This window comes from Hoplias malabaricus, chromosome 14, assembly GCF_029633855.1.
Source record: "Hoplias malabaricus isolate fHopMal1 chromosome 14, fHopMal1.hap1, whole genome shotgun sequence".
Taxonomy (NCBI): Eukaryota; Metazoa; Chordata; class Actinopteri; order Characiformes; family Erythrinidae; genus Hoplias; species Hoplias malabaricus.
Window position 1 is genome coordinate 10,249,084 of NC_089813.1, and position 61,023 is coordinate 10,310,106.

The 61,023-nt window shown below is 39.6% G+C and overlaps 4 protein-coding genes across 8 annotated transcripts; 2 read left to right on the forward strand and 2 right to left on the reverse strand.

The window, feature by feature from the left end:
• Nucleotides 1-553: 553 nt before the first annotated feature.
• Nucleotides 554-19,806, reverse strand: LOC136666245 (rhamnose-binding lectin-like). The gene is made up of 18 exons (XM_066644332.1): nt 19,725-19,806; nt 19,524-19,568; nt 19,164-19,299; nt 18,982-19,091; nt 18,591-18,635; nt 18,346-18,481; nt 18,146-18,251; nt 12,657-12,726; nt 11,937-12,122; nt 3,501-3,536; nt 2,651-2,713; nt 2,159-2,194; nt 1,956-2,000; nt 1,558-1,693; nt 1,376-1,485; nt 1,046-1,090; nt 798-933; nt 554-703 (listed from the first exon to the last, which is right to left on the reverse strand). The coding sequence occupies exons 1-18, from the start codon at nt 19,789-19,791 to the stop codon at nt 595-597; spliced, it is 1,617 nt and encodes a 538-aa protein (XP_066500429.1). The 5' UTR covers nt 19,792-19,806; the 3' UTR covers nt 554-594.
• LOC136665986 (rhamnose-binding lectin-like) lies at nt 6,616-11,235 on the forward strand. Of its 4 annotated transcripts, XM_066643908.1 has the most exons (12): nt 6,619-6,678; nt 6,772-6,861; nt 7,117-7,152; nt 7,525-7,569; nt 7,669-7,798; nt 8,223-8,332; nt 8,433-8,477; nt 8,831-8,966; nt 9,064-9,173; nt 9,947-9,991; nt 10,524-10,659; nt 10,756-11,233. In XM_066643908.1, exons 2-12 carry the CDS (start codon nt 6,831-6,833, stop codon nt 10,862-10,864), a joined length of 933 nt encoding a protein of 310 aa, XP_066500005.1. In that variant the 5' UTR covers nt 6,619-6,678; nt 6,772-6,830; the 3' UTR covers nt 10,865-11,233. The 4 variants fall into 4 exon arrangements, with proteins under 4 accessions (XP_066500006.1, XP_066500005.1, XP_066500007.1 ...); XM_066643909.1 differs by lacking the exon at nt 7,669-7,798 and having other exon boundaries at nt 6,616-6,678; nt 10,756-11,235; XM_066643907.1 differs by lacking the exon at nt 6,619-6,678 and having other exon boundaries at nt 6,694-6,861.
• A 4,242-nt stretch (nt 19,807-24,048) lies between the features above and the next one.
• Nucleotides 24,049-28,564, forward strand: LOC136665985 (rhamnose-binding lectin-like). 2 transcript variants are annotated; one of them, XM_066643905.1, is made up of 12 exons: nt 24,054-24,176; nt 24,270-24,360; nt 24,616-24,651; nt 25,047-25,091; nt 25,191-25,320; nt 25,595-25,704; nt 25,804-25,848; nt 26,202-26,337; nt 26,431-26,540; nt 27,308-27,352; nt 27,887-28,022; nt 28,120-28,562. In XM_066643905.1, the coding sequence occupies exons 2-12, from the start codon at nt 24,330-24,332 to the stop codon at nt 28,226-28,228; spliced, it is 933 nt and encodes a 310-aa protein (XP_066500002.1). In that variant the 5' UTR covers nt 24,054-24,176; nt 24,270-24,329; the 3' UTR covers nt 28,229-28,562. The 2 variants fall into 2 exon arrangements, with proteins under 2 accessions (XP_066500003.1, XP_066500002.1); XM_066643906.1 differs by lacking the exons at nt 25,047-25,091; nt 25,191-25,320 and having other exon boundaries at nt 24,049-24,176; nt 28,120-28,564.
• An 18,914-nt stretch (nt 28,565-47,478) lies between these two features.
• LOC136665990 (rhamnose-binding lectin-like) lies at nt 47,479-50,366 on the reverse strand. The gene is made up of 9 exons (XM_066643915.1): nt 50,279-50,366; nt 49,610-49,672; nt 49,130-49,165; nt 48,929-48,973; nt 48,529-48,664; nt 48,347-48,456; nt 47,958-48,002; nt 47,711-47,846; nt 47,479-47,616 (listed from the first exon to the last, which is right to left on the reverse strand). Exons 2-9 carry the CDS (start codon nt 49,635-49,637, stop codon nt 47,508-47,510), a joined length of 645 nt encoding a protein of 214 aa, XP_066500012.1. The 5' UTR covers nt 49,638-49,672; nt 50,279-50,366; the 3' UTR covers nt 47,479-47,507.
• Between the last annotated feature and the right edge of the window lie 10,657 nt (nt 50,367-61,023).

A 61,023-nucleotide genomic window follows, 5' to 3' on the forward strand; every position in this document is an offset into this window, starting at 1 on the left:
CTCCACTACACTCTAGGGTAGTTTACATCTTATCCTATGTATGATTATAATTGAGCCATGGTTAATGTTAAATTTCACTCCAGACTAATGCGATCGGGCAAATGTCTGAACTTGTCAGATGAACTAAAATGTTTCTCTAAACACCAAAGTCTATGGGACTGTGCCTTGCCCAGCCTTACTTATGGACTCGACAAAGGCAGCTTTGGCTACAGCCCTACAACAAATCTTGCAAGCACAGCTGTATTTCCTTGACAGAGGTTCCTCACTGCAGGAAACAGCACCAAATATATTCATGTAGAACCACAGAATAGATAACATATCTGGATGTTTCAGAAATTCTCACAAGATAAGCATGTGTCTAATAAACTTTGACTGTGTCATCTCAATTTTATAAAAGAACAAAACCAATGCTTGCAGGGTTTACAAGATTGTGACCTGAGCACAGAATTGGGTTAACTGAATTACAACCATGTTAAACAGAACATTGCACCCAACTTCTGCAGATTATAGCCTAACACTGTCATTTAACTCAGCTTCAACACTACACAGGACACAAGAACAAAAAAAAAGGGTCCCAAATACTTTATTTCAAGCTCAGGACTTACAGACATACACAACAGCCAGATATTTGTAGGTGCCCACACAGGGATCAGGGAACATGTCATTTGTGGCTGGGACCGTGCATTTCTTTTTACCTTCACACCTAGATGGGGAGGGAGCAGGAACCCAAAGTGAGAAACAGGCAGACAGTAAATGTACAAGAATATTTTGTCTCTAGTTTAGTTGGTGAAATTAACCTGTTCTTAACCACAGACAGGGAGCTGGATCCAAAGCAGTTTGTTTTGGAGACCTGACTTGACGGCTTCCCAGCAGCACATGTGGTGGTGTCTGTTCGGCCATATTTGGCACCCAAGATCCTGAGGACCCCAGTACCTGAGAAAGATTTACAGAACCCGCCAAGTATTTACACCATGAAAGACAATATTTGAAGGGCATTGGCAGTAGTGCCTGATTAAAATATGCATGTAAAGTAGTCTATACAAACCACAGGAGAGTCTAGCCGTTTTTCCTTCACAGGTCACACTGGTCACTGCAAGGAACAAACACTGCTTAGCCTTTGCACATTTCCATAAGATTCCTCATTAGAAAATGCAGTTTAATCCTGTCAGACATTCCTCATTCTGCAGTTTGTATTTAAAGAACAATTGAGACAACCAGTTGCGTCCCAACCATACATTTGAATTCTTGTGTAATCAGACTGAAACCCTTGCCCCATGGTGATTAAGCTTAGCAAAGCATCAAGACAAAGTTGGACTAAAATGCACCTGAAGCAGGAACAGAAGACAGACAAGGACAAAAAAGGAGGATCACTCACCAAGATGTAGGCAGTTGTAGGACACTACCAGGTATTTGTAAGTGCCAACACAAGGATCACCGAACACAGCATTTGTCGCCTCCAAATCACAACGCTTCTTGCCATTGCACCTGTACAAAAGTATTCAGTTCAACCATTCCAGCTAAAAGTTAACATGCATTTAAATGGCCCTACAAAAGTACCTTTGAGCCACAATATTAGAAGTGCCTGAGGAACCACAGTTGGTGGTCTGGACAAGCTTTCTGGGCTGTCCCGCTGAGCAGGTGGCCTTATCAGCACGTCCATAGTTAGCACCGACGACCTGAATCACATCATTTCCTAAAGAGAATAAAACAGAAAAATATTGGGAGGGGGTGGGAGTAATCCACAAGCCAAACTATCGACCCTAGAGATCAGTTGTCAAAATGAGTACATATCACAACTGCTCCCCAAAAGGAAGAAAAAAAAAAAAAACTGGGGTTTTATTCCCAACCTGAGCAACACTGACACACACTTTAGCACAATGTCCTTAGGTAAGACTACTAATGCTACATCTGATATTTAAGCATAATGCCATAAGCACATGAAGTTAGTTTCTCACCACAGTCCAGTGTGCCTCGATGATTCTCACATATCACGATGTAAACTAGAGGGAAAATTCATGAGTGACAAACAAATATTAAGACACCTAAAAATATTCATACACATGTGGAACTCCAGAACTGGTTTAGCTTTGCAGCTAGTTTAAACACTAGACAAACTTTTAGTGGTTTAGCATCATGTTTTAACACCTCAAGTGCTTACCTGCAGATGAGATTCCACTCAGAGCTGCCATCAGCACTGCAAGAAAGAGATCCACTTCCTTAACCATCTCAGCAACCCAAACAAGCTTAACACTGAGCTGGTTAAACCTAGTCAATGTGCTTCAATATTCCTGCAATCTAAATAAGATGATTTGGACTGGGAAAAGCTGAATATTTCGAATTTTAACTGTTGAATTACATACATTAACCGTTTATTCAGTACCAGTTGTCTGTTGAACTTCCACAAGTCATCAGGTGATATATTCTCGAACTTAGTTCTTTCATAAAATGCACTAGATCCTCACATCAGCTAGATCTTGTGGACTTGGTAGTAAGGTTTAAGTGAAATTGACTGTTGACAAACCTGATGACTACCAGTTTTGTTGGGGGTGAAGTTATGCCCCTGTAATTAAATCATTTCACCAAGCAACACCTCCTACCAATCACAATCAGAAGTTAAGAGATGTGTTCAGATGGCATTTAAGAAACTCACAGCTAAGTAAAAACTGCTTCAAGAACATGGTGCAACTGGAGCAGAGGAACTCTTGATTCTGACCTGTACACAAAAATAAGAACAGGCACTGGTTTAAGTAAAAAAAAAAAAAACAACCTTCCACAGGAAGCCTTAAATCCTTAGGGTTTCAGGCCATGTCCTGAGTTAGTGTCAACTTGGAGACTAAAATTGATTATTGAAACATCCCAGCACTGTTACAGCCACTGGTTTGTTACCACATTTGACACACTCAAAACAGGTGTGATATAATATAACTAAATACATTTAAAAAAAAAAAAAAAAAAAAAAAAAAAACCCCTTTAGTTATCAGCTCTGCACAATAGAATTAGAGCCTCTATTGGTCACTGTGGTAAACAAGGAACATCCCTGGACGTCCAAAATCCATCTTAAAAGTCATCTTTTCAATGTCTGTGTTTGGACATCTTTTCAACTTTAATTTTCAACCTTAAGAGAACATTGATTAGACGGCTAAATGTTTACTGGGTGCACACAAACTTCCATATATTATAAATTAAAATTCCATGTATTATAAGTTTACACACATTCATGAACAGTGAGCACACAATGCCTGGAGCAGTGCAGCTGGGCATTAGGTGCCTTGCTAAAGGGCCCTTCAGTCATGGCTCTGAAGATTGAACCTGCAACCTTCCAGTTACAAGCCCAGTTAGCTATGGGATAGAGTTGTACCATCACCCATTTCTATTTTACAGCTACACTGATTCCACTCAGCATGTATATTAGCATAGAGTATATTAAGTTGTAACTTACAGACAACCTACACCTAAAACAATATATAATCATTTTTAAACCTGAAATGAAATCTAGACACTCAGAGAGAAAGGATTGGACCACAAAGAAGAAGCAACAGTTCAGGAAGAAGTTTGACAAAACTTTCAAACAAAATTACCTGAAGACTCTGACACAAAACTCTCCGACTATAAACCTCACACCCACAGAACGGCGCGGTGTGGTTAAATAGGATGGAAGCACAGGTGGAGACTGTTGCTGCTGATGAGGTGGAAGGAGTCCTGTGGCTCCCTCTACTGGCCAACGGCGGCTTACCAAGTCTCATGCCCTTCCTCTGAGTCTTTTTCTTATCGCTTAGGAACATTTAATACGTTCTTACAGACAATGAATGAAAAACGCTTGCAGAGTTTACGTGAAACACATTTGATATTTGTTAAACCAGAGTGATTAAAAATATCTTTGGTATTTACTGATACCTCATGATTTCATTACAGACTATCAGGAGGAATGTTTTCGAGAACGTGTGCAGGCTGCAAATACCGCTAGATGGGGTGAAGCGCAAGACTGGAAATTGCTGGTGGACGTAGGAAAAGGTCCCAGAGTGTAACTTTAACTACAGCACAGTGGCGCAGCAGGTAGCGTCGTAGTCACAGAGCTCCAGGGACGTGGAGGTTGTGGGTTCTATTCCCACTACGGGTGACTGTGTAGTTCATTTCAGTATTGTGAAGAAGACGCTGAAAACGACTTCTATGCTGACACCATTCTTTCATTGCAAAATATTCAGGTTTAATACAATGAAAAGAACAGCATCTTAACAAGCCCCAATGGACAGCTTGCTGAGAAGTTAGTCAATATCTTCTGACATGGTAACTGCAGGTGTAGGTTATATAGGTTGGTCAGTGTCAACATATGGTGAATACTATGTCTTTTGTTTACTTCATTTCCTGTCCTGGTAAAAAGAGATAACTTGTAAGGACATCCTGTCTTACTACCTCCAGGAAAGCTCCACCAACATCCCATTCACACAAAGACAAAACCCCTTTTTAGGCAAACATTGAAGAACAATGGGTCATCCTATGTACTGCACCCACTTAATAATAAGTTCTACTTCATTTTAATATACTTCAACTGTCTGTGAGGAGTTAGTGTGTTCTCCCTGTGTCCGGGCAGCTTTCCTCCGGGTGCTCTGGTTTCCAGTCCAAAAACACATGTTGGTAGGTGGACTGGCGACTCAAAAGTGTCCGTAGGTGTGAGTGAGTGAGTGAATGTGTGAGTGTGTGTGTTGCCCTGTGAAGGACTGGCACCCCATCCAGGGTGTAATCCCACCTTACACCCATTGATTCCAGGTAGGCTTCGGACCCACCGTGACCCTGAACTGGATAAATGGTTATAGATAATGAATGAATGAATGAATGAATCCCTTTCTCATCTCCCTCTATTAAAGCTTCTCAAAAGAGAGCACAAAAGAAAATCCAATGGATCCTCTACCTACGAACTTGATCCATTCCGTGACCCGGTTCGTAAGTGGAAAAGTTAATTTCTCGAGTCAATTTTCCCCATTTAAAATAATGGAAAACAATTAATGCGTTCCAGCCCCCACCCCGAAAGTCACCCTTTTTGCACTGACATATGTTTACAAAACTCTCAAATTAGTAGAGAGTGGGGGTGGGTGGAATAACGGAGAATAGGTGGGTTAATGTGGAGAGACTTTCGATGTCTGCTATTTACACTATTGCTAAAACTACAATTTGCTACTCTTAAAAGCTCACTCAAGTCTGGGAGCGCTGGGAGACGCCTATTGGGGTCTACGTCTATTGGGGTCAGTGGCCATTTCCAGCCGCCGGCTCAGCGGAGGCTCGGGTTCGTTTCTAGAGTCGTGGTTCGTTGGTGGAGGCAAAAAATATTCAAATGCCCTGTTCGTATCTTCCAAAGTTCATTAGTATAGGCGTTCGTAAGTAGAGGTTCCACTGTATATAAGAATATTTTTTTAATTCCATAAATATAATCAAATATTAGAAAGCGCATACGTTTCACAATGTAACTTAACATGCCTGCAGAAAGTGCACAAAAGACACCAAATATATTTTAGTGTCAGTTTAATATAATTATGTTCAACAAAGAACATTTTAAAAATCAGTATCAGTAATCTCCCTTCATAATTTACATTCTACCGTAAATGTCACTCACCCCGCTCTTAATCACGAGTAAGAGAAAACAAATCACAAACAACGTTTAATTGCAAGAAAACTGCCCAAAATTACAGAGCTGCACCAAAACTCTTCTTAAAACTTTTATTCCCCAATAGAATGAGAAGTGAGAAATCAGCCCATACTTCCTACAGGAAAAGGCTAATGAAACTTTTGACAGCTTTCTCTAATAAGCTTGCTTATTTATTTATTTATTTATTTTCCCCTTAACTCAACCATTAAAAAATAATATATCTGTTACTCACTGTTCTCAGCGGTTTACTCAGGTAATTTTTAACCCTTAATGGTTTCAATATAAAATTCATAAATAGCACAGTGTAGCCACATCTCACTACTACACCACCTCACTGACCTGTAATAGAGAGAATAGACCCTCTGTCATTGCTACTCTAGGCTCAGTACTGCAGAAGCTACACTATGGAACTTTGGAGGAGGAAATTATTTGACTTAAATACTTGAATAAAAACAATGAAACTTCCTTTGATGAATACTGTTTGGTGGTAAGAAATGACATATTATTCCTAGGGTTAGGGTTCTTTGCATTTCCCATTTATTCTATGCCTTTTCTGGCCTGCAAGCCCTTTGCATGTTTGGTTTTCCTAGTCCTTATTCTACCTTAATCCTAGTGACTTCTTTTGGTTTAGACTGTGGATTTAATAATTATAATAATTGTCCCTTATTCTATTATAATTGTAATTTTTAAAATGGTGTTAATTTCATACACCTCATTTCATCTCCAGGACTTGTACCATGCTGTTTATTTTACACAAATCTTTAATTGAAGGTTACAAATTTTCACCCTTCCTTTTGGAGAAGAGATTTAGACTGTTTGTACCTTTAGTGACCAATGATGTTCTTTTACCATACTATGCCTCCTCCTCCTTCAAGCACATTCCCCTAACTGCTTCCTGGTCACAAAGGTATGTGCCTGCTTGTATATGTCAGCTGAATTCACTAATCACTAATCACTAGTGTGTGTGTGTTCACAGCCAGGCATAGACTAAATGTGGTCAGATGAAATTTTACTAAAATCCCTACGTGCCACATTCAGCTGTGAGTATATAAAAAAGAATAATGAGTTGTTCCACATGCAGTAAAATCCTGAATTTCTGGAAATTTTAATTGATTTGTACCCTATAAATACAGATAAGCTCCAGTGCTATCAATGCTTCAAACCTTAAGCTTCTTACATCTCCAGCAGCACCATGTTCTTCCTGAAGCTCTCTCTACTCACCTGTAAGTTTGTATGGAATAGCATAATTATTGGATTTGCACCTCATGAACAGAAAAAAAACACATTAAACTATGCAAAACTTCCATGGAGACAATAGTAGGTGTCTTTAGGACAATGTTTATGAATCTTCATGCATGAGAGCAGAGTAAAACTTGAAACTAGAAATTCAGTCTAGGGATTAGGCAAAATTTCCCTTAAAACTGATATTTTGATGCATTTCAAATGTAGTTAAAGCGATGTTTAATTTTGTCTCACAGTACTGATGGCAGTGCTGGGAATGCTCACCTATGCAGGTAATGAATATGATATCTACCTAAATCATACACTGCTTCTTTATGTAAGTTATATTGTTGTATTTAATATGTATTATTATTATTAGGTGTAGGCAGTAAATTGGTAGATTGTTTTTGTGGATAGAGCTACAGCTACTGTATATTTAAAGTGAATCTTAAATTTGTGCCATTCCTTAATGTAATTTTGAGCTTATATAGAGTAAATTGTGTTGTTCAATACAATACTGTATATTTTCTTGTATTTACTAGCTAAGCTGCTAACAACTTACTTTAAATATTTAACAATGTTGTTAACACTGTGGTGATATTTTGTAAGGGTCCCTTAACAAATGCAAAGGCTTATTTTGCTCAAAACTGATTTATTGATTTCAGAGAATGTAATCACATGTTATGGCTCAGACCAGCGCCTCAGTTGTGGTAAGTTCAGACTTAAAACTTTACCAAAATCAGGTCATTAATCATGTCCTAATATAAATAATTAACTCCCCGTTTATGTCCATATTTCTATGGTTTTAGAGAGCGGACTGATACGAGTGAAGTCTGCAATTTATGGCCGTACAGACAGGACTGTGTGTAGTGTTGGTCGCCCTGCTTCAGAAACTCAGAACACACAGTGTTCAATGAATGTTTCACTTATCTCTGACATGTAATGATTCCTTTTTCAAAATAAAGATCTTTTACTGTTCTACACAATACAAAACAACTACAAATGTAAAAATGTATGGCCCCTTGTTCCTCCTGGGGCCCTAAGCTATTTAGGGTGAGACCTCAAAACTCGCTAAATGTCTAAAATTCATGCAAATAATTTTGGTTAATTCAGGATATTTTCCCCTTACTATATGGGTATACAGCCAGAAAAGTTCTCTCATTGGTCAGGACTTCAGGTTGCCACTGTTCACAGCACAAATAGCAAGAAATGTTTTAATTATTCTAATTTAAATAGCAGGGCACTTTCATCCAGTGAAAAGAAAGTGAGCTGCAGAGATCTACTGTTATTCTAAATGCTTAGAACCAAACACCTAACACTGACTCTCCAGGTAAATATCTTCTGCTGCTTTTGTCTGAAACAGGTGCAATGGGCGAAGTGTGTGTGAGTTTAGGACTGATACTCTTGGCCTTTCTGACCCGTGTTATGGAACTTACAAGTACTTCAACACAACCTACGACTGCGTTACAGGCCGTAAGTAAACTATGGAGAGGTGTGTTCTATTAAACTACACTGTGATAAAACTAGTACTGAGTTCAAAAACCTGATGTATTTTGTTGAATTTTTTCTCTAGATTCCGTTGTGTCATGTGAGGGTAGTTACATTTCACTGGACTGCGGTGAGAGTTTTATAATTGGTGTTATATAATAACTAATCAACATCGAGGATAGTTTGCTGAATTAAAATTTCCTCTTAAGAGAATCAGCTTAAATTCTAGTTTATTTTATTTCAAATGTATTAAATTCAGCAAATGAACAGTAATTACAGATTAAACTGGGAAAAAGTAACACAGCTGGAGATAAAAATATCTGGCAGATTATTGTTCATTTCTCAGCTTGGGGAGGAGTAGCTTGCTATATCAAGAATCCTAGGCAGTACAATTAATACATTGTCAGTGTCAGAAGATTAAATCTCTCTGGAAAAGAATGGCAAGTACTGTAAATGTCCTACTTTCTTACAATTCAAATTTAGGTGGGAGTGTTGTAAATGTCCTGCTTGCTAACTATGGCCGAAGGGACTCCACCACATGTTCTGCTGGACGTCCAGTCAGTGAGATCACCAAAACTGACTGCTATGTCACAAACAGTCTAGCTACAGTTAAAACAATGTGAGTGTTTTGTGTCAAAGAATAAGGCCCTGAAATAATTACACACAATATTTTTTTTTTCCCATGTGGTTCATGAGTTAAATTTTATTCTGTGCAGATGTGAAGGGAAGAACTCCTGCACTCTCTCTGCAACAAATGATGTGTTCACTGGTCCCTGTGTTGGCACCTATAAATACCTGTCCATGACCTATACCTGTGTGGCTAAACGTAAGTTGGCTTGTAGTTAGCGGATATTCTGTTGTACTGTGTCCTACAGCAGTTAGCAAGTGTAGTGAATAACACCACTGTCTTTCACATTGCAAACAAGTTCACTCTCCGCCAGTCAAATCATTTATCCAGAAATTACATCTGTAAAACAAATAAAATATTGTAAGTTGCTCTATGTAACATCAGCCAAATGCCACAGATGCATATAGTACATTGAATTATACTGGATACAGTATGGAGTAAAAAAAAAAAATCCACAAAATGTGCATCAAACAGTCTGAGATCAGTCACATAAACTTCAAACAGTCAAAACAGGAGACAAATCTGAATGGGAAAATAAATAAATGAACAAACAAACAGCAGATAGAAAATGAGAATTGTGTGAATAGTCAGTGTTGAGTGAATAAAAAGTTCATACAAAACGATCAATGAATATGTCTGAATTAAATTTAATTTAAAAACATGTAACCAATATCTCAGACAGAACTTGGGCAAAATTTTGAAAAATATCTCTGCAGATTTTATTTGGGGGGAAATATATAAACAAATTTAATAGAAAGAAAACTAATAAAAGCAGTATGGAATCACTAAATGCTGAATTTTCTACAGAGAATTTAACACATTTTTACTGAACTGTTCTTTTAACTAGAAATTACATATATGAAGGTAGGGCTGGCTCTGACCATTCTGAGTTTAACAGCTATGTAAAAAGGACAAATCAATGTAATGAATTCACTGTGTATTAAATAATAAGTAGTGATTGTTTCCTACAGAGACGAATGTTACCTGTGAAGGAAACACAGCTGTGCTCACCTGTGGTTTGTATAGACCTCTTTTTACCTTCATACGATATTTAATCAAAAACACTGCATCCAGCTGTTGTGTGTAAACGTTTGGGTACTTCTGCTCATGTTGATTTTCTGTTAACTGATAATATAATGTCTACACAGAACACACCGCTATACATTTTAATGTATGATAAGTATTAACATTTACATTTGTGCAAATAAATCCACAAAAACAAAGCGTGACCCTTGGGAGTAGGGTTTACTGTGTGAGGAAATATGGTAAAACTTGTTTCATTGCATACATTGTTGGGAGTGCATTTTACATAATTTGATGTTCAATGCCTTCTGTAATAAGATAAATTAAAGTCTGTTTTATAATGTTGTTTTAATAAAATATTAATAAATAGTTAGTAAACTTGTGTAAGGAACCATATAAAGACCCTTATTGTCCCAAATAGTAGCTGATATTAAAATGTATTTTCTAAATGCGTTATCCATCTTGAACTGATCTGAATTGTTTCTTCAGCCTAATTTTCCTAGTGATGACACCTTACATTTTCAGATTCTGGGGTTCTAAATATCCTGAGTGCTAACTACGGCCGAACCGATTCCATCACTTGTTCTGCTGGGCGTCCGAACAATGAGGTCACCAACACTCATTGCTTTGCAACCAACACACTATCTGTGGTTAAAAATAGGTAAATCATATCATTTACATTAAGGTAAAAATATATCCTTCTACATTTACTGGTTTCCTGTATATTTAACACTTTATTTCTTTATTTTTTTTACAGTTGTGGAGGCAAAAGCAAATGTGCAGTCTCTGCCACCAATAACGTATTCACTGACCCCTGTGTTGGCACTTACAAATACCTAACTGTTGTCTATTCCTGTATTTACTGAGGTGTCCATGAATTCTCTGGTTAGTGACAGGGCTTTAAATCATTTCTGAAATAAGAAAACTATTCCCTGTTTTGTGTTAGAATTTGGTTGCCTTAAAGGCATATGAGTCACATGACCTTCATATAATTAGTGAGCTTGCAATAAAATATATTAAGACATTTAAGGACTCTTTGCTGTGATCATTTAAATCAAGTCTATGATTATGACTATGGAATTCTGGATTAAACAAACAAATTCTATCCAATATAAAAGCCTAGAGGTTTTACAACTTGGGATATTTTACCTGCAGCCTGTTCACTTTTTTTTTTTTTTTCTGTCCCTTTTGATGCTGTATCACTGAAATTCTCTGCTGTGGGAATAATAAAGGAATCTATCTACAAATGCTGCTGTATTTTCATTTCACACAGGAGTTCTTCAGTTCACCTGTTTGTTACCAAGTACTTGGATAATTTGCCTTTTCAGCCAGCCACCAGAATAAATATGAAAACAAACAGAAAATGTAAGCAGCTTCTGAGACTAAACTTGGACAAATATTGGAAAAATACTCCTGCAATTTATAATTACTCGGTTTTAACCGCTATATGTGCTGTACATAAACTGTGTAAGGGTCTTTTATTCTCAAATTAAAGTTGTAATAGTTTGATAATTCATTGTCTGTAACCACTTGTCTTGTTGAGGGTAGCATTGGTTGCAGAGCCTATCCAGAATCACTAGGTATAAAGTGGAAACAAATCTCGGAGGGGGTGCCAGTCCTTCACTGGGCAACAAGTTCATACACACCCATGGACACTTGAGTAGACAATCCACCTGTAAAGTGTGTTTTTGAACCATGAGAGGAAAAAGAGCACCCAAAAGAACCCCACACCGACACAGGGCGGACACACCCAGCTCCTCACAGACAATCCCCCAGAGTAGGAACTCAAACCCACAACCCAAAGCCCTGGAGCTGTGACACCTCAATTCTAACATGTCACCATGTTGGATGAGGTTGATGATTAAGCAACCCATTACACCAGGAGGGAACACCGATTGAACCTCAGTAAGGGGTTGATTTTATGTTTCCAGAGCTGACGAGCTCCTAGAGCAGGACATTCTATTGAGTAAGGAGCCTTTAGAAAGAGTCCGCTAGAGTCTGGCTCTGAACCGGCTTCCTCCAAATGTGCGTCCTGAGTATGGTCATCATCCGAAGATTGACTGGGACCTGGACGTGTGTCCTCAACTGATTTCACCTGCACCACCTCCACCACCACCTGCATCTCTGTCCATTGTTGAGAGCACAGCCAGTGCTACTGACACAGCTGCAGCAGCCGACGCTGACCACACGCCTACAACAACAGTTGAAGCATGCAGAAGGGGCTGTCGGGGAGACAGTTAAGACCGGAGAGACAACAGTTTCTTCGACCATATTTCCAAAAATATTTCCACATTTTTCAACAGACTTCAACCCAAAAGGAAAGGTACCACATCATTGAGCATGAAGCTCCGTGATGAAGTTCTACATGAACTTTGGGGAGTGCTGGCAGTTCGAATGGGAGACTTGCATGCTGATATGGAAACAGATTGCTTATGTAGAGAACTTTGCTGCACAGGCAGAAAAGACTTTGTACAGCAAGAAGATGGAAGAGTGTAAATGGGCAGGGGCTCAGCTGGCTCTGTGGAAACAAGTAGCTGGTAAAGTTCCACGGAGGGGTTTTTACCATGGTCATGGACCTGAGCTAGGACAAGGAACAGCAGGACAAAACTCGGGTTGTTTCTCCTGTGGACTGCATGACCACTTCATAAGAGACTGAACCTGACAACAGTGGAGGCAGCAGACTGAGATGAGGGGAGTGGGACGGAGGAGTGAGAGGGGAATGGAGCATCTGGACAAGACCATGAGCAGATAAGTGATTGATAAATCTTATAAATAACAGATACATTTTTGTTATTAACACAAACTGATTCTTATGTTGCTATGCCTAGAATAAAGATGACAGTAGCAAGGATAGAATTTAGCTTTTAGTAGATTTATGAGCAACCACTTTTGAGATTCATGTTTTTCATTTAGACCTCAGCATAAGGGATGTCTGGCCAAAGTTACAGATGTAGTAACAGAGTCTTTAGGATGTTCCGTGCAGACAGAGAGAGAAAAAAGTGCATTTTTGCTTTCTAAGTTTCGCCCAATTAATCTCCTGGGCAGGGATTTAGGGATTTAATGTGTAAATTGAGTATTTAATATATACTGAGTCTATGTGGGCATCGAGGTCTGTGTGTGGAGGATACAGTGGTATCCCATGACACTTGTGGAAAGAACCAAGTTGGCTATTGTGTCTCTGCATGAGTGTTTGTGTTCTGGAAGGTTGTCCGGGTCATTCTCAGCTCAAGCAGCTGAATCGGTGGCTCTCACAGAAGCATGAAAACTGGCTGAGGGTAAGACTGTGAATATTTAGACTGACTCCAAATATACATGTTCCTGTGTGTTTGATTTTGGAATGATATGGTCCTACCGGGTTTTTCTGACATCTACAGGGAAACACATTGCACATCATTGCACATCATAGTGTCATCATTATTAAAAGCAATCCAAAGCTGTTGTTGTAATTACATGCCAGGCTCACACAAAAGACACTTCAGAAGTGGCACGAGGAAATGCTTTTGCAGATAAAGCAGCAAAAAAAGCAGCTGGAAATGATCCAATGTTTTCTCTTTTTCAGGAATCCTGTGTTTCGGAGCTCCACCCTCTCACACTCTCACACACAGAATTAACTTCGCAGGCCTCGGAGACAGAGCGTTCTGCTTGACGGAATGTGGCAAGCTTCAGATAGTAGGCCTTGTCTACCCTCTGCTTATTTTCCCTATTTTGCAAAATTGTCTCATGGGAAAGATCATGCATCTAAAGGGGCTATGGTATCTGCAGTACAACAAATCTGGTACACAAATGGGTTCACTATTTTTGCACAAAGGGTTTGTGAAAAATTTCTCATATGTGCCCAGCACGAAGCAGCATGAAACATTAAAATAACACCAGGGGCACATCCTCCACCCAATGAGCCATTTGAACATTTGCAAATGGATTTCACTGAACTCAACCAATGCGAGGGGAATAGGTATTGTCTAGTGGATATGTTTTCTAAATGGGTTGAGTGCTTCCCTACCAGCAAACAAGACGCTCAGGCAGTGGCGAAAGTTTTGATTCAGCACAATATTCCTCTTTGGGGTATTCCTCAGCGCATTGGGAGTGACAATGGACCAGCTTTCTTCAGCACAGCAATCACTCAGCTAGAAGAGAAATTGGGCATTGATGTGAAATTACACTGTGCATATAATCCACAGAGTGCAGGAGCAGTCGAGAGAGAGAATGCAACAATCAAAAGCAAGCTTCAGAAAAGTTGTACGGAAAGAGGGTGCAGGTGTTACCACTGGTGTTAATGTATATGCGAAACAGAACCAAAACTGGTCTAACACCTTTTGAAATTTTGTTTGGCAGGCCACCGAGATGGGGTTTGGGTCCACCAAGCCACATGGACGACATGGGACTCTTGGAAGACCACATGTTGTCCTATTGTAAGAAATTACTAACAATCTTGGGTTCTGTTCACTCACAGGCAGCAGCAGCCTTGCCTAAACCGTTGGAGGGGAAGCTACACTCTCTGAAACCAGGAGACTGGGTGGTGATAAAGGATCACAGGCGTAAGCACTGGAAGAATCAACAGTGGTTGGGGCCCTTCCAGGTCCTGCTGACTACTGAAACTGCGGTGAAGGTCGAGGGATGCGCACCCTGGATCCATGTGGTGCACTGCAAAAATGCACCAACCTTACAGAGGGACGACAGTGACGGCGTGAAGCAAGAATGAATGTTTACCAACTGTTAATCATTTGGTAGGTGTTGTTGGCACCAGCATTGCCTGGGTAATTTCAAGGTTCAGGCTATCCCAGCGACTCCATACGATCAGGTTTAAATCTTTTTCAAATATGCTGTTACTACAGCCACAAATTCATCATGTTATGTGTATTATGGGTGCTCGGGAAGGTTCCATTATTATGCGGTTTCCTTACAATGCTTCCACTTGTGCCAAATACAATGCATCCAGATCCATTAAAGATAGAATGCTTACTGCAGAGGAATAAAACTAAAATATGTAAGGATGAAGACATCCTAGATCAGTCAATAAAGGGGGGCTATATGTGTCCTAGAGATTGTGCTCTAGCAGCTGGCTCAAAAACATCCAATTATTCAGTTATACATTGTGAATGTCCCACATGGCTTAAATCTTTCTTAATGTTGTCCCCTACAGGGATGATTGAAAACCCAGATGATTATGTTGACAACTTGGACGCTCCCTATGAGTGTTACACCAGAAACTTCTCAAAAGACATAATGCGTGTTGTATCTAACCGTTGCGTGCTTGGAACATTTTCCAGGGTGTTGCTCCAAAGGCGATTGATCAAAATCAAAAAGTGTTTCATCTGGGGTCTGATTACACAACTACATTTCAGAACGTGTATGCTTTCTCTCCCTCAGGTTACACACAGTTGGTGACTCAACGGAGACCAAGGGCTGACATATTTTGGCGGTGTGGTAATGGAGGTCGTCTTAGATCAGCCCCTCCTTCAAATTGGACAGGTACACGTGCACTAGTCATGTTGGCAGAGCCGACACTTATTTTTCCTGAATCCAAATTGTCTGACCTTCCAACTAAAAAGGTGATTCACAGGGCCAAGAGAAATTTCATGGGGGACTGTTTGATTTACTTAGATGCAATAGGCATTCCACTGGTGGTCCCCAATGAATTCAAAGCATGAAACCCTATAGCAGCAGGGTTTGAGTCAATTTTTGTATGGGTAACGGTCAACAAAAATGTGGACTGTTTAAATTTCATATGGTATAATCAACAACGTCTGGCTAATATGACTCGTGACACATTGAGAATTCTGGGGAAACAGTTGCATTACACTTCACAAATGACGTATCAGAACTGAATTGCCCTAGAAATGACTTTGGCTGAAAAGGGAGGTGTATGTCACATGTTTGGTGATCACTGCTGCACTTTCATTCCTAATCACACAGCAGCAAACGGGTCATTCACTAAGGCTATGAAGGAGTTAACAACTTTTACTGAGGAGTTGTATGGATTTTCAGGTATAAATAATGACTGGATGGCATGGTTTCCTATTTTGGCAAACTGGGAGCATTGGGGTTGAAATTGGCTATCGCGGTGATCATTTTTCTATTATTAATGTCACTAATCACAATGTCACAGATGTTGTATTGTTCCCTGTATCAGAAGTCTGATCATCAAAACTTTTTGTTAAAGTTTTGTTACATTCAGTATGGTGAGTGCAGACGTGTACATCGAGCTTGACCCTGCAGCCTCTGGTCGCAAGAGAAATCCGCTGGATGAAATGCCTCTTGAAATGCCCCAACCAATCTATGCCTCTTTGGATGAGGAGTAAATCTACATTGAGACTCAATTTTCATTTATTAATCCTGATTTCAAGCTGATTTTATAGTCTTAATAATAATTTGAATTAATCATTTGACATGTAATCGTATCACATGTAATCATTCAGTATGCTTTTTTTAGTGCATGAGTTATGGTGCCTAGACTGAAAGTTTAGCTAGTCTATGGTTGATGTTATCTTTTGCATTACCTTTTAGCAATATTATGATTATAAGTTCACATGCATTGATGTTTTTAAATCATAAAAAGGGAGGAATGTGATGGAAAAATGCAGATTAACACTAATGAGTAATGGTTAATAATAACTAATGATTTATATTAAAGATTGATTCATCTTGGCTCTGTTCTAAATTATGTAGGCCTTAGTGCTTCAAGGGACTGATTGCATTGTGTGGTTATACTGACCTGTGGGAGGAAGGCGCTAAACAGATTAGAAGGAAGGCAGTCAACAGAAGACATGTCTCACCATTTTTCCACGAAGTAATAGAATAGGAGATAATGAGGCACCAATAAGGGAATGTTTGGGTTGATGGAACAAGATGTAATAACGCCCAAGTGGTACACATGATGGTGTACGTGACTGAGGTCCTATATATTGCTTGACTCTGTTCAATAAAGATTGAGAGATAAGAAAGAATTCTTGACTGCATGTCTTTATTCCTCTGGTCTCCCCAAAGAATTCTTTGAGCATCGATATTCCTTCCTGGTGATACTTAGAGATTCATTTTAGTTTTGCCACAAAAACAACCATATCCATGTAGGATTTTTCCATGTGCTATGCATGCGACAGAAAAAAATTGTGAATCTACCAAATGCAGTAAATTCCAATCTACATCATGGATTCTACAGGACACAACTGGTTCTCCAAGTCTACAAAACATACATAACACAGTTTGAAGTCAAGCACAAAAATCTGTCAAAGAGTGTATCTGAGACACATTCTAAATTTCAGTTTGCAAACACACTTGTAGCTTCAGGTTTGTGTGAAACAATTACTGACTTGCTCCCAGATCTCATTTTAAATTTGCTACAGATCAAAATATAACTATTAACCTAGTTGTGTTAGAGTGTAAAATAATGGGACTGCGCCTTTCCCAGCCTTAGTCATACACTCGAAAAAGGCAATGTTGTCTATAGCCCTACAACAAATCTTTTAAGCAGAGCTGTGAAAACAATGCTTCTTATTGGTCATATTAAACACATCTTTTCAAATAACACATTCAATCTATGTTTCACAAGATAGTGACCTGAGCACAGAAGTGGCTTAACTGCACAACATCCATGCTAAATAGTGGGCCATGTGCCTGCTTGTGAAGTTCAGCATCAGAGGCTGAAAACTAAAGCCAACTGTGAAGGGGTTATCAGAAACAGCCAAAAGGTGTAGTCAGTGGTTGTGGAAGAGTAGAGCACATTGGGGAAATGCACTATAGAGATGGTCTTGACAAAGGCAGTTTTGCCTACAGCCCTACAACAAATCTTGCAAGCACAGCTGTATTTCCTTGACACAGATTCCTCAGGAAACAGCACCAAATATATTCATGTAGAACCACAGAATAGATAACATCTGGATGTTTCAGAAATTCTCACAAGATAAGCATGTGTCTAATAAACTTTGACTGTGTCATCTCAATTTTATAAAAGAACAAAACCAATGCTTGCGGGGTTCACAAGATTGTGACCTGAGCACAGAATTGGGTTAACTGAATTACATCCATGTTGAACAGAACATTGCACCCAACTTTTGTAGATTATAGCCTAACACTGTCATTTAACTCAGCTTCAACACTACACAGGACACAAGAACAAAGAAAAGGGTCCCAAATACTTTATTTCAAGCTCAGGACTTACAGACATACAAAACAGTCAGATATTTGTAGGTGCCCACACAGGGTTCAGGGAACATATCATTTGTGGCTGGGACCGTGCATTTCTTTTTACCTTCACACCTAGATAGGGAGGGAGCAGGAAGCCAAAGTGAGAAACAGGCAGAAAGTAAATGTACAAGAATATTTTGTCTCTAGTTTAGTTGGTGAAATTGACCTGTTCTTAACCACAGACAGGGAGCTGGATGCAAAGCAGTTTGTATTGGAGACCTGACTTGACGGCTTCCCAGCAGCACATGTGGTGGTGTCTGTTCGGCCATATTTGGCATCCAAGATCCTGAGGACCCCAGTACCTGAGAAAGATTTACAGAACCCTCCAAGTATTTACACCATGAAAGACCATTTGAAGGGCAATGGACGTAGTGCCTATTAAAATATGCATGTTAAGTAGTCTATACAAACCACAGGAGAGTCTAGCCGTTTTTCCTTCACAGGTCACACTGGTCACTGCAAGGAACAAACACTGCTTAGCCTTTGCACATTTCCATAAGATTCCTCATTAGAAAATGCAGTTTAATCCTGTCAGACATTCCTCATTCTGCAGTTTGTATTCAAAGAACAATTGAGACAACCAGTTGTGTCCCAACCATACATTTGAATTCTTGTGTAATCAGACTGAAATCCCTGCCCCATGGTGATTGAGCTTAGCAAAGCATCAAGACAAAGTTGAAACGCCTTGTCATAAGGTCAAAATACTCCAGGTCATTGATGTTTGAAGGTAGTTTGGACTAAAATGCACCTGAAGCAGGAAAAGGAGACAGACAAGGCATGGATACACAGGAGGATCGCTCACCAAGATGTAGGCAGTTGTAGGACACTACCAGGTATTTGTAAGTGCCAACACAAGGATCACCGAACACAGCATTTGTCGCCTCCAAATCACAACGCTTCTTGCCATTGCACCTGTACAAAAGTATTCAGTTCAACCATTCCAGCTAAAAGTTAACATGCATTTAAATGGCCCTACAAAAGTACCTTTGAGCCAAAATATTAGAAGTGCCTGAGGAACCACAGTTGGTGGTCTGGACAAGCTTTCTGGGCTGTCCCGCTGAGCAGGTGACCTTATCAACACGTCCATAGTTAGCACCGACGACCTGAATCACATCATTTCCTGAAGAGAATAAAACAGAACAATATTGGGAGAGGGTGGAAGTAATCCACAAGCCAAACTACAGATCCCAGAGATCGGTTGTCAAACACAGGACAATGGTGCCCCTCCCCTCCCCCATACTGAGCAACACTGCCACGCTACAGCACAATGTCCTTAGGTAAGACTACTAATCCTACATCTGAATTTAAGCATAATGCCATAAGCACATGAAGTTAGTTTCTCACCACAGTCCAGTGTGCCTCGATGATTCTCACATATCACGATGTAAACTAGAGGGAAAATTCATGAGTGACAAGCACAAATATTAAGACACCTAAAAATATTCATACACGTGGAATTCCAGAACTGGTTTAGCTTTACAGCTAGTTTAAACACTCTAGACAAACTTGGTGTTAAAACTTGATGCTAAACCACTAAGTACTTGCCTGCAGAAGAGATTCCACTCAGAGCTGCCATCAGCACTGCAAGAAAGAGACCCACTTCCTTAACCATCTCAACAACCCAAACAAGCTTAACACTAAGCTGGTTAAACCTAGTCGTTGTGCTTTAATATTCCTGCAATAAGATGATTTGGACCAGGAAAAGGGGAATATTTAGAAATTTAACTGTTGAATTACATACATTAACTGTTTATTCACAAACAGCCGTCTGTTGAACTTCCACAAGTCATCAGGTGATATTCTTGAACTTAGTTCTTTCATAAAAGGCACTAGATCCTCACATCAGCTAGATCTTGTGGACTTGGTAGAAAGGTTTAAGTGAAATTGACTGTTGACAAACCTGATGGCTACCAGTTTCGTTGGGGAAGTTATGCCCCTGAAATTAAATCATTTCACTAAGCTACACCTCCTACCAACCACAATCAGAAGTTAAGAGATGTGTTCAGATGGCATTTAAGAAACTCACAGCTGAGTAAAAACTGCTTCAAGAACATGGTGCAACTGGAGCAGAGGAACTCTTGATTCTGACCTATACACAAAAATAAGAAAAAGGCACTGGTTTAAGTAAAAACCTTCCACAGGAAGCCTTCAATCTTTAGGGTTTCAGGCCATCTCCTGAGTTACTGTCAACTTGGAGACTAAAATTAATCATTGAAACATTCCAGCACTGTTACAGCCACTGGTTTATTACCACATTTGACACACTCAAAACAGGTGTGATATAATATAACTAAATACATTAACATTAAAAGAAACCCTTAGTTATCAGCTCTGCAGAATAGAATTAGAACCTCTACTGGCCACTGTGCTTGCACACATGAACTTCCATATATTATAAATTAAAATTCCATGTATTACAAGTTCACACACATTCATGAACAGTGAACACACAATGCCTGGAGCAGTGCAGCTGGGCATTAGGTGCCTTGCTAAAGGGCCCTTCAGTCATGGCTCTGAAGATTGAACCTGCAACCTTCCGGTTATAAGCCCAGTTAGCTATGGGATAGAGTTGTACCATCATCCATTTCTATTTTAGAGCTACACTGATTCCACTCAGCATGTATATTAGCATAGAGTATATTAAGTTGTAACTTACAGACAACCTACACCTAAAACAATATATAATCATTTTTTAACCTGAAATGAAATCTAGACACTCAGAGAGAAAGGATTGGACCACAAAGAAGAAGCAACAGTTCAGGAAGAAATTAGACAAAACTTTCAAACAAAATTACCTGAAGACTCTGACACAAAACTCTCCGACTATAAACCTCACACCCACAGAACGGCACGGTGTGGTTAAATAGGATGGAAGCACAGGTGGAGACTGTTGCTGCTGATGAGGTGGAAGGAGTCCTGTGGCTCCCTCTACTGGCCAACGGCGGCTTACCAAGTCTCATGCCCTTCCTCTGAGTCTTTTTCTTATCGCTTAGGAACATTTAATACGTTCTTACAGACAATGAATGAAAAACGCTTGCAGAGTTTACGTGAAACACATTTGATATTTGTTAAACCAGAGTGATTAAAAATATCTTTGGTATTTACTGATTCCACATGATTTCATTACAGACTATCAGGAGGAATGTTTTCGAGAACGTGTGCAGGCTGCAAATACCGCTAGATGGGGTGAAGCGCAAGACTGGAAATTGCTGGTGGACGTAGGAAAAGGTCCCAGAGTGTAACTTTAACTACAGCACAGTGGCGCAGCAGGTAGCGTCGTAGTCACAGAGCTCCAAGGACGTGGAGGTCGTGGGTTCTATTCCCACTACGGGTGACTGTGTAGTTCATTTCAGTATTGTGAAGAAGACGCTGAAAACGACCTCTATGCTGACACCATTCTTTCATTGCAAAATGTTCAGGTTTAATACAATGAAAAGAACAGCATCTTAACAAGCCCCAATGGACAGCTTGCTGAGAAGTTAGTCAATATCTTCTGACATGGTAACTGCAAGTGTAGGTTATATAGGTTGGTCAGTGTCAACATATGGTGAATACTATGTCTTTTGTTTACTTCATTTCCTGTCCTGGTAAAAAGAGATAACCTGTAAGGACATCCTGTCTTACTACCTCCAGGAAAGCTCCACCAACATCCCATTCACACAAAGACAAAACCCCTTTTTAGGCAAACACTGAAGAACAATGGGTCATCCTATGTACTGCACCCACTTAATAATAAGTTCTACTTCATTTTAATATACTTCAACTGTCTGTGAGGAGTTAGTGTGTTCTCCCTGTGTCTGGGTGGGTTTCCTCCGGGTGCAACGGTTTCCTACCACAGTCCAAAAACACACGTTGGTAGGTGGATTGGCGACTCAAAAGTGTCCATAGATGTGAGTGAGTGAGTGAATGTGTGAGTGCGTGTGTTGGATAAATGGTTATAGATAATGAATGAATGAATCCCTTACTCATCTCCCTTTATCAAAGCTTCTCAAAAGAGAGCACAAATTAAAATACAGTGGAACCTCTACCTACGAACTTGATCCATTCCGTGACCCGGTTCGTAAGTGGAAAAGTTCGTTTCTCGAGTCAATTTTTCCATTTAAAATAATGGAAAAGCAATTAATGCGTTCCAGCCCCCACCCCGAAAGTCACCCTTTTTGCACTGATGTATGTTTACAAAACTCTCAAATTAGTAAAAAAAAAATACATGTAGCGTTGCTAAAAATAAAAGAGAAATACAGTGGTAACAGTAATAAAAAAGAAATAAAAAAGTTTTAAGTGGTTACACATCGCTACCTTGAAGACCTGACGACTGGCTGGAGGAGTAACACAGGCACTGGCTGTATGACGGGAGGTGGGGGTGGGTGGAATAACGGAGAGTAGGTGGGTGAATGTGGGGAGACGAAGCGTAGATACGGCTTAACGATTTTCGATGTCTGCTATTTACACTAATGCTAAATTGCTAAAACTACAATGTGCTAATCTTAAAAGCTCACTCAAGTCTGGGCGCGCTGGGAGACTCGCCGATTGGGGTCAGTGGCCATTTCCAGCCGCCGGCTCAGCGGAGGTTCGGGTTTGTTTTTAGAGTCGTGGTTGCAAAGTTCGTTAGTATAGGCATTCGTTAGTAGAGGTTCCACTGTATATAAGAATATTTTTTTAATTCCATAATTATAATCAAATATGAGAAAGCGCATACGTTTCACAATGTAACTTAACATGCCTGCAGAAAGTGCACAAAAGACACCAAATATATTTTAGTATCAGTTTAATATAATTATATTCAACAAAGAACATTTTAAAAATCAGTGTCTGTAATCTCACTTCATAATTTACATTCTACCGTAAATGTCACTCACCCCGCTCTTAATCACGAGTAAGAGAAAACAAATCACAAACAACGTTTAATTGCAAGAAAACTACTCAGTATTTGACTTGATATTGGAAATGATTGGATTAAGGTGTTTTCTGGTGACAATTTGAACTTATATTTTCAGCCCAAAAATTACTGAGCTGCACCAAAACTCTTCTTAAAACTTTCTTTCCCCCAATAGAATGAGAAGTGAGAAATCAGCCCATACTTCCTACAGGAAAAGACTAATAAAACTTTTAACACCTTTCTCTAATAAGCTTGCTTATTTATTTATTTATTTACTTATTTATTTATTTTCCCCTTAACTCAACCATTACAAAATAATATATCTGTTACTCACTGTTCTCAGCGGTTTACTCAGGTAATTTTTAACCCTTAAAGGTTTCAATATAAGATTCATAAACAGCATAGTGTAGCCACATCTCACTACTACACCACCTCACTGACCTGTAATAGAGAGAATAGACCCTCTGTCATTGCTACTCTGGGCTCAGTACTGCAGAAGCTACACTATGGAACTTTGGAGGAGGAAATTATTTGACTTAAATACTTGAATAAAAATAATGAAACTCCCTTTGATGAATACTGTTTGGTGGTAAGAAATGACATATTATTCCTAGGGTTAGGGTTCTTTGCATTTCCCATTTATTCTATGCCTTTTCTGGCCTGCAAGCCCTTTGCATGTTTGGTTTTCCTAGTCCTTATTCTACCTTAATCCTAGTGACTTCTTTTGGTTTAGACTTTGGATTTAATAATTATAATAATTGTCCCTTATTCTATTATAATTGTAATTTTTAAATGGTGTTAATTTCATACACCTCATTTCATCTCCAGGACTTGTACAATGCTGTTTATTTTACACAATTCTTTAATTGAAGGTTACAAATTTTCACCCTTTCTTTTGGAGAAGAGATTTAGACTGTTTGTAACTTTAGTGACCAATGATGTTCTTTTACCATACTATGCTTCCTCCTCCTTCAAGCACATTCCCCTAACTGGTATATGTCAGCTGAATTCACTAATCACTAATCACTAGTGTGTGTGTGTGTGTGTGTTTTCACAGCCAGGCATAGGCTAAATGTGGTCAGATGAAATTTTACTAAAATCCCTACGTGCCACATTCAGCTGTGAGTATATAAAAAAGAACAATGAGTTGTTCCTCATGCAGTAAAATCCTGAATTTCTGGAAATTTTAATTGATTTGTACCCTATAAATAAAGATAAGCTGCAGTGGCTATCAATGCTTCAAACCTTAAGCTTCTTACACCTCCAGCAGCACCATGTTATTCCTGAAGCTCTCTCTACTCACCCGTAAGTTTGCATGGAATAGCATAATTATTGGATTTGCACCTCATGAACAGGAAAATTAAACATTAAACTATGCAAAACTTCCATGGAGACAATAGTAGGTGTCTTTAGGACAATGTTTATGAATCTTCATGCATGAGAGCAGAGTAAAACTTAAAATTAGAAATTCAGTCTAGAGATTAGGCACAATTTCCCTAAAAACTGACATTTTGATGCATTTCAAATGTAGTTAAAGAGATGTTTAATTTTCTCTCACAGTTCTGATGGCAGTGTTGGGAATGCTCACCTATGCAGGTAATGAATAAGATATATACCTAAATCATACATACCTAAATCTTACATACTTCTTTATGTAAGTTATATTGTTGTATTTAATATGTATCATTATTATTAATAGGTGTAGGCAGTAAACCGGTAGATTGTTTTTGTGGATAGAGCTGCAGCTACTGTATATTTAAAGTGAATCTTAAATTTGTGCCATTCCTTAATGTAATTTTGAGGCTTATAGAAATAGAGTAAATTGTGTTGTTCAATACAATACTGTATATTTTCTTGTATTTACTAGCTTAGCTGCTAACAACTTACTTTAAATATTTAACAATGTTGTTAACACTGTGGTGATATAGGTGTAAGGGTCCCTTAACAAATGCAAAGGCTTATTTTGCTCAAAACTGATTTATTGATTTCAGAGAATGTAATCACGTGTTATGGCTCAGACCAGCGCCTCAGTTGTGGTAAGTTCAGACTTAAAACTTTACCAAAATCAGGTCATTAATCATGTCCTAATGTAAATAATTAACTCCCCGTTTATTTCCATATTTCTATGGTTTTAGAGAGCGGACTGATACGAGTGAAGTCTGCAATTTATGGCCGTACAGACAGCACTGTGTGTAGTGTTGGTCGCCCTGCTTCAGAAACTCAGAACACACAGTGTTCAATGAATGTTTCACTCATCTCTGACATGTAATGATTCCTTTTTCAAAATAAAGATCTTTTACTGTTCTACACAATACAAAACAACTACAAATGTAAAAATGTATGGCCCCTTGTTCCTCCTGGGGCCCTAAGCTATTTAGGGTGAGACCTCAAAACTTGCTAAATGTCTAAAATTCATGCAAATAATTTTGGTTAATTCAGAATATTTTCCCCTTACTATATGGGTATACAGCCAGAAAAGTTCTCTCATTGGTCTTTGACTCTCCAGGTAAATTTCTTCTGCTGTATTTGTCTGAAACAGGTGCAATGGGCGAAGTGTATGTGAGTTTAGGACTGATACTCTTGGCCTTCCTGACCCGTGTTATGGAACGTACAAGTACTTCAACACGACCTACGACTGCGTTACAGGCCGTAAGTAAACTATGGAGAGGTGTGTTCTATTAAATTACACTGTGATAAAACTAGTACTGAGTTCACAAACCAGATGTATTTCATGATTTTTTTCTCTAGGTTCCATTGTGTCATGTGAGGGTAGTTACATTTCACTGGACTGCGGTGAGAGCTTTATAATTGGTGTTCTATAATAACTAATCAACACTGAGGATAGTTTGCTGAATTAAAATGTCCTCTTAAGAGAATCAGCTTAAATTCTAGTTTATTTTATTTCAAATGTATTAAATTCAGCAAACGAACAGTAATTACAGATTAAACTGGGAAGAAGTAACACAGCTGGAGATCAAAATGTCTGGCAGACTATTGTTCATTTCTCAGCTTGGGGAGGAGTAGCTTGCTATAACAAGAATCCTAGGCAGTACTATTAATACATTGTCAGTGTCAGAAGATTAAATCTCTCTGGAAAAGAATGGCAAGTACTGTAAATGTCCTACTTTCTTACAATTCAAATTTAGGAGACAGTGTTGTAAATGTCCTGCTTGCTAAGTATGGCCGAAGGGACTCCACCACATGTTCTGCTGGACGTCCAGTCAGTGAGATCACCAAAACTGACTGCTATGTCAAAAGCAGTCTAGCTACAGTTAAAACGATGTGAGTGTTTTGTGTCAAAGAATAAGGCCCTGAAATAATTACACACAATATTCTTTTCCATGTGGTTCATGAGTTAAATTTTATTCTGTGCAGATGTGAAGGGAAGAACTCCTGCACTCTCTCTGCAACAAATGATGTGTTCTATGATCCCTGTGTTGGCACCTATAAATACCTGTCCATGACCTATACCTGTGTGGCTAAACGTAAGTTGGCTTGTAGTTACCAGATACTCTGTTGTACTGTGACCTACAGCAGTTAGCAAGTGTAGTGAGCAACACCACTGTCTTTCTCATTGCAAACAGTTTCACTCTCTGCCAGTCAAATCCTTTATCCAGAAATTACATCTGTAAAATAATTGAAACACTAAGTTGCTCTATGTAACATCATCAGCCAAATGCCACAGATGCATATAGTACATCGAATTATACTGGATACAGTATGGAGTTCAACAAAATCCACAAAATGTGCATCAAACAGTCTGAGATCAGTCACATAAACTTCAAGCAGTCAAAACAGGAGATAAATCTGAATGGGAAAATAAATAAATAAACAAACAAACAGCAGATAGAAAATGAGAATTGTGTGAATAGTCAGTGTTGAGTGAATAGAAAGTTCAAACATCACAGTCAATGAATATGTCTGAATTAAATTAAATTTAATTTAATTCAATATCTCAGACAGAACTTGGGCAAAATTCTGAAAAATATCTCTGCAGATTTTATTTGGGGGAAAATATATAAACAAATGTAATAGAAAGAAAATTGTAATAAAAGCAGTATGGAATCACTAAATGCTGAATTTTCTACAGAGAATTTAACACTTCTAGTTAAAAGAACAGTCCAATAGAAATTACATATATGAAGGTAGGGGTGGCTCTGACCATTCTGAGTTTAACAGCTATGTATAAAGGACAAAACAATGTAATGAATTCACTGTGTATTAAATAATAAGTAGTGATTGTTTCCTACAGAGACGAATGTTACCTGTGAAGGAAACACAGCTGTGCTCACCTGTGGTTTGTATAGACCTCTTTTTACCTTCATACGATATTTAATCAAAAACACTGCATCCAGCTGTTGTGTGTAAACGTTTGGGTACTTCTGCTCATGTTGATTTTCTGTTAACTGATAATATAATGTCTACACAGAACACACCTCTATACATTTTAATGTATGATAAGTATTAACATTTACATTTGTGCAAATAAATCCACAAAAACAAAGCGTGATCCTTGGGAGTAGGGTTTACTGTGTGAGGAAATATGGTAAAACTTGTTTCATTGCATACATTGTTGGGAGTGCATTTTACATAATTTGATGTCCAATACCTTCTGTAATAAGATAAATTAAAGTCTGTTTTATAATGTCGTTTTAATACAATATAAATGAATAGTTAGTAAACGTATGTGTAAGGAACCATATAAAGACCCTTATTGTCCCAAATAGTAGCTGATATTAAAATGTATTTTCTAAATGTGTTATCCATCTTGAACTGATCTGAATTGTTTCTTCAGCCTAATTTTCCTAGTGATGACACCTTACATTTTCAGATTCTGGGGTTCTAAATATCCTGAGTGCTAACTACGGACGAACCGACTCCATCACTTGTTCTGCTGGGCGTCCGAGCAATGAGGTCACCAACACTCATTGCTTTGCAAACAACACACTATCTGTGGTTAAAAATAGGTAAATCATATCAATTACATTAAGGTAAAAATATATCCTTCTACATTTACTGGTTTCCTGTATATTTAACACTTTATTTCTTTATTTTTGTTTACAGTTGTGGAGGCAAAAGCAAATGTGCAGTCTCTGCCACCAATAACGTATTCACTGACCCCTGTGTTGGCACTTACAAATACCTAACTGTTGTCTATTCCTGTATTTACTGAGGTGTCCATGAATTCTCTGGTTAGTGACAGGGCTTTAAATCATTTCTGAAATAAGAAAACTATTCCCTGTTTTGTGTTAGAATTTGGTTGCCTTAAAGGCATGAGTCACATGACCTTCATATAATTAGTGAGATTGCAATAAAATATATTAAGACATTTAAGGACTCTTTGCTGTGATCATTTAAATCAAGTCTATGATTATGACTATGGAATTCTGGATTAAACAAACAAATTCTATCCTATATAAAAGCCTAGAGGTTTTACAACTTGGAATATTTTACCCGCAGCCTGTTCACTTATTTTTTTTTTTTTTTCTGTCCCTTTTGATGCTGTATCACTGAAATTCTCTGCTGTGGGAATAATAAAGGAATCTATCTACAAATGCTGCTGCATTTTCATTTCACACAGGAGTTCTTCAGTTAACCTGTTTGTTACCAAGTACTTGGATAAATTGCCTTTTCAGCCAGCCACCAGAATAAATATGAAAACAAACAGAAAATGTAACCAGCATCTGAGACTAAACTTGGACAAATATTGGAAAAATACTCCTGCAATTTATAATTACTCGGTTTTAACCGCTATGTGTGCTGTATATAAACTGTGTAAAGGTCTTTTATTCTCAAATTAAAGTTGTAATAGTTTGATAATTCATTGTCTGTAACCACTTGTCTTGTTGAGGGTAGCATTGGTTGCAGAGCCTATCCAGAATCACTAGGTGTAAAGTGGAAACAAATCTCGGAGGGGGTGCCAGTCCTTCACTGGGCAACAAGTTCATACACACCCATGGACACTTGAGTAGACAATCCACCTGCAAATGTGTGTTTTTGAACCATGAGAGGAAAAAGAGCACCCAGAAGAACCCCACACCGACACAGGGCGGACACACCCAGCTCCTCACAGACAATCCCCCAGAGTAGGAACTCAAACCCACAACCCAAAGCCCTGGAGCTGTGACACCTCAATTCTAACATGTCACCATGTTGGATGAGGTTGATGATTAAGCAACCCATTACACCAGGAGGGAACACCGATTGAACTTCAGTAAGGTGTTGATTTTATGTTTCCAAAGCTGACGAGCTCCTAGAGCAGGACATTCTATTGAGTAAGGTGCCTTTAGAAAGAGTCCGCTAGAGTCTGGCTCTGAACCGGCTTCCTCCAAATGTGCGTCCTGAGTATGGTCATCATCCGAAGATTGACTGGGACCTGGACGTGTGTCTTCAACTGATTTCACCTGCACCACCTCCACCACCACCTGCATCTCTGTCCATTGTTGAGAGCACAGCCAGTGCTACTGACACAGCTGCAGCAGCCGACGCTGACCACACGCCTACAACAACAGTTGAAGCATGCAGAAGGGGCTGTCGGGGAGACAGTAAAGACCGGAGAGACAACAGTTTCTTCGACCATATTTCCAAAAATATTTCCACATTTTTCAACAGACTTCAACCCAAAAGGAAAGGAACCACATCGTTGAGCATGAAGCTCCGTGATGAAGTTCTACATGAACTTTGGGGAGTGCTAGCAGTTCGAATGGGAGACTTGCATGCTGATGTGGAAACAGATTGCTTATGTAGAGAACTTTGCTGCACAGGCAGAAAAGACTTTGTACAGCAAGAAGATGGAAGAGTGTAAATGGGCAGGGGCTCAGCTGGCTCTGTGGAAACAAGTAGCTGGTAAAGTTCCACGGAGGGGTTTTCACCATGGTCATGGACCTGAGCTAGGACAAGGAACAGCAGGACAAAACTCAGGTTGTTTCTCCTGTGGACTGTATGACCACTTCATAAGAGACTGATCCTGACAACAGTGGAGGCAGCAGACTGAGATGAGGGGAGTGGGACGGAGGAGTGAGAGGGGAATGGAGCATCTGGACAAGACCATGAGCAGATAAGTGATTGATAAATCTTATAAATAACAGATACATTTTTGTTATTAACACAAACTGATTCTTATGTTGCTATGCCTAGAATAAAGATGACAGTAGCAAGGATAGAATTTAGCTTTTAGTAGATTCATGAGCAACCACTTTTGAGCTTCATGTATTTCAATTAGACCTCAGAGACCAAAGTTACAGATGTAGTCTTTAGGATGTTCCGTGCAGACAGAGAGAAAAAAAAGTGCATTTTTGCTTTCTAAGTTTCGCCCAATTAATCTCCTGGGCAGGGATTTAGGGATTTAATGTGTAAATTGAGTATTTAATATATACTGAGTCTATGTGGGCGTCGAGGTTTGTGTGTGGAGGATACAGTGGTATCCCATGACACTTGTGGAAAGAACCAAGTTGGCTATTGTGTCTCTGCATGAGTGTTTGTGTTCTGGAAGGTTGTCCGGGTCATTCTCAGCTCAAGCAGCTGAATCGGTGGCTCTCACAGAAGCATGAAAACTGGCTGAGGGTAAGACTGTGAATATTTAGACTGACTCCAAATATGCATGTTCCTGTGTGTTTGATTTTGGAATGATATGGTCCTACCGGGTTTTTCTGACATCTACAGGGAAACACATTGCACATCATTGCACATCATAGTGTCATCATTATTAAAAGCAATCCAAAGCTGTTGTTGTAATTACATGCCAGGCTCACACAAAAGACACTTCAGAAGTGGCACGAGGAAATGCTTTTGCAGATAAAGCAGCAAAAAAAGCAGCTGGAAATGATCCAATGTTTTCTCTTTTTCAGGAATCCTGTGTTTCGGAGCTCCACCCTCTCACACTCTCACACACAGAATTAACATTGCAGGCGTCAGAGACAGAGCGTTCTGCTTGACGGAATGTGGCCAGCTTCAGATGGTAGGCCTTGTCTACCCTCTGCTTATTTTCCCTATTTTGCAAAATTGTCTCATGGGAAAGATCATGCATCAAAGGGGCTATGGTATCTGCAGTACAACAAATGTGGTACACAAATGGGTTCACTATTTTTGCACAAAGGGTTTGTGAAAAATTTATCACATGTGCCCAGCACAAAGCAGCTCGAAACATTAAAATAACACCAGGGGCACATCCTCCACCCAATGATCCATTTGAACATTTGCAAATGGATTTCACTGAACTCAACCAATGCGAGGGGAATAGGTATTGTCTAGTGGATATGTTTTCTAAATGGGTTGAGTGCTTCCCTACCAGCAAACAAGACGCTCAGACAGTGGCCAAAGTTTTGATTCAACACATTATTCCCGTTGGGGTGTTCCTCAACGCATTGGGAGTGACAATGGACCAGCTTTCTTCAGCACAGCAATCACTCGGCTAGAAGAGAAATTGGGCATTGATGTGAAATTACACTGTGCATATCATCCACAGAGTGCAGGAGCAGTCGAGAGAGAGAATGCAACAATCAAAAGCAAGCTTCAGAAATGTTGTGCGGAAACAGGGCTCAAATGGGTGCAGGTGTTACCACTGGTGTTAATGTATATGCGAAACAGAACCAAAACTGGTCTAACACCTTTTGAAATTTTGTTTGGCAGGCCACCGAGATGGGGTTTGGATCCACCAGGCCACGTGGACGACATGGGACACTTGGAAGACCACATGTTGTCCTATTGTAAGAAATTACTAACAATCTTGTGTTCTGTTCACTCACAGGCAGCAGCAGCCTTGCCTAAACCGTTGGAGGGGAAGCTACACTCTCTGAAACCAGGAGACTGGGTGGTGATAAAGGATCACCGGCGTAAGCACTGGAAGAATCAACAGTGGTTGGGGCCCTTCCAGGTCCTGCTGACTACTGAAACTGCGGTGAAGGTCGAGGGATGCGCACCCTGGATCCATGTGGTGCACTGCAAAAATGCACCAACCTTACAGAGGGACGACAGTGACGGCGTGAAGCAAGAATGAATGTTTACCAACGGTTAATCATTTGGTTGGTGTTGTTGGCACCAGCATTGACTGGGTAATTTCAAGGTTCAGGCTATCCCAGCGACACCATACGATCAGGTATAAATCTTTTTCAAATATGCTGTTACTACAGCCACAAATTCATCATGTTATGTGTATTATGGGTGCTCGGGAAGTTCCCATTATTATGTGGTTTCCTTACAATGCTTCCACTTGTGCCAAATACAATGCATCCAGATCCATTAAAGATAGAATGCTTACTGCAGAGAAATAAAACTAAAATATATAAGGATGAAGACATCCTAGATCAGTCAATAAAGGGGGGCTATATGTGTCCTAGAGATTGTGCTCTAGCAGCTGGCTCAAAAACATCCAATTATTCAGTTATACATTGTGTATGTCCCACATGGCTTAAATCTTTCTTAATGTTGTCCCCTACAGGGATGATTGAAAACCCAGATGATTATGTTGACAATTTGGACGCTCCCTATGAGTGTTACACCAGAAACTTCTTAAAAGACATAATGCGTGTTGTATCTAACCGTTGCGTGCTTGCGCGATAGAAGTGGAATATTTTCCAGGGTGTTGCTCCAAAGGCGAGTGATCAAAATCAAAAAGTGTTTCATCTGGGGTCTGATTACACAACTACATTTCAGAACGTGTATACTCTCTCTCCCTCAGGTTACACACAGTTGGTGACTCAACGGAGACCAAGGGCTGACATATTTTGGCGGTGTGGTAATGGAGGTTGTCTTAGATCGGCCCCTCCTTCAAATTGGACAGGTACACGTGCACTAGTCATGTTGGCAGAGCCGACACTTATTTTTCCTGAATCCAAATTGTCTGACCTTCCACCTAAAAAGGTGATTCACAGGGCCAAGAGAAATTTCATGGGGGACTGTTTGATTTACTTAGATGCAATAGGCATTCCACTGGTGGTCCCCAATGAATTCAAAGCACGAAACCCTATAGCAGCAGGGTTTGAGTCAATTTTTGTATGGGTAACGGTCAACAAAAATGTGGACTGTTTAAATTTCATATGGTATAATCAACAACGTCTGGCTAATATGACTCGTGACACATTGAGAATTCTGGGGAAACAGTTGCATTACACTTCACAAATGACGTATCAGAACCGAATTGCCCTAGAAATGATTTTGGCTGAAAAGGGAGGTGTATGTCACATGTTTGGTGATCACTGCTGCACTTTCATTCCTAATCACACAGCAGCAAACGGGTCATTCACTAAGGCTATGAAGGAGTTAACAACTTTTACTGAGGAGTTGTATGGATTTTCAGGTATAAATAATGACTGGATGGCATGGTTTCCTATTTTGGCAAATTGGGAGCATTGGGGTTGAAATTGGCTATCGCGGTGATCATTTTTCTATTATTAATGTCACTAATCACAATGTCACAGATGTTGTATTGTTCCCTGTATCAGAAGTCTGATCATCAAAACTTTTTGTTAAAGTTACATTCAGTATGGTGAGTGCGGACGTGTAAATCGAGCTTGACCCTGCAGCCTCTGGTCGCAAGAGAAATCCGCTGGATGAAATGCCTCTTGAAATGCCCCAGCCAATCTATGCCTCATTGGATGAGGAGTAAATCTACATTGAGACTCAATTTTCATTTATTAATCCTGATTTCAAGCTGATTTTATAGTCTTAATAATAATTTGAATTAATCATTTGACATGTAATCGTATTGTTGTTAACTCTTGCTGTGTTGTGAAGATAGGTGATGGAAAAGAATCTCCGCAGACACGGTTAAAAGTGTAAATACATCTTTATTTACCAAAACAGTGTCTTACGGGTTCTTAAGGATCCCGTGAGAGAGTAGTGTTCAATTGAGCGCTCCGATCATCTCTCCCCCTCTCTCTATGATCTTTTCCTATATCCTTCTCTCACCTCTCCAAATAAGGCAAACATAAAGGACAGTTTACATTTGCATGCTCTAAGGGAGGGGTATAATTTATAGTTTTTTTACTCTCACTGACAGCTTATCCTAAACATTCCTCTCTGTGGCGCACATACATAGAGCATATGGCTGAACACACTGAATACTGTCTTATGAGGCTATCTGATAAATATACCTCATAATTTCCTCCCTTCGAGACTGTTAAAGTCTCGTAAAAATTTAAGCAACCCATACATGTAAATGTCATAACAAATAATTGATACCTTCCTACACACAATTTTAACATCACTTGCATTATGATTTAACAAAATTTCATGGAGTGTGAGGGCGAAAAAACCTGTCCGGCAGCAATCTTTCTTGAAAATCCTTCAAACATTTTAGACAGGAAAAATTCCCTCAACGATCCCTCTGCCCGGCGATCACAAAAAATTGTACTCCAATCCAATTAAATTTATTCTATATGTGTAGGGAGTTGACTTAAGTATATGTATATAAAAATCTCAGAAAATAAAATCAAACCAATGTCCAAATTCAGGCTGGTCGACCCATCGGACCTTCCAGTGGACCTGTCCCTACCTGACATACCCCTTGGCCCTAACATCGATAAAACAAACAAAAACTCTGAGATTTCAATACACTTACACAGATTACATTTCATCAGTCTATAAATCTTCATAATACACAGTTGATACAATTTTTAATATCACTCATATAATGGTTTATCACTATCAAAGATTACTAATAATAAACAATTCAATAGCATTTTTGTCTTCTGATGTGATGTTGATGACATATTGAGCTTCAGCAAGTCTTCACAATTCTTTTTCAAAGTCCTTCTGTTTTATTGTCCTCTTTTGAGTTTTTGGATCCCTGTAGCATTTCAGGAATCTCGAACAACCATCCTCCCTTACAGTGTTCTTCCCCCCTTTTTCTTTCTGGAAGAAAGAAACAACAGCCAGTATCTTTTGCAAAAATGACATATGCAAATAAACATCAAATTAAACTTTAATAATAGTAACATTAATGGATTAATACGTTTAATAAGCTACAGTGTATACTTTCATCCTACAATCTTTATACTTGATTACTAAATAATAAACCTAACAAAATAAAAGATAATATCATAAGTGAATGGAAAAATATATAAAAGTGGATATTCAAAATGGATATCTTTCTACCAGGTTGTTTTCCAACATTTCCTCCTCATGTTTGTCTGAGTCGGTTCTACTTAATAATGGCATCTGTACTTGATTTCCAGGCATTACAACTCCAACCCATTTCAAAATCATAGCTTTTGCACAAGTTAACAACAGTGTACAAAAACAAAACATTATACACACTGCTAAAAGAGCTGCTCCAAAAACTTGAGCCAACATTGCTCCTAGTGGTCCTAATTTCTCCAATAACCAAGCATTCACAGACCATCCAGCTCCTTTTGATGGACCAAACGCCTCCCTTATATGCTTCAATGCTTCTATAACACTAGTCATATTATCAGAATTATCCGGAATCAAAGTATAACAGGCATCCCCTGTCAGATTCAAAGCTACACATAAACCCCCTTGCTTAGCTAAAATGTAATCCAGAGCCATGTCATGTTTCAACAAAGTTAATCTGTGACTTTTTTGAGTATTTGACAAATACTGAAACCCTCTTATTGTTTCATTAGCAAACCCTTGTAAAGTGTACGTAATATTATCTATATGATCTGCTAAAAATGTCACACCATACCATGGGAATAATCCTATACCCCATTTTTCTCCTATACTGATTCTCCAATGATATGCTTCCAAGTTATGAAACTGAGCCATTTCCCTTTTCTTTCTTCTCACAGAATTACCTTCAGAATTCCCTTCATCAGTTGCTTCAACTTTTTGGAGAGTATAAACCTCATAAGGAAGCTTTAATGTTGCCATATAACAACAGCCTGTCCATCCATATGGTAGAAATATGTATGCTTTATCTCCACAAACCCACCAAATATCCTTAAAATTTCCTATAGTCACATTTACAGGCAAAATGTCATACTGCACCATTAATGTTCTACTCTGTTTGCTCTCTGGTGTATGAAAATTCACTTTAAACAAAACATCCTTAGGTTTAGGCTCTTTAAAATTCATCTTATAACGAGCACAATCAGATATTCCCATAAACATCCCCTGTCCATTGTGAGTATCATTGGAACAAAAACAGTCTTTAGTCTCCACAGATTTTACTTCCATCGCATCAGGCCGTGCTGTCAGTATATTTTCATGCTGATTAAGGAAATTCACATATGGCAACTTCATCAACCAAGTACAATTTAATCTAGGTCTAAACAAATGCACTGATAAAGCCATTATTATATCTTCTTCAGAGTTTTGCTGATATATTAACCACGATAAAGCATAAGATTGACACATAGCATGCAGTGGTTCTGGTATTGTCTCTAAAATTGATGGCCATGTGCTTGGTGATGGAACTTTCACCACACATGGACCAGTCAACATCGTACTCATTCTTACGGAATGGGTTATTTGCTGAAACCATAAATTTCTAGATGCCCATGGGTCTGTGATTTGTAACACTGAAGAATCAAATCCATATGCTTTCCATTTTGTTTCTCTTTTCTGTAATGCATGGTAATGGTCAGTCATTTCTTCAGATGTCCAGTCAGAATCAAAAAACTCTCTCTGCCCTTCTAAAATGATTTTCTCAGTGGTTACTAAACCCTTTGAATCCATGTCTTCCATTGGGTTTCTAGCTTCAAAAGTCACTTGACTGATATTCACTTCATGCTCCATATTTAACTCTGGACCCTGTGTTATGTTTACTTCCTTCTGCAATGGAAAGGACATTAGTTCTGGAGTCTGGGTTACTTTTACAACATTATGTGATCTTGTTATTTTTCCATTTTCAACAGTTGTGCTAGATTCAGATGTACCCGAAGCAGAAGTCATCATTGGCAGTGTAGTGCTATTCATCTTCTTTAATGGCATATCTAAAGTAGTATACCGATTAGTTACATTATTTCCTTTACTTATTTCTGGAGCTAAAGTAATTGGCTTAATTTGTTCTTTAGTAACCTTTAAAGTTATTGCCATAGTGGTTTGGTCCTGAACTCTTTTAATAGATGTAAAAACTTCAATAGGACTCTGGTCCTTTATCATCACTATCACTGTACGAGTTATGTACCCTTCTCTCCACACATTTTGAAATGGCACAAACTTAAGCTCTGGTTCCAAATAAGTACAAGTGTATTCCCCTTGATCTTCCCATGTAACATTACGTAAAAGAATTGAACAATCATCTCTAACTCTGAACCACCTAAAGGCATTAAACAAAAGATACTTTCTCTGGTCATGAGGCAAATGATCAACTTCAGGTCCTGTTAACACCACTTTTTCACCACGACTATTTTTCCACTCAGGAGGACTATTACCCCCTGTATTAAATCTTCCACATTTACAGGGAAGATGAACTGCTTTACCTAATTTAGCTTTAACCACTGTCTTGAAAGGTGATGACGTTGTTGAAATTATCAAAGGCACTAGTGTAGTTAGATGTGATCCATTTACCCCCTCACTAACTTTCGACACTGAAAAAGTAAAATTCTTTAAAGTTTCATTCTCTTTAGTTCTCATACCGTTTAGGTCTAACCTTTTTCCGAACTGGTCTTGGACTCTTCTCTTGATCCAAGTCTCTGAACTGTTTTGAAATGGAATTACTGCTTTCTGGAATAGGACCTGCTGTTTCTGGGACATATTGAAATTCAATTTCTCCAAACTTTTTGTCTTGTTTACAATCTGCTGTGTCATGTCTGGCATCATCAGAAATTTACACAGAGTCATCAGCATCATCCAAACCAGGGACAATCTCCTCTTCAGGAGATCTACTCTGATTTGTTTCTTGCATGTTATTTTCAACCTCTTTGCAAAATTTATATTCACCGTTTTATCCACAAACTCTTTCCCATTATCTGAGGATATTCGATCTGGAAGTCCCCACCTGCTTATGACTTCTCTACACAAAAACTTGGCAATCGTTTGTGCATCCTTACACTTAGTTTATGACCTATTTCCTCACCTGATGCACTAAGAAGAATATCATCCATGTATTGAATGACAGTACTTTTTAACTTCTGATCTACCCCAACTAAATCATCTTTCAATACTTTATTGAAAATGTGAGGACTATGTTTATATCCCTGTGGTAATCTCTTATACTCATAGAATTGTCCCTTGTAAGTAAACCCAAATAAACCCTGACTTTCTACACTTAGTGGAACGCTAAAAAATGCACCACATAAATCTAATACTGTGAAATACTTTGCATCCGGAGGAATTTGGGCCAACAAAACATGTGGATCTGGCACCTCTGCTGGAAAGTCTGCTACTACTTCATTTACTGCTCTCAAATCATGTACTAAAGGATAAGAGTTATCTGGCTTCTTCACAGGCAACAAAGGTGTATTACTCTGCGGATTCTGTGTTATCTTCAGAACATCTGCCTTCACAAGACCTTCAATTTGTGGTTCGATCTCTTTGATTGCTTCTTCATTCAAAGGATACTGAGGCTTCCATGGAGGTTTTGTTCCTGGTCGGAGTTCAACTTTCACTGGTTGAGCTGACTTCACAAATCCAATGTCAGTGCTATGTTGTGACCATAAACATTTTGGAACACATCGCAGCATTTCCTCTTTCAAAGAGTTTGAATCCATCTTCTCATTGTAAAGTGATTCATGTGTCATCCTGACGACTTGTGGCTGTCCTTGTCCTTGAGCAGTAATCATAATCTTAATAAATCGCTGATCTTCACTCCTCCAGATGGAAAGATTCTCTTTAAGCGGTTTAAAGACAACTTCTTCTGCTTCTGCCATCATTTCACCTATTTGTTTCTGCTCACAATCTTCAGACACCAGCAAAGTCACATGTGGTACACTTTTTCCCATCTCAAACTCTTTATGCAAGTAATCATTTTTGTCTATCTTCATAGCAGCTCCTTGTGGTCCTAAAATTATGCAACATGAACGTAATTCAACTTGCTTTGGTTGATGATTCAGCCATTGTTCTCCATCTGATTGTTCAGCATCCTTAAAGTATTTCAGTGTACAATGAAATGGATACTCTGGAGTCTTTGCATCAGGCATGTTTGCTACAATAAACTTCTCCCACATCTTGGCTGGTTCCAAGAATTCTTCGCTAAGATTTCCAATCCAAAATACTGAAGAAGCATCAGTCTCTGTTTTCATCATCAGTTGATCAATCATTTCACTCGGCACTTCCACCAGGCAGCCGTCCGGTGTGCATTTTATTGTACAGTTCAGTCTGCACAAAGCATCTCTTCCCAAAAGTGCAATAGGTGTATGTTCTGATACCAGTATGGGTATTGTAGTCTTCAGATGTTTATAGCAGAGCTCAATTGGTTCTGTGAGAGGAATCAGCTGTTTTACTCCCTCTAACCCGATTGTCCGAATCATCTGACCAGACCTGGGGAGGTGTATAGCATCTTCAGGCCGAATACAGGTGAAAGCAGCTCCACTATCTGCCATCATTGTCAATGGTCGATTATTTATTTTCACCTCTATTGTTGGATCTCTCTCCGGCCCTATTGCTACCAGCTGACACCTCCCACACGAGTTCTCCGGGCATCCCTAGAATCCTGGTTCCGGGCCCCTATAAGGGTTCACAGGTCCCTTGATTGACCTTTGTTGTCCTCTGAATCCTCCTCTGAATCTTCCTCTAAAGTATCCCCTGAAGTTTCCTCCTGGCCGGTTGCATTCACGAGCAAAATGACCAAACTGTCCACAATTATAGCACACTTCAGGAGGCTGTTGAAAGTTCAGACTGAATCTTCCTGGTCTTCCTCTTCCTAGATTTCCCTGACTTCTTCCTCTCCATGTCTGCACCTGACCAAACACTGGCTGTGGCCAGGGAGTCACTGGAGCAACTGATGCTGACTGGCTCACTTGAGGTTGAGTCTGATCCAGATGTGGTCCTGGCTGATTAGGAGGCTGACTTTGTATGACTACAGCTTGTTTCTTTTCTTTTTTCTTGTTGTCCACCAGTTGTATTTGGTTCAGCTTTCTGAGGGTCTCTTCATCCTGTATTTTCTGATCATGTTCCTTCTTTCTATATAGCTCCACTTGATGGGCTATATGATCTGTATAGACACTCTTTGCCATGCTTCCAAGACCCACTACTTCTGCCAGTTTACTTCTCACTGGTAAGGGTAGTCCCTTCTGTAATTTGGCTCGCAAAATTGACTGTTCCATCTGATTTAAATCTGGATCATTTCCTGTGACATTTCTCCATACCTGATGGACTCTTGACACATAGGCTCTCGGGTTCTCTTCTTCTCCCAAAGGCTCAATCAGGATATTGTCAGGATGCACATTGGTTGGAAATGAATCTTTCAATGCTCTCCACATTCGACCTCTGATTGCAGCAAACAGCTCTGGATCATTAACAGCAGTTCTTACATATCGTTCTAGGCCCGCTTTCTGTAGAATTTCTTCCATGGCTGGAACTCCCAGGAGATTTGCTAAAAGTCTCTTTATGTCACCTATTGCTGGCTGCGTTCCCACCAGAAGCTCTTCTAATTTTGAAATCCAAGGATGTGCTCCTTCTTGCAAAGTAGGTAACTTTTCCATGATATCTGACATATCTGTATTTTGCCAAGGCTTGTATTCCAAATTCCGTCCTCGGACTATCACTGGACATATCTTTTCAAGTGATTTCCCTTTCCTTGGACGCAAAGTGTATTGTCTTTCAGATTTTTTAGTGTCTTCATTTTTCAGATCCTCCTCATATGTCTGCAACTCTTTCAGTTGTGTCTCCAGTGAGCTAGAAGCATTATCTAAGTTCAATAAACATTGGTCTATACTTTTTTCTACTTCTCTCAAAGTTCTTCGTCTGTCTTCTCCTTTTGTGCTGGATGTTTCAGGAAATAGTCCTCTTTCAGAGAAAGATCCCTTACTCTTCCATCCATCATCACTTTCTTCATTCTCTGTTTCATCAGAACTTCCATCTCTTGAGTACTCTTTCCTTCTACTCACATCTCCTCTTTTTTCTGCTTTAGCCAGCATTCGTCTGATGGCTGGGTCGTATCCACCCATGGCCTCCTCCTGGTCACTCAGATCCTCATCTCCAATGGTCCTCCTTCTCATTCTCAGTTCACCTCTAGTCTGCAGACGTCGAGTTTTCTTCTTGCTTTTGGAACTCGGATACAGCTTTATCGTTGTCTCTGCTTGTCCTGTTTCAATGATGCATTCATCTTCATCTTCAATATGATAATTTCCTCCTTGACTAATCACTGGAAGCTGAGGATAGGCTTTTTCACTTTTCACTTCCTTCTCATAAGGTGGTGGTGTCTTAACTGAGTCCACATGTGAAAAAGACACATTAACTTCGGCCATTTGTCTTTCGGTTTTTTTTCGTAAGTTGGTTAATCGCGTCTACACTCTTCTCCCTCTTGTCCTTCGCTGCCTTCATCAGTTTCTGACTCTCTTGTTCAAATAACTGGAGAATGCCAAGCTCTATTTCTCTTTTTTCCTTTCGCTTTTCTCCTTGACGCCCTTTCTTCTGTCCTGCTTTATATGTTGCTACAAGTACCTCTATTGTTTTAATTACATCTGGGTTAAGTGTCCCCTCTACCGGCCATGGTTGGTCTATGTCAGGCCATCGCTTATAAAATTTTTCTGATATTCTTGCAATGCCTTTTATTAGAGGATTATTTTTCTTAACTATATCAACAGGAGTAACCCCTTTTGAAACATTAGTGCCCATTTTTGGCATAATAATGACTAAATATGTTCCCAACTTACACTTTTTTTTTTTTTTTTTTTTTCTGTTTATATGCCACTATATTACCACAATTAATAAAAATCAATCCCCAATTGAATTTGCCAACTTCAGAGAAGTCAAACCTTAATATGCAATACAATTCACACCACTAAATCCCCTTTATTAAGTGATATAACTACTAAGTGCACCATAAACCTAGATTTATTAAACATTCAGTAACTACCTTGTAATTAAAGAATATACAAACTTATATAAGACTCAACAAGCACTTCTAAATATGATTACCACAAAATATTTGCAACCCCATACACTTATAGCAAAGCTTAGATCAGAAATCCCTTTTCAAATAATAATTTTTCTTCATAAACCACGTTGTTGATTCTTTATAATCAAATTATTATCTTAAAAATGAACAACCTGTTGCCAAGCTTTCTTTGAAGAAGTCTATGTCATGTACTATAACACCTCTAATGAACTAAATGCAAATAGATAAACAAATCAATGAATTTCCAATTATTACTTTTTAATAATGAGACTTATTAATGATTTAATCTAAATGTATCAATGCAGGTGTTTGTGAAAGAAGTTTGTGGATAAAACGACTAGCCTTTGTGCAGTCTGCTCTGCTCTGGGCAAATTTGACCCCCCTTTTTTCCTCTCGGTCCTCTTCTCACCGTCTCCTTTAAAATTTGAGAACTCACACACACACACCCCACAGGATAAAAAGACAAATAGAAATTTAATACATTCAGCTTACTTCTTAGTAATTAAACATTCAATATGCTTATTTGTATTTTATTTACCAACATTTAGTTCATTCATAACATTTTTACCCTTCATTCAATATTGTAAACACCTCCAACAAATCTCTTCATTGGCTTGAAGCCCAAACGACCTTAATCTCAACCCCCCCAAAAAGGGTCTAAAGTGATTGATGGCAATAAGTTCATCCCCAATGCAGCTCCCTTTAACATCTGGTTCGGCTTAACTAGTTTAACATAAACATTTCACATACTATTCTATGACCACATGATAGTAAATTTCCAACCCTGCATCTTGGTTCTTCAAACTTATATACTAAGATAAGATTAATGTACTATGTTGTACTCTTCACATATAAACATTGCAGTGGTATGTTTAAACCCCAGAAAGCACCAATGTCAAACACTCAGAGTTTTCCAATATTCACACATTGGCAGTATTTTTTCAATTATCAGTTGGCAGCTAAAAATTATTATTTTTCTCATATAAAGTAACAGTGCTTCACAGAGATCTCAACACCATAGACTATAAAATTCACCCCTTTTTCTGAGCAACTGAAATAACACCATTCCAACACACTTTATTAATTCAATTCTAATTTCCATCTTGTAGCAGCTCTCTCCATATAAGGCCATTCCTCAGTTCCACTGGCCTAAAACAATTACCCCATTCAATGTATTTCAATTTCATCAAACTATTGCATTCAAAGAGAACACAAACAAATTACTGCTCCCCCAATTCACTCTCACCCACTATGTTAAATTAATCCTCTATTCCCTTTTATTTTAGATCATAAGCACAACACAAGCACCACACCCATAGAAAAAATTCAGTTCAAACGCACCCAATCTCAGGAGCTCCAAACCCCTGCACAGCACTATACTTCAATATTTTCTGATTTGCCCAATAACTATTAGTTTCTATTTAAATCAAATCAACGTGGCTTTTATCAGTACGTCACAAATCAAAGTCCTGCCATTTTTCTCCTTTTCAAGAGTGAATTCTAGGCCTTACACACTTGCAGAAAGAGACCCCTCCGCAAAGCATAAGATCTCAAAAATTCAACAAAATAAGAGGAACCAGACCCATGAACAATTTTTTCTCCCAATAAAAGCCATCATATGGAGATTTCAAAATTTTTCTCCTTTTTCTTCAATAACAATTTTCCCTTTAGTTCCCATAATTAAACCTTACAGTTTCCCCAATGTACTCTATTAATTACTCAGCTTTACACCTTGCTCTCCTTTCTCCTATTCTCAACATCTAAAAACGTCTTTCTGGAGCTCATTGTCTATATTTTCTTAATGTATAGTCTCCAAGAAAGCTCATAAAATCGTCTCTCTGGAGCTCATTTTCTACTGTTTTTCTTAATTTACTGTCTCCCAGAAAGCTCATTTATTTTTACTTTATATATTTTTATTTTAAAACGTCTTCCGTTCAGGCTCATTGTCATAAATAAACAAACCCCTCATTTTATTGAGGTTCATATTCATTTAAATAACTGTCCTTGAACGAAGCTCATAATTTTTACCATTACAATTTTCTTTCCCTATTAATTTCTAAATCTCTCATTTATCACATTTCCCCCTTTCTCTAAAAAAAAAAACACCCACAGAAAATTCATGGCTTTTTACAGCGCAAGGGAGAAACTAGTTTTCCCCCACACACACTCAATATGCAACCACAGAAGGGAGGGGGTTGATCACTCCCCCTTTTTCTCCCAAAAAATTCTTTCAGCTGACACACACACACACATAGTTACTTATAAGGGACAACGTTGAAAAGGGAAAAGGGAGGGGGTGAGGCACACACACACATGCACAGCAAGACACTCTTTTTTTCTTAACTCACTAGGCACACACACATACTCCAACATCCTCCAAACAGCGCTTACACACACTCATCATTTTCAACACAATTTCTCATAGTCGACCCATTCACACATTAACAGCATGCTTTTTATTGCCGCCCTTACCTTATTTCCTTATTCCTTTATTCCTTATTTTTAATTTATGCTACCTTATGAGGTGTAATAATTCAAAAAGAGGCAGCATCAATACAGTGTTCGTCAACAGTGTTTCGAGTGGGCACCCCTAATTAAATCTCTGCATCACACCTCCAGTTTCTCATCAAACTGACCCAAAAAATCACCTAGTGAATTTTTCAGGATTTGCGGCCGGGCTATCCCGCCTCTAAAAAGAGGGCTTAAATCCGAAATCTGCGGCTTCCTTTCTTTATTTAAGTCTCTTTTCCTCTATTTTCCATATATTTCTCTTTTATTCCTTCTCGTTATCCTTAAAACCTTAAATACCATTTAACCTTAAATAAATTTTAACCAAATGCCACTGGGCCCAGGGCTTCTCACTATTTCAATATAATCCAATTCCACAATAACTCAAAGCTTACTTTCACGCAATGACTGTGATTCATGTCTTACAGTTTCAAGCAAAAATAGGGCCCTGTTTACCCAAACGTGCATGTCATCATCAGCTCACCTTATCGTTACTAATTAAGCTATTCTACACTTATACTTCAACATTTCCTTTCCTTTTATTTTTCCTTTTTACTCTTATTAATTATTCCTTTTATTTCCTTTCTTTATTACAATGACTATAGTTAAAAATTTAGAACGGAGAACTTTATCCAACACCATCAACACAACACTACATACACTATTGAGTCTATTTATGAGTGCAACCCTTTCTGCATCAGACAGCCCAAACACCCAACCAGCGCTCAAATTTGTGAAAATCTCACCTTCTATTTGCCGGCTTTTAAGCGGTAGTTCGGATGCAGGGGTCATCTGAAGCAAACAGGTCACAGCTCATATCCCATCCTCGTCGCCAAACTTTGTTGTTAACTCTTGCTGTGTTGTGAAGATAGGTGATGGAAAAGAATCTCCGCAGACACGGTTAAAAGTGTAAATACATCTTTATTTACCAAAACAGTGTCTTACGGGTTCTTAAGGATCCCGTGAGAGAGTAGTGTTCAATTGAGCGCTCCGATCATCTCTCCCCCTCTCTCTATGATCTTTTCCTATATCCTTCTCTCACCTCTCCAAATAAGGCAAACATAAAGGACAGTTTACATTTGCATGCTCTAAGGGAGGGGTATAATTTATAGTTTTTTTACTCTCACTGACAGCTTATCCTAAACATTCCTCTCTGTGGCGCACATACATAGAGCATATGGCTGAACACACTGAATACTGTCTTATGAGGCTATCTGATAAATATACCTCAGTATCACATGTAATCATTCAGTATGCTTTTTTTAGTGCATGAGTTATGGTGCCTAGACTGAAAGTTTAGCTAGTCTATGGTTGATGTTATCTTTTGCATTACCTTTTGGCAATATTATGATTATAAGTTCACATGCATTGATGTTTTTAAAATCATAAAAAGGGAGGAATGTGATGGAAAAATGCAGATTAACACTAATGAGTAATGGTTAATAATAACTAATGATTTATATTAAAGATTGATTCATCTTGGCTCTGTTCTAAATTATGTAGGCCTTAGTGCTTCAAGGGACTGATTGCATTGTGTGGTTATGCTGGCCTGTGGGAGGAAGGCGCTGAACAGATTAGAAGGAAGGCAGTCAACAAAAGACATCTTTCACCATTTTTCCACAAACTAATAGAATAGGAGATAATGAGGCACCAATAAGGGAATGTTTGGGTTGATGGAACAAGATGATGTAATAACGCCCAAGTGGCACACATGATGGTGTACGTGACTGAGGTCCTATATATTGCTTGACTCTGTTCAATAAAGATTGAGAGATAAGAGAGAATTCTTGACTGCATGTCTTTATTCCTCTGGTCTCCCCAAAGAATTCTTTGAGCATCGATATTCCTTCCTGGTGATACTTAGAGATTCATTTTAGTTTTGCCACAAAAAAAACCATATCCATGTAGGATTTTTCCATGTGCTATGCATGCGACAGAAAAAAATTGTGAATCCACCAAATTCCAATCTACATCATGGATTCTACAGGACACAACTGGTTCTTCAAGTCTACAAAACGTACATAACACAATTTGAAGTCAAACACAAAAACAAAAATCTGTCAAAGAGTGTATCTGAGACACATTCTAAATTTCAGTTTGCAAACACACTTGTAGCTTCAGGTTTGTGTGAAACAATTACTGACTTGCTCCCAAATCTCATTTTAAATTTGCTACAGATCAAAATATAACTATTAACCTAGTTGTGTTAGAGTGTAAAATAATGGGACTGTGCCTTTCCCAGCCTTAGTCATACACTCGAAAAGGATGTTGTCTATAGCTCTACAACAAATCTTTCAAGCACAGCTGTGAAAAACAATGCTTCATATTGGTCATATTAAACACATCTTTGCAAAGATCACATTCAACCTATGTTTCACAAGATAGTGACCTGAGCACAGAAGTGGCTTAACTGCACAACATCCATGCTAAATAGTGGGCCATGTGCCTACTTGTGAAGTTCAGCATCAGAGGCTGAAAACTAAAACCAACTGTGAAGGGGTTATCAGAAACAGCCAAAAGGTCTAGTCAGTGGTTGTGGAAGAGGAGAGCGGTCCTCTCTATAGAGATGGTCTTGACAAAGGCAGTTTTGCCTACAGCCCTACAACAAATCTTGCAAGCACAGCTGTATTTCCTTGACACAGATTCCTCACTGCAGGAAACAGCACGAAATATATTCATGTAGAACCACTGAATAGATAACATATCTGGATGTTTCAGAAATTCTCAAAAGATAAGCATGTGTCTAATAAACTTTGACTGTGTCATCTCAATTTTATAAAATAACAAAACCAATGCTTGCAGGGTTCACAAGATTGTGACCTGAGCACAGAATTGGGTTAACTGAATTACAACCATGTTAAACAGAACATTGCACCCAACTTTTGTAGATTATAGCCTAACACTGTCATTTAACTCAGCTTCAACACTACACAGGACACAAGAACAAAGAAAAGGGTCCCAAATACTTTTTATTTCAAGCTCAGGACTTACAGACATACAAAACAGTCAGATATTTGTACGTGCCCACACAGGGTTCAGGGAACATATCATTTGTGGCTGGGACCGTGCATTTCTTTTTACCTTCACACCTAGATGGGGAGGGAGCAGGAACCCAAAGTGAGAAACAGGCAGACAGTAAATGTACAAGAATATTTTGTCTCTAGTTTAGTTGGTGAAATTGACCTGTTCTTAACCACAGACAGGGAGCTGGATGCAAAGCAGTTTGTATTGGAGACCTGACTTGACGGCTTCCCAGCAGCACATGTGGTGGTGTCTGTTCGGCCATATTTGGCATCCAAGATCCTGAGGACCTCAGTACCTGAGAAAGATTTACAGAACCCTCCAAGTATTTACACCATGAAAGACCATATTTGAAGGGCAATGGACGTAGTGCCGATTAAAATATGCATGTAAAGTAGTCTATACAAACCACAGGAGAGTCTAGCCATTTTTCCTTCACAGGTCACACTGGTCACTGCAAGGAACAAACACTGCTTAGCCTTTGCACATTTCCATAAGATTCCTCATTAGAAAATGCAGTTTAATCCTGTCAGACATTCCTCATTCTGCAGTTTGTATTCAAAGAACAATTGAGATACCAGTTGTGTCCCAATCATACATTTGAATTCTTGTGTAATCAGACTGAAATCCCTGCCCCATGGTGATTGAGCTTAGCAAAGCATCAAGACAAAGTTGAAGCGCCTTGTCATAAGGTCAAAATACTCCACGTCATTGATGTTTGAAGGTAGTTTGGACTAAAATGCACCTGAAGCAGCAAAAGGAGACAGACAAGGCATGGCACAGGCACATCTCACTCACCAAGATGTAGGCAGTTGTAGGACACTACCAGGTATTTGTAAGTGCCAACACAAGGATCACCGAACACAGCATTTGTCGCCTCCAAATCACAACGCTTCTTGCCATTGCACCTGTACAAAAGTATTCAGTTCAACCATTCCAGCTAAAAGTTAACATGCATTTAAATGGCCCTACAAAAGTACCTTTGAGCCACAATATTAGAAGTGCCTGAGGAACCACAGTTGGTGGTCTGGACAAGCTTTCTGGGCTGTCCTGCTGAGCAGGTGACCTTATCAGCACGTCCATAGTTAGCACCGACGACCTGAATCACATCATTTCCTAAAGAGAAGAAACCAGAACAATATTGGGAGGGGGTGGAAGTAATCCACAAGCCAAACTACAGATCCTAGAGATCGGTTGTCAAAATGAGGACATATCACAACTGCTCCCCAAAAGGAAGGAAAAAAACCCACACACAACTGGAGTTTTATTCCCAACCTGAGCAACACTGCCACGCTACAGCACAATGTCCTTAGGTAAGGCTACTAATCCTACATCTGAATTTAAGCATAATGCCATAAGCACATGAAGTTAGTTTCTCACCACAGTCCAGTGTGCCTCGATGATTCTCACATATCACGATGTAAACTAGAGGGAAAATTCATGAGTGACAAACAAATATTAAGACACCTAAAAATATTCATACACATGTGGAATTCCAGAACTGGTTTAGCTTTACAGCTAGTTTAAACACTCTAGACAAACTTGGTGTTAAAACTTGATGCTAAACCACTAAGTACTTACCTGCAGAAGAGATTCCACTCAGAGCTGCCATCAGCACTGCAAGAAAGAGATCCACTTCCTTAACCATCTCAACAACCCAAACAAGCTTAACACTAAGCTGGTTAAACCTAGTCGTTGTGCTTTAATATTCCTGCAATAAGATGATTTGGACCAGGAAAAGGGGAAGATTTAGTAATTTAACTGTTGAATTACATACATTAACTGTTTATTCACAACCAGCCGTCTGTTGAACTTCCACAAGTCATCAGGTGATATTCTTGAACTTAGTTCTTTCATAAAAGGCACTAGAGCCTCACATCAGCTAGATCTTGTGGACTTGGTAGTAAGGTTTAAGTGAAATTGACTGTTGACAAACCTGATGACTACCAGTTTTGTTGGAGGAAGTTATGCCCCTGTAATTAAATCATTTCACTAAGCAACACCTCCTACCAACCACAATCAGAAGTTGAGATGTGTTCAGATGGCATTTAAGAAACTCACAGCTGAGTAAAAACTGCTTCAAGAACATGGTGCAACTGGAGCAGAGGAACTCTTGATTCTGACCTGTACACAAAAATAAGAAAAAGGCACTGGTTTAAGTAAAAACCTTCCACAGGAAGCCTTCAATCTTTAGGGTTTCAGGCCATCTCCTGAGTTACTGTCAACTTGGAGACTAAATTTGATTATTGAAACATCCCAGCACTGTTACAGCCACTGGTTTATTTCCACATTTGACACACTCAAAACAGGTGTGATATAATATAACTAAATACATTAACATTAAAAGAAACCCTTAGTTATCAGCTCTGCAGAATAGAATTAGAACCTCTACTGGCCACTGTGCTTGCACACATGAACTTCCATATATTATAAATTAAAATTCCATGTATTGTAAGTTCACACACATTCATGAACAGTGAGCACACAATGCCTGGAGCAGTGCAGCTGGGCATTAGGTGCCTTGCTAAAGGGCCCTTCAGTCATGGCTCTGAAGATTGAACCTGCAACCTTCCGGTTATAAGCCCAGTTAGCTATGAGAGAGTTGTACCATCACCCATTTCTATTTTATAGCTACACTGATTCCACTCAGCATGTATATTAGCATAGAGTATATTAAGTTGTAACTTACAGACAACCTACACCTAAAACAATATATAATAATTTTTAAACCTGAAATGAAATCTAGACACTCAGAGAGAAAGGATTGGACCACAAAGAAGAAGCAACAGTTCAGGAAGAAGCTTGACAAAACTTTCAAACAAAATTACCTGAAGACTCTGACACAAAACTCTCCGACTATAAACCTCACACCCACAGAACGGCGCGGTGTGGTTAAATAAGATGGAAGCACAGGTGGAGACTGTTGCTGCTGATGAGGTGGAAGGAGTCCTGTGGCTCCCTCTACTGGCCAACGGCGGCTTACCAAGTCTCATGCCCTTCCTCTGAGTCTTTTTCTTATCGCTTAGGAACATTTAATACGTTCTTACAGACAATGAATGAAAAACGCTTGCAGAGTTTACGTGAAACACATTTGATATTTGTTAAACCAGAGTGATTAAAAATATCTTTGGTATTTACTGATTCCACATGATTTCATTACAGACTATCAGGAGGAATGTTTTCGAGAACGTGTGCAGGCTGCAAATACCGCTAGATGGGGTGAAGCGCAAGACTGGAAATTGCTGGTGGACGTAGGAAAAGGTCCCAGAGTGTAACTTTAACTACAGCACAGTGGCGCAGCAGGTAGCGTCGTAGTCACAGAGCTCCAGGGACGTGGAGGTTGTGGGTTCTATTCCCACTACGGGTGACTGTGTAGCTCATTTCAGTATTGTGAAGAAGACGCTGAAAAAGACCTCTACGCTGACACCATTCTTTCATTGCAAAATATTCAGGTTTAATACAATGAAAAGAACAGCATCTTAACAAGCCCCAATGGACAGCTTGCTGAGAAGTTAGTCAATATCTTCTGACATGTTAACTGCAGGTGTAGGTTATATAGGTTGGTCAGTGTCAACATATGGTGAATACTATGTCTTTTGTTTACTTCATTTCCTGTCCTGGTAAAAAAGAGACAAAACCCCTATATAGGCAAACATTGAAGAACAATGGGTCATCCTATGTACTGCACCCACTTAATAATAAGTTCTACTTCATTTTAATATACTTCAACTGTCTGTGAGGAGTTAGTGTGTTCTCCCTGTGTCTGGGTGGGTTTCCTCCGGGTGCAACTGTTTCCTACCTAACACACGTTGGTAGGTGGGTTGGCGACTCAAAAGTGTCCATAGATGTGAGTGAGCGAGTGAATGTGTGAGTGTGTGTGTTGCCCTGTGAAGGACTGGCACCCCCTCCAGGGTGTATTCCCACCTTGAGTGAATGTGTGAGTGCGTGTGTTGGATAAATGGTTATAGATAATGAATGAATGAATCCCTTACTCATCTCCCTCTATCAAAGCTTCTCAAAAGAGAGCACAAATTAAAATACAGTGGAACCTCTACCTACGAACTTGATCCATTCCGTGACCCGGTTCGTAAGTGGAAAAGTTCGTTTCTCGAGTCAATTTTCCCCATTTAAAATAATGGAAAAGCAATTAATGCGTTCCAGCCCCCACCCCGAAAGTCACCCTTTTTGCACTGATATATGTTTACAAAACTCTCAAATTAGTAAAAAAAAAAAATACATGTAGCGTTGCTAAAAATAAAAGAGAAATACAGTGGTAACAGTAATAAAAAAGAAATAAAAAAGTTTTAAGTGGTTACACATCGCTACCTTGAAGACGTGACGACTGGCTGGAGGAGTAACACAGGCACTGGCTGTATGACGGGAGGTGGGGGTGGGTGGAATAACGGAGAGTAGGTGGGTGAATGTGGGGAGACGAAGCGTAGCATGAATTTCGATGTCTGCTATTTACACTAATGCTAAATTGCTAAAATTAAAATTTGCTAATCTTAAAAGCTCACTCAAGTCTGGGAGCGCTGGGAGACTCGCCTATTGGGGTCAGTGGCCATTTCCAGCCGCCGGCTCAGCGGAGGTTCGGGTTCGTTTCTAGAGTCATGGTTCGTTGGTGGAGGCAAAAAATATTCAAATGCTCTGTTCGTATCTTCCAAAGTTCGTTAGTATAGGCGTTCGTAAGTAGAGATTCCACTGTATATAAGAATATTTTTTTAATTCCATAATTATAATCAAATATGAGAAAGCGCATACGTTTCACAATGTAACTTAACATGCCTGCAGAAAGTGCACAAAAGACACCAAATATATTTTAGTATCAGTTTAATATAATTATATTCAACAAAGAACATTTTAAAAATCAGTATCAGTAATCTCCCTTCATAATTTACATTCTACCGTAAATGGCACTCACCCCGCTCTTAATCACGAGTAAGAGAAAACAAATCACAAACAACGTTTAATTGCAAGAAAACTACTCAGTATATGACTTGATATTGGAAATGATTGGATTAAGGTGTTTTCTGGTGACAATTTTTTTCAGCCCAAAAATTACTGAGCTGCACCAAAGCTCTTCTTAAAACTTTTATTCCCCAATAGAATGAGAAGTGAGAAATCAGCCCATACTTCCTACAGGAAAAGGCTAATGAAACCTTTGACAGCTTTCTCTAATAAGCTTGCTTATTTATTTACTTATTTATTTATTTTCCCCTTAACTCAACCATTAAAAAATAATATGCCCATTACTCACTGTTCTCAGCGGTTTACTCAGGTAATTTTTAACCCTTAATGGTTTCAATATAAGATTCATAAACAGCACAGTGTAGCCACATCTCACTGCCACACCACCTCACTGACCTGTAATAGAGAGAATAGACCCTCTGTCATTGCTACTCTAGGCTCAGTACTGCAGAAGCTACACTATGGAACTTTGGAGGAGGAAATTATTTGACTTAAATACTTGAATAAAAATAATAAAACTTCCTTTGATGAATACTGTTTGGTGGTAAGAAATGACATATTATTCCTAGGGTTAGGGTTCTTTGCATTTCCCATTTATTCTATGCCTTTTCTGGCCTGCAAGCCCTTTGCATGTTTGGTTTTCCTAGTCCTTATTCTACCTTAATCCTAGTGACTTCTTTTGGTTTAGACTTTGGATTTAATAATTATAATAATTGTCCCTTATTCTACTATAAATGTAATTTTTAAAATGGTGTTAATTTCATACACCTCATTTCATCTCCAGGACTTGTACAATGCTGTTTATTTTACACAATTCTTTAATTGAAGGTTACAAATTTTCACCCTTCCTTTTGGAGAAGAGATTTAGACTGTTTGTACCTTTAGTGACCAATGATGTTCTTTTACCATACTATGCTCCCTCCTCCTTCAAGCACCTTCCCCTAACTGCTTCCTGGTCACAAAGGTATGTGCTTGCTTGTATATGTCAGCTGAATTCACTAATCACTAATCACTAGTGTGTGTGTGTTCACAGCCAGGCATAGGCTAAATGTGGTCAGATGAAATTTTACTAAAATCCCTACGTGCCACATTCAGCTGTGAGTATATAAAAAAGAACAATGAGTTGTTCCTCATGCAGTAAAATCCTGAATTTCTGGAAATTTTAACTGATTTGTACCCTATAAATACAGATAAGCTCCAGTGCTATCAATGCTTCAAACCTTAAGCTTCTTACACCTCCAGCAGCACCATGTTCTTCCTGAAGCTCTCTCTACTCACCCGTAAGTTTGTATGGAATAGCATAATTATTGGATTTGCACCTCATGAACAGAAAAAAAACACATTAAACTATGCAAAACTTCCATGGAGACAATAGTAGGTGTCTTTAGGACAATGTTTATGAATCTTCATGCATGAGAGCAGAGTAAAACTTGAAACTAGAAATTCAGTCTAGGGATTAGGCAAAATTTCCCTTAAAACTGATATTTTCATGCATTTCAAATGTAGTTAAAGAGATGTTTGATTTTGTCTCACAGTTCTGATGGCAGTGTTGGGAATGCTCACCTATGCAGGTAATGAATATGATATCTACCTAAATCATACACTACTTCTTTATGTAAGTTATATTGTTGTGTTTAATATGTATCATTATTATTATTATTATTAATAGGTGTAGTCAGTAAATCGGTAGATTGTTTTTGTGGACATAGCTACAGCTACTGTATATTTAAAGTGAATCTTAAATTTGTGCCATTCCTTAATGTAATTTTGAGGCTTATAGAAATAGAGTAAATTGTGTTGTTCAATACAATACTGTATATTTTCTTGTATTTACAAGCTTAGCTGCTAACAACTTACTTTTAATATTTAACAATGTTGTTAACACTGTGGTGATATTTTGTAAGGGTCCCTTAACAAATGCAAAGGCTTATTTTGCTCAAAACTGATTTATTGATTTCAGAGAATGTAATCACGTGTTATGGCTCAGACCAGCGCCTCAGTTGTGGTAAGTTCAGACTTACAACTTTACCAAAATCATGTCATTAATCAAGTCCTAATATAAATAATTAACTCCCCGTTTATTTCCATATTTCTATGGTTTTAGAGAGCGGACTGATACGAGTGAAGTCTGCAATTTATGGCCGTACAGACAGCACTGTGTGTAGTGTTGGTCGCCCTGCTTCAGAAACTCAGAACACACAGTGTTCAATGAATGTTTCACTCATCTCTGACATGTAATGATTCCTTTTTCAAAATAAAGATCTTTTACTGTTCTACACAATACAAAACACCTACAAATGTAAAAATGTATGGCCCCTTGTTCCTCCTGGGGCCCTAAGCTATTTAGGGTGAGACCTCAAAACTTGCTAAATGTCTAAAATTCATGCAAATAATTTTGGTTAATTCAGGACATTTTCCCCTTACTATATGGGTATACAGCCAGAAAAGTTCTCTCATTGGTCAGGACTTCAGGTTGCCACTGTTCACAGCACAAATAGCAAGAAATGTTTTAATTATTCTAATTTAAATAGCAGGGCATTTTCATCCCGTGAAAAGAAAGTGAGCTGCAGAGATCTACTGTTATTCTAAATGCTTAGAACCAAACACCTGTAAGAATGATGAAGAAAAGGGGTGGGGTTAGACACATTTAAGGGGGGGAGCGACCTCTGAGGGGGGACTTCCGGGTCGCGATCGCGTTTTGAGAGGCTTCCAGGTTGAGACAGGAGAGAGGAGGAGGTCGGGGCCTGGTGTGTGTGCGCGTCGGACGGTGGACCTGTTGCGGCCGTTGTTGATTGTGGGGAGCGGCGGTGAAAGGGTGAACGGCCCTGGACTGTGATATCTTCCGGTGGGCAGAGGAGCGTCGGGTGTGGAGGAGTTAATCGGGCGCGGAGCGTCGGACTTGGAGGAGTTAATCGGGCGCGGAGCGTCGGACTTGGAGTTAATCGGGCGCGGAGCGTTGGGCGTGGAGGAGTTCATCGGGCGCTGCTCGGAGTGGAACCTACGCAGGCTTTGTCTGGGGACCTTCCAAATTGAGCCGGGTCAGTCCGTTCCTGGTCAGACTATTTTTATTGAGTCCATGCTGATGATGACAAACTCTGTGTTGCCCGTTTTGTGGTGTGTTTAGGGGATTAATTATTCATACTGACTCTCATATTTTCACAACTTCTTACGTACTTTTAATTAATACATAAGAGTGTAGTTTTATAGTGTTCTTTAATGTTTGGCGTGGGATTTCCCTTTTTATAATCTGAATACTCGCTACTTCCTTATATAACTATCTTGACTTAACTCTTTAAAGCTGTTGAAGGGGAGGGAGTCAAGTGAAGTGGGCAGTCTAAACTATTTATCTTTGCTGTGTGTAGTATTCTTTTCTTTTATAGAAACGTAGGGTTTACAAGGATGTGTGTGGATTGATATCACTTTTGGGGTGGATTATAGTTGTGATGATCACTAGACAAGAGTGTAGTTTTGGTCCACTTTTGATGACTTCCTGGAGTAGCTGTAGAGGAGGATTAGGTCAAATATAGGGAGGTATTTTATGGTGTTGTGCAAAATAAAAGATTGCTTCATATTAATCGGACCTCGTCTGTTTGTGCGTCATTGTTGGGGTTATAATTAAATTGTGTCCAGACCTTCCTGGCTTATCAAAGGTGGTGGCAGCGGCTACTCCTAACAAAGAGAGTCCCTACATTTTGGCGGCAGCGGTGGGATCTATCTTTTGAGACTTTTTAGAAGTTTACCCTCCCCCGTAGACAAGATGGAGCCTTCTAGGAATTCTAGATGGCGGTTTCTAGGCCTGCGTTTATGCCAGATGCTTTTGATGGTGTCTCCTGTGCATGGCTTGATTGGCTGGGACAGTTTGAATTGGCTTCTGAATTAAATGCTTGGGATGATAATTTAAGGGTGAAATTTATGACTTTGTTATTGAAAGGAAAGGCTCGGGAAGTTTTTTTGGGCTTGCCAGCTGAGGCTAGAACTGGGTATACGCAGTTGAAGGTGCATTTAGAGAAATATTTGACTCCCCCTGCTAATGAGGAGGTTGAGAGGCTAAATTTTCAGAGTTGTAGGCGTGGGAGTCAGGAGTCAGCTTGCGAATTTGGAAATAAAATAAGGAGGCTAGCGCAGAAGGCTTACCCGGGAGTAGAAGTAAAGGTTGTAGATATGTTGGCTAAGGACCACTTTATTAATCAGGTGGCCCAGGGTGATATAAGGGTGCAGCTGAGAGCAGCCAAACCGAAGAGCTTAGAAGAAGCTATCACTTTGGCCACCGAGTTGGAAGTGTTACGGGATTTGGAAAGGGAGGATTCCGTATCTAGAGATCTTAAGGTACGAGGCATACAAGCCGCTTGTGAGAAGGAAGATGCAGCTGTTCTTAACAAGGTTTTGCAAGCTATTGATCACTTGACTCAGGAAGTTCAAAAGTTAAAGGAAGATAGGGCACACTCATCGGGCTTTCGAGGAGAGAGTGGGGGATTTAGGTCTAGGGGTGACCCGGATCCTTCTCGTCGGCGGTGTTGGCGTTGTGGTGAGCTTGGTCATATAAGCAGAGATTGTGTTACAGCAAGGGTGTCGGAAAACTAGAACGGGTGGGTGTTGTGGGCTGCTCATCCACCCGCCTGGGCTTATCCAGTCAGCCCCTGTTATGTTTAGAAAGTGCTGGTATGGGATTTTATATCCATGGGAGGATATTAGAACAGCCGGCTAGATGCCTTATAGACACAGGAGCACAAGTATCTCTTATAAGTAGTGCTTTTTTGTTCAACTTACGGGTTGATGCCGCCGTGGAATTGCAAGTTTATCGGGGAAATGTGCGGGCTGCAAACGGGGCATTGCTGGACATTCTTGGGACTTGGGAAGGTTCCTGTGGGTTTGATAATTTGCGGGTTAAACATGTTTTTTTGGTTTGTAGAGACATTAGTCAGGCTGTTTTGTTGGGCACTGATTTCTTGTCTAAATTTGGGGCTGTTATTGATTTGAAAAATCATACTTGTTCACTTTTAGGCAAGTGTTTACCTATGACCGGGGTATTTGAAAAAGGAGGTGTTAGGAAGGTGGTAGTGAAAGAAAATGTAGTCCTTCCCCCCCCGTTCTGAGGTGGTGGTGTCGGGTTTGGTCCCAGGGATTCCGAGGGGTGAGGTTTGTGGACTGGTGGAACCCAGTGAGGTGCTTGTAGAGAGACATGATCTTCTCATTGCTCGTTCTGTGGGGCAGGTTATTCAAGGGGAAGTCCCAGTTAGAGTAATGAATGTATCTATAGAACCGATTGAGTTGAGAGCCGCTATGTCCTTGGGGGTTTTTACCTCTGATGTTGAGCTTTGTCAGTTAGTTGATGATTCTGTTGCGCTTCCAGATAACCAACTAGATGACATATGTGGTCAGTTGGGGTTGTTAAATAAAGGATTAAATAGGGAGCAATTAGAGGCAGTTAAAGCACTTGTAAGGGCAAATCTGTCTGTTTTTAGTATGGGTCCCCATGATCTTGGGAGAACCCATCTTTGTCCACATCGGATCAACACCGGGGAGGCCCCACCAATTAAAATGCCACCCAGGAGAGTGCCAATCCACTTCCAAGAAGAGATGAGCAGAGAAGTTCAAAATATGCTCGCAAGTGGTGTCATTAGTCCCTCTTATAGTCCCTGGGCAGCACCGGTTGTTCTGGTGAAAAAGAAGGATGGGTCTCTGCGCTTCTGTGTGGATTACAGGAAGTTGAATGAAGTTACTGTTAAAGATGCTTATCCTTTACCACGGATAGACGATGCTCTAGACTCCCTTACTTCTGCTCAGTGGTTTTCCACTTTAGATCTGGCCAGTGGCTATTGGCAGATGGAAGTGGAGGAGAAGGATAAAGAAAAGACTGCATTTGTGACGAGAACAGGACTATACCAATTTAATGTTCTTCCTTTTGGTTTGACAAATGCACCCAGTACTTTCCAGCGGCTCATGGAGCTTGTTTTAGCTGACTTACAGTGGACTTCCTGTCTTATTTATCTGGACGATATCATAGTTTTTGGCAGGTCTTTTGAGGAACACCTTCATCGTCTACAGGTTGTCTTGGGGAAGTTGAACCAAGCCAATCTTAAGGTCAAACCCAGTAAGTGTCAGTTGTTTGACAGGCAGGTTAAGTACCTGGGACATCTGATCTCTAAGGATGGTGTTCAGACCGATCCAGAGAAAGTGGTTGCGGTTCAAGAGTGGGCAGTTCCACAGAGCCAGACTGAGGTTAGGAGCTTTTTGGGTTTGGCTTCTTATTACAGGCGCTTTGTTAAGGACTTTGCTAAAGTGGCGAGGCCCTTACATAGACTTACTGAAAAAGGAGCCAAGATGAGGTGGACGGATGAATGTCAAGAGGCTTTTGATGAGCTTAAGAGACGGCTGACAACGGCACCTATTTTGGCTTTTCCAGATCCTGAGAAAACTTTCATACTGGATACAGATGCGAGTGATGTAGGCATCGGAGGAGTCTTGTCGCAGAAAGTAGAGGGGAAGGAATGTGTCATAGCATATGCAAGCCGTTCTTTGAGCCGGACGGAAAGGAATTATGCTACTACAAAGAAGGAGCTCCTTGCTGTTGTAACTTTTATGAAACAGTTCAGGCACTATTTGATGGGGAAAAACTTCATTTTGAGAACAGATCACAGTTCCCTGCGGTGGCTCCACAGTTTTGAATGTCCCGAGGGTCAAATTGCAAGGTGGTTGGAGAAGCTGGCGTCTTTCGATTATGATATTGTCCACCGTCCTGGAACTTCCCACTGTAATGCGGATGCTCTCTCCAGGGTTCCGAGAAGTGAGCTAGTCGCAGAGGGGGACCAAGCCATTGAAGTGGACTATGTCCACCAGAGTGATGAATGTGAGGTTATAAATTGGGACTGGAAAGTGGAACAGGACAAAGACAAGACCCTGCAAAGAGTGAAAGTATTGATCGAGCAAAATAAGCCGCCTTTGGAGATGAAGCAAGATCCTCAGTTGCGAGGGTATTGGAATATGTGGAGTACCCTTATTGTGAAGGGGGGCATTTTGAAGAGCTCCCAACGGGGTCTCCATGGTGTTGGTCCATGTGAACGAGTAGTGGTCCCAAGAGTGTTAGTTCCGGATTTGTTGAGATATCTGCATAACACGAAAACGGGGGGTCATTTGGGCCCTAATAAATTAAGGGAGAAAGTAAGAACTAGGTTCTTTTGGCCAGGGTGGAGTCATGATATCACAGAGTGGTGTAAGGAATGTGAACTCTGTGCTGTTTATAAGTCCAGTGGGCCTGAGCCACGTGCCCCTCTTCATTTTATTCAAGCTACCTATCCTTTTGAGAAGGTAGGCATGGATATTGTGGGTCCTTTGCCTACTACTTCTCGGGAGAATAGGTACATTTTGGTGATTGCAGATTACTTTAGTAAATGGTGTGAAGCATTTCCCTTGAAGAATCAAGAGGCTGATACCGTAGCTAGGGCTATGGTTGAACAGTTTATCCTTAGATGGGGTACACCTAAGAGTATTCATACAGATCAAGGGAAGAACTTTGAATCGGCTTTGTTCAGAGAAATATGTGACTTGTTGGAGATTCAAAAAACTAGAACTACCCCTTACCACCCTCAGTCAGATGGGTTGGTGGAGCGGTTAAACCGCACCGTCACAACCATGCTCTCAATGTTTGTACATTCTAATCAGAGAAATTGGGATGAGCTTCTCCCATATGTAATGATGGCATATAGGAGTAGCGTGCAAGCCAGTACAAAGTTCTCCCCTTATTGTGCTCTTTTTGGTCGGGAAATGGTTATGCCTTCAGATTTATTGTTTAATGTTGATGTAATAAAGCCTTACGTTTCAGTGGGAGGTTATGTTAAAGGGTTAGAGGGGAGATTACAGTCTGTTTGGGAGGCTATAGGTAGACATCAACAAAAAGCTTCACAGGGACAAAAACATTTTTATGATTTAAGGGTGCGTGGTCCCCAATATGTGGTGGGGGATAGAGTATGGCTCCGAGATAAGTCAAGAAGAAGGGGGAGATGCCCCAAGTTTCAGAGACATTATACAGGGCCATACACAATTAAGAAAAAGTTGTCTGAGGAGCTCTTTAAATTGTCTTCCCAGGAAGGATTAGACTTTGTTGCTCATTATAATCGCCTTAAGTTTAGCACGGTTCCTTCTCTTCCAGGGGTACAGCGACGCATTCCCAGAGAACTGCCTGTTGGAATATCTGGGGAGAGACCAGATCCGGGCCGGAGAATGCAGGTTTTAAAAGGAAATCCTGGCGCTTCTGCATGGGGAACCTGGTGCAGCCGCAGAGAAAATATAGCCCTCCAGGGGGACACTGGGGACGACAGGGTGTCCAATTTAGCCTCTCCGGGAGAGAGGTTAGCAGGGACAGTGGATGAGCCCCAGCTACCAACAAGGGGCTTGGACCCAATTGAACCATTGCCCGATGCGGAAGATCGTGTACGGATTCCAGATGGACAACAAGGATCCAGCGATGGAGGAGTGAATATTTCTCAGTTACCTTTACCTGGACGCACTAG

Coding starts and splice junctions, on each gene's coding strand:
- LOC136665986 (XM_066643908.1), top strand. CDS start 6,831: ATGTTCTTCCTGAAGCTCTCTCTACTCACCT. Junction 8,333..8,432: donor CTACGACTGCGTTACAGGCC/GTAAGTAAACTA, acceptor TTTTTTCTCTAG/ATTCCGTTGTGTCATGTGAG. Junction 8,478..8,830: donor TTACATTTCACTGGACTGCG/GTGAGAGTTTTA, acceptor ATTCAAATTTAG/GTGGGAGTGTTGTAAATGTC.
- LOC136666245 (XM_066644332.1), bottom strand. CDS start 19,791: ATGGTTAAGGAAGTGGGTCTCTTTCTTGCAGTGCTGATGGCAGCTCTG. Junction 12,727..18,145: donor TTTTGTATGTCTGTAAGTCC/TGAGCTTGAAAT, acceptor GGTCTTGTCCAG/ATGCTCCATTCCCCTCTCAC. Junction 2,195..2,650: donor GAAGCAGTTTTTACTTAGCT/GTGAGTTTCTTA, acceptor TCTTTCTTGCAG/TGCTGATGGCAGCTCTGAGT.
- LOC136665985 (XM_066643905.1), top strand. CDS start 24,330: ATGTTATTCCTGAAGCTCTCTCTACTCACCC. Junction 24,361..24,615: donor GAAGCTCTCTCTACTCACCC/GTAAGTTTGCAT, acceptor TTTCTCTCACAG/TTCTGATGGCAGTGTTGGGA. Junction 25,092..25,190: donor AGACCAGCGCCTCAGTTGTG/GTAAGTTCAGAC, acceptor CTATGGTTTTAG/AGAGCGGACTGATACGAGTG.
- LOC136665990 (XM_066643915.1), bottom strand. CDS start 49,637: ATGTTCTTGAAGCAGTTTTTACTCAGCT. Junction 48,457..48,528: donor TCTAATATTGTGGCTCAAAG/GTACTTTTGTAG, acceptor ACTTTTGTACAG/GTGCAATGGCAAGAAGCGTT. Junction 47,847..47,957: donor AATGGCTAGACTCTCCTGTG/GTTTGTATAGAC, acceptor AATCTTTCTCAG/GTACTGAGGTCCTCAGGATC.